At 53.9% G+C, this 57,826-nt stretch overlaps 2 protein-coding genes across 3 annotated transcripts; one reads left to right on the top strand and one right to left on the bottom strand.

Annotated features, from left to right (window-relative positions):
• Window positions 1–8,301: 8,301 nt before the first annotated feature.
• On the bottom strand, window positions 8,302–44,900 carry GRIK5 (glutamate ionotropic receptor kainate type subunit 5). 2 transcript variants are annotated; one of them, XM_038767060.1, is made up of 20 exons: window positions 44,715–44,900; window positions 39,743–39,873; window positions 37,338–37,502; window positions 34,006–34,103; window positions 33,698–33,863; window positions 32,680–32,858; window positions 29,572–29,625; window positions 28,006–28,167; window positions 27,618–27,770; window positions 27,080–27,184; window positions 26,677–26,784; window positions 22,457–22,660; window positions 19,837–19,950; window positions 19,595–19,704; window positions 18,552–18,725; window positions 12,226–12,391; window positions 10,082–10,307; window positions 9,401–9,529; window positions 8,840–8,961; window positions 8,302–8,721 (listed from the first exon to the last, which is right to left on the bottom strand). In XM_038767060.1, the coding sequence occupies exons 2-20, from the start codon at window positions 39,819–39,821 to the stop codon at window positions 8,302–8,304; spliced, it is 2,934 nt and encodes a 977-aa protein (XP_038622988.1). In that variant the 5' UTR covers window positions 39,822–39,873; window positions 44,715–44,900. The 2 variants fall into 2 exon arrangements, with proteins under 2 accessions (XP_038622988.1, XP_038622989.1); XM_038767061.1 differs by lacking the exon at window positions 44,715–44,900 and adding an exon at window positions 40,219–40,268.
• A 5,746-nt stretch (window positions 44,901–50,646) lies between these two features.
• Window positions 50,647–56,441, top strand: ZNF574 (zinc finger protein 574). Its single transcript, XM_038767062.1, is given in 3 exon segments — window positions 50,647–50,719; window positions 53,470–54,744; window positions 54,746–56,441. Coding segments are annotated over 2 exon segments (2,769 nt in total). The 5' UTR covers window positions 50,647–50,719; window positions 53,470–53,481; the 3' UTR covers window positions 56,252–56,441.
• The last annotated feature ends 1,385 nt before the right edge of the window (window positions 56,442–57,826 follow it).

Genomic DNA, 57,826 nt, shown 5'->3' with positions numbered 1-57,826 from the left:
CCCCCGTCACTCCCACCCCCACAGCGCTTGTGTACATATCCTGGCTCCGTCACACGTCTGCGGTGTGACCTTAGGCAAGTCACTTCCCTTCCCTGGGCCTTAGTTACCTCATCTGTAAAATGGCGATTGAGACTGTGAGCCCCTCATGGGACAGGGACTGTGTTCAACCTGATGTAGCCAGAGATGGTGGGTTCAAATCCCGGCCCTGCCGCTTGTCAGCTGTGTGACTTTGGGCAAGTCACTTCACTTCTCTGGGCCTCAGTGACCTCATCTGGAAAATGGGGATGAAGACAGTGAGCCCCACGTGGGACAACCTGATCACCTTGTATCCTCCCCAGCGCTTAGAACAGTGCTTGGCACATAGTAAGCGCTTAACAAATGCCATTATTATTATTATGTGCTTGTATCCATCCCAGCGCTTAGAACAATGCTTGGTACCCAGTAAGTGCTTAACAAATACCATTATTACTTTCTGTAATTTATTAATTTATATCAATGTCTGTCTCCACCTCTAGACTCTAAGCTCACTGTGGACAGGGAATGTATCTGCTTATTGTTATAATGTACTCTCCCAAGTGTTTAGTACAGTGCTCTGCACACAGCAAGCGCTCAAGAAATACGACTGAATGAATAAATGAACAAGGAATGCACCAGCGCACTCCGGGCCTCAATTTCTCCATCTACAAAATGGGGATTCAATACCGTTTTGCTCTTCCTTTTAGACCGTGACAGGGACAGGGACTCTGTCTGACCTGATTGTCTTGTACATACCCGGTGTCTACAGCATAGCAAGTGTCATTATTATCATTACTATTAAACAGCGCTGAGTGGAAATACATCTGAGGAGTGGAGAGGTGGAACTCCTGGATCTCTTTAGGGGATAAGACATCTTAACTAGAAGAGATGTAGAAAAGTCTTCTCATCCATCCCCCAGTCTCTGTATAGGAATGATCCCCTAACCCAGACCTGTCAGGTGAAACTTGTGAGTTTACAAATCGCTTAGGGAAGGAGACCCTACAGCTTATTATTATTATTATTATTATTATTATTATTATTATTATTATCTCTTGCAACTCCATCTCCCAATACCCTCCTCTGTTTATGTCCCTCTTTGCCTTCTAGTCTCTCTTTTCCACGCTGGACACCTTCATGCCTTGGGGGCTTGGCCTAGAAGCATCATGGCCTAGTGGCTAGAGCACGGGCCTGGCAGTCAGAAGGTCCTGGGTTCTAATCCTGGCTCGGGAGTAGATTCAAGCTAATCAGGTTGGGCACAGTCCATGTCCCACATAGGGCTCACAGTCTTATTCTCCATTTTACAGACGAGGCCAAGAGAAGTGAAATAACTTGCCCAAGGTCACACAACAGACAAATGGCGGAGCTGGGATTAGAACCCAGGTCCTCTGATTCCCAGACCTGTGCTCTATCCACTAGGCCATGCTGCTTCTCTCTCTCTCTATCTCTCTCTCTCTCTCAGTCATTCAATCGTATTTATTGAGCGCTTACTGTGTGCAGAGCACTGTACTAAGCGCTTGGGAAGTACAAGTTGGCAACATATAGAGACGGTCCCTACCCAAAAAAACATATTAACAAAATAAAATAAATAGAATAAATATGTACAAGTAAAATACACACACACACACACACACACACTCATAGACTATGAGCCCCTTGTGAGACAGGGACTATGTTCAGCCTGATGATCTTGTATCTATCCCAGTGCTTAAAACAGTGCTGAAGAAATACCGCAATCATCATTATCAACCTCTGTCTCCCTCTCTCTCTCTCTCTCCCTCGGTCTCTCTCTACTCCTGCCTGGGGTTCTTTGAGCCATGATACTCCCCCCCCTGGCCATTTCTATTCCCTCTCCACGTCTAGGGAGGAAAATGCTGGAGAGGAAGGAGAGAAGGGAGGGGAATTCAGGACCAAGAGGAGAGAACAACAAGGAAGAGGATGTGGGTTGTCACCTGAGAGTACAAAGTGCTTCTGAGGCACTCTCTCCAATCAAGGAGGGGAAGATTGGTTTTTGGTATGGGGGTGGGAGGGGGTTGAGGGCAATTAGAGGTGGGAACACCGAGGGACTGATCCCTCTTCATCCCAGGCTTTCTTCCCTTCCGCCCACCCCTGCCTCTCCAGCTTCTTTTATTCACCCCGGCTCCCCAAGGTAGGCTCTGTGTCTCCGTCTCTGTCCCTGTCTCTGTTTAATGTCTCTGCCGCTAGCCTTGAGTTTCAGTGTCTCTCGGTTTCTTTTGGTGTCTCCGTGAGGGTAGGGAGAGATCGGGAGAGATGGTTGGCATGGAGACGAGGAAATCGGCTTTATTCTGGGGGCCGCACTCGGAAGGCTGGCACAGGGGCAGGGCCACACTGCATGGAGGCTTAGTGTCCCCGATTCCGCCTCCTGTTCCCCCGGACCTTCCAGCCCCTCCTGCCCCCCGCCCTTCATTCCCCCCCACTTCAAGTCCTATTCATTTCCACTCAAACATCTAGTACACTACACCCCAAGTGGGTGCTAAGTAAATAGCTACTAATAATACTATTACAGCGTGGCCTAGTGGCAAGAGCATGGACCTGAGAGAAAGAGGATCTGGGTTCTAATCCCGGCTCTGCCACTTGCCTGCTGTGTGACTTTGGGCAAGTCACTTCGCTTCTCTGGGCCTCAGTTTTTTCATCTGTAAAATGGGGATTAAATCCTACTCCCTCCTGTCCTGTGGGAGAGGAACTTCATTCGTTCATTCAATCCTATTTACTGAGCACTTACTGTGTGCAGAGCACTGTACTAAGCGAACAAAACAAAACATATTAACAAAATAAAATAAATAGAATAAATATGTACAAATAAAATAGAGTAATAAATACGTACATATATACAGGTGCTACCTACCCCAGTGCTTAGAACAGTGCTTGGCACATAGTAAGCCCTTAAAAACTACCATATTTATTTATTTACTACTACTAATGGCATGTGTTAAATGCTTACTATGTGCCAAGCACTGTACTAAGCACTGGGGTAGATACAAGACAATCAGGTCCCACATGGGGCTCACAGTCTAAGTAGGAGGGAGAACAGGTATTGGATCCCCATTTTGCATAGGAGGGAATTAGGGCAGAGAGAAGTTAAGTGATTGTCTCAAGGTCACACAGCAGATAAGTGGCAGAGTTGGAATTAGAACCCCGGTCCTCTGACTCCCAAGCCCGTGCTCTATCCATTAGGCCACACTACTTCTCTACTGTCCCACGCTCTCCTCCCTGGACCCAAATGCCTGGTCTCTCAGCCCCACACTCTCTCTTCTCTCCCTCCTGCGTCAGTTTCCCCGTCACGGGAGGGGTCCCTCATCAGTTGTCTGGGGGCCTGGGGTGGGGGAGATGGGTAGCCGAGGGGCCAGTTGGAATATGAGCCATGAGCCCTCTGGGGCTGGGATAACTGTCACATATTTCTGGTTCCGCTTCCCACCCAAGCCCCTGGCTCTTCTCATCATCATCAATCGTATTTATTGAGCGCTTACTGTGTGCAGAGCCCTGTACTAAGCGCTTGGGAAGTACAAGTTGGCAACATATAGAGACAGTCCCTACCCAACAGTGGGCTCACAGTCTAAAAATAATAATGATGGCATTTGTTAAGGGCTTACTATGTGCAAAGCACTGTTCTAAGCACTGGGGGGGATACAATGTGATCAAGTTGTCCCAGGTGGGGCTCACAGTCTTAATCCCCATTTTTACAGATGAGGTAACTGAGGCTCAGAGAAGTTAAGTGACTTGCCCAAGGTCACACGGCAGACTTGTGGTGGAGCAGGGATTCGAACCCCTGACCTCTGACTCCAAAGCCCGGGCTCTTTCCACTGAGCCACGCTTCTTCTCCTGGCTCTCTCCCTGGACCTCAAGGTCCCCAAGTCTGTTCGTCCTCTAGATTGGAAGCTCCTTGAGGGCAGGGAACATGTCTACCAGCTCTGTTGTATTGGACTCTCCCAAGCGCTTAGTACAGTGCTCTGCATACAGTAGGCTCTCAGTAAATACAACTGATGGATGCATCGGCTGTTTGATGAATTGAATAGATTGCTTCTGAGCTCATTGTGGGCAGGGAACATGTTTACAGGTGAAAACATGTGGAAAAGCAGTGTGGCCTAGTGGAATGGAATGCCCTCCCTCCTCATATCCGCCAAACTAGCACATTTCCCCCCTTCAAAGCCCTACTGAAAGCTCGCCTCTTCCAGGAGGCCTTCCCAGACTGAGCCCCCCTTTCCTCTGCTCCTCCTCCCCTCCACACCTCCCTGACTCCCTCCCTCTCCTCTACCCCCTCCCTACCCCACAGTACTTGCGTATATATGTACATATTTATTATTCTATTTATTTTATTAATGATGTGCATATATCTGTAATTCTATTTATTTATATTGACGCTATTGATGCCTGTCTACTTGTTTTGTTTTGTTGTCTGTCTTCCCCCTTCTAGACTGTAAGCCCGTTGTTGGGTAGGGATTGTCTCTATTGCCAAATTGTATTTCCCAAGAGCTTAGTACAGTGCTCTGCACACAGTAAGTGCTCAATAAAGACGATTGAATGAACGAGTGAATGAAACAGCACTGGCCTGGGAGTCCGATTTTAATCCCAGTTCTGCCGATTAATAATAATAATGGCATTTATTAAGCACTTACTATGTGCAAAGTACTGTTCTAAGCGCTGGGGAGGTTACAAGGTGGTCAGGTTGTCCCACGGGGGGCTCACAGCCTTCATCCCCATTTTACAGATGAGGTCACGGAGGCACAGAGAAGTTAAGTGACATGCCCAAAGTCACACAGCTGAGCCCGCTGTTGGGTAGGGACCGTCTCTGTATGTTGCCAACTTGTACTTCCCAAGCGCTTAGTACAGTGCTCTGCACACAGTAAGCGCTCAATAAATACGATTGAATGAATGAATGAATGAATTGGCAGAGCCGGGATTTGAACCCACGACCTCTGACTCTAAAACCCGTGCTCTTTCCACTGGGCCGCGCTGCTTCTCTCGATTGCTTGCTGTGCGACCTTGGGCAAGTGGCTTCATTTCTCTGTACCTCAGTTCCCTCGACGGTAAAATGGGGATTAAATACCTTCCTCCCTCCTACTTAGACTTCGATCCCCATGTGGTACTGATTAACTAGCCCCTTCCCTGGCGTTTAGAAAGCGTTTGACGCATAACTGAGGGGGCAGACTGAGCCCTCTCCTTCCTCTCCCCCTCCTCCCCCTCTCCATCCCCCCCGCCTTACCTCCTTCCCTTCTCCACAGCACCTGTATATACGTATATATGTTCGTACGGATTTATTACTCTATTTATTTATTTATTTATTTTTCTTGTACAGATTTATTCTATTTATTTTATTCTGTTAATATGTTTTGTTTTGTTCTCTGTCTCCCCCTTCTAGACTGTGAGCCGACTGTTGGGTAGGGACCGTCTCTATATGTTGCCAGCTTGTACTTCCCAAGCTCTTAGTCCAGTGCTCTGCACACAGTAAGCACTCAATAAATACGATTGATTGAATGAATGAATGAATGAACCAGTTCTTAACACAGTGCTTGGCACATAGTAAGCGCTTAACAAGTACCGTTACAAAAAAGACCCACAGCTAGTACCATTAAAAGACTCTGTGGTATGGTCCTCTCCCAAGCGCTTAGTCCAGTGTTCTGCACAGTAAGCGCTTAATAAAGGCCATCATTATTGTTACACGGTAAGCGCTCAACCAATAGGACAGGTGGATTGTGGGGGTAGGGACTGTCTCTATGTGTTGCCAACTTGTACTTCCCAAGCGCTTAGGACAGTGCTCTGCACACAGTAAGTGCTCAATAAATATGATTGAATGAATGAATGAACAAGTTCTTAACACAGTGCTTGGCACATAGTAAGCGCTTAACAAGTACCGTTACAAAAAAAGACCCACAACTAGTACCATTAAAAGACTCTGTGTTATGGTCCTCTCCCAAGCTCTTAGTCCAGTGTTCTGCACAGTAAGCGCTTAATAAATGCCATCATTATTATTACATGGTAAGCGCTCAACCAATAGGACAGGTGGATTGTGGGGGTAGGGACTGTCTCTATGTGTTGCCAACTTGTACTTCCCAAGCGCTTAGGACAGTGCTCTGCACACAGTAAGCGCTCAATAAATACGATTGATTGATTGATTGATTGATTGATTGATTCCCAGAGTTTCCCGCGTTTGTAGGAGCCCCAAGTGGGAGAACTGGTCGCCTGATCCTGGCTCCCTACCGCCCTCTGCTGGATCCTCACCTCGCTCGCGTCTCATGCCACCCCCAGTCTCAAAGAGAAAACCTCGGTCTCATAATAATAATAATAGTAATAATCATAATAATAGCATTTGTTAAGCGCTTACTATATGCCAAGCACTGTTCTAAGCGCTGGGAAAGGATACAAGGTGATCACGATGCCCCATGTGGGGCTCACAGTCTTAACCTCCTCAGCGCTTAGAACTGTGCTTGGCACATAGTAAGTGCTTAATAAATTCCATTATTATTATTATTAATCCCGTGTAACCCCAGTCTCAAGGAGAAAACCTCCATCTCATAATAATAGTAATAATAATAATAATAATAGCATTTGTTAAGCGCTTACTGTGTGCCAAGCACTGTTCTAAGCGTTGGAAAAGGATACTAGGTGATCACGTTACCCCATGTGCGGCTCACCGTCTTAACCTCCTTAGCGCTTAGAACCGTGCTTGGCACATAGTAAGTGCTTAATTAATGCCATTATTATTATTATTATTATTATTAATCCCGTGTCACCCCAGTCTCGAAGAGAAAACCTCCCAGCTCCCGGGTATCTCCATCTCCCCATCCCCTCCTGGAGTACCGCTCCCACTTCCTTTTGATGATGATTATGGCATTTGTTAAGTGCCTATTAGGCGCCAAGCACTGTTTTAAGTACTGAGTACAAGGTAATCCAATTTGTACTTCCCAAGCGCTTAGTACAGTGCTCTGCACACAGTAAGCGCTCAATAAATACGATTGAATGAATGAATGAATGATCAGGTTGTCCCACGTGGGGCTCAGTCTTCATCCCCATTTTACAGATGAGGCAACTGAGGCCCAGAGAAGTGAAGTGGCTTGCCCAAGGTCACACAGCAGACAAGTGGCGGAGCCAGGATTAGAACCCATGTCCTCTGACTCCCAAGCCCGGGCTCTTTCCACGGAGCCACTCTGCTTCTCTACCCGGACCTCTAAGGTCCCGGCCCTTATGTTCCCCCAGCCCCGGGACCCAACCATCCTATCCCGCCTAAAATTCAAGGGGCCCTGCCCTTCAGCTCTTCCCGCTCCCCATTTTTTAAAAAATGCTATTTATTAAGCGCTGACTGCTTCCAGGCCCCGTGCTAAGCACTGGGGTAGTTACGAGCTAATCAGGTTGTACACGGTCCCTGCCCCAAACGGGGCTCACAGTTTTAATCCCTGTTTCACAGTTGAGGGAACTGAGGCCCAGAGAAGTGAAGTGACTCGCTCAGGGTCACACAGCAGACAAGATTAGAACCCAGGTCCTTCCGACTCCCAGGCTCGGGCTCTATCCATGAGGCCAAACTGCTTCTCCCCCTCCTACACTTCACCTTCTGTTTCGCTACCCACCAGTGGGGAGATTGGGGTAGAAGTGGGGGGCCTGGAATGACCTTTCACCCTCCACACCCTGGATGGCTCTCTCTCTCTCCAGGAAACGAGACCCAAACTCCCAAGGCATTAGGTTTTGTTTGTTTGTTTGTTTGTTTTTTATTCCAAAGGGGCTTGGGGAGTGGGTTGGGAGGAGGGGGTTGGGGGACCGTCCCCCCCCGCCCCCTCCGGGGGGGGTGTCATATAAATCTGGGGTTTTGTCCCCCAAAAATAGAGAAAGAGAGAGGTGGGGGCGGAGGGGAGAGCCTGGCCGCCCCCCACCCTGGGGGCTGAAGTCCGGAGGGTTTGGGGGTGGTCCCTTCAGCTGGGCCCCAGCCCCCCGAGTTTCCACGGTCCCGGCCCCCGCCACCCCCCGCCCCAGCACCAGGTTCGCCGCTTGGTCCCTAAGTCCCCCGTCCTGGCCGCCGTCGGCCCGGCGACACTCACAAGGAGTCGAGGTTTGGTCCGGGCCTAGGCCGGAGACGGGTCCCGGGGGGGATCCCGGGTTGGGGGGTGGTCCCGCTTTGTCTCCCCGGGCCTGTCCCGTCAGGGCCCCCCCTCTTGCCCGGTGGAGGGCATCCAAACACCTTGGTCCTCTGGCCCGACCCGGGCCTCCTCTCTCCAGGGCCGCCCGGGTCCCTGGCCCCCACTGCTGCTCGTCTCCCGGCGGGAGGGGGGTGGTCGGGGCGGGTCAGTCCTGGTCCGGCAGGTCCCGGGGGGGCGGGGGAGCGGGCGGGCGCGGGCGCGGGGGGCTGGTGGCGTCGGGCGGGACCGGGGGCGGTAGGCCCCGGGTGCCCCCGCCGGGCCCGCGCAGAGTCTGGATGCGCCGGCACTCCTGGCAGATACGGATGTGCGTGCAGCCGCTAGGCCGCGGGGCCGCCGGGGGACCTGGGTCGTCAAGCAGGCGCTGGGGCCCGGACCCTCCGGGGTCCCCGCAGGTGGCAGCCGAGTAGAGCTTGCCGTTGCTAAGCCGCAGCTCTCGGACAGCCCGGAGGGTGAGGCCGGAGTGGCGGACAGGGCCCCCAGGCCGGCGGCGGCGGCGGGACCGTGACATCTTCCTGCAGGACACGGCCTGGCGCAGCTCCTGCAGCATCTCCTGGCACACGGACACCTGGGACCCCCCGGGCCGGGGCCCTTCAGTGGGCGCCCCCGCCACGGGACTCACATCGCCCCCTCCCCACCGCCCCCCGAACCCCAAGCTTTGACATCCGTCCCCCAGCCCTTCTCACCTCCTCCGACTCCGCCGACCGCCGCGTGGACCACACGAACTCCATGACGGCCACGAAGACGGCGATGATGAGGCCGCAGATGAGAACCACGAAAATGCCCCCAATGTTCTCCATGCCTAGCCCTGATCGGGGAAGGGGGAGAGGGCACGTGACAGGCTGAGGGTACCCTGGGGGCATGCGGAGGGGGTGGCGGGAGCCGGGCTGGGTGGAGTGTCACTGGGGAGAAGTTATCGGCCCGGGCTGAGGATCACTGGGGGAAGGTAGCCAGGCTGGTGTGAGGGTCACTGGGGGGGGGGGGGGCAGGTAGCCAGCCTGGACTCAGGTTCACTGGGGGGAGGTAGCCAGCTTGGGCTGAGGGTCACTGGGGGAGGTAGCCAGCTTGGCCTGAGGGTCAGTGGGAGGAGGAGGGCCTAGTATGAGGGTCACTGGGGCAGAGCGCAGCAAGGGCCGGCGGTTCTTGAGGAGAGGAACAAGGCACATTAGAGTGAGCGTGGGAGGGGCTGGGTGCTTGGAGCGGTGAGGTCAGGGCCACGGCCGGGGCCTCCTCTCTCGGCTGCTCACCTTTGGCCCGATGGTCCTCTTCCTTGGGGCACCGCCCCCCCTCCCACCATTTGCGTTTCAGGATCTCCAGGCGGTTATTCTCCTGCAGTTGCAGAATGGCCAGTGTGATCTCGTCCCGGAACGGGGAGCCTGACGGTGGCGGGTGGGAAGCGGAAAGGGTGAGCAGGAGCCGGCTCCGACGGCCACTTCTCCATTCCCCCTTGACTCCCTGGCCACTTCTTCCTCCTCTCTCTCATCTCCATCCTTCCTCTACCGCTCCTCTCCCTTTACTTCCTTCTCCTCTTCCTGTTCCTCTTTCCATCCCCCTTTCCCTCAATCCCCCTCTCTTTCCTCCAGTACCCCCTTCTGCCCTGACACTTCCCCCTTGTCCTCCCTAGTTCTTAACAAATACCATTACTATGGCCATCATCATTATCATCAGTTCGTGGCTCTCCATTCCTTTCCTGACCTCGTTTCATCTCCCTTCACCCACCCCACAAGCTGCCTCCCTCTTTGCCCAGATCCTAAGGCCATAATCGACGTCACTGCTGTGCCTTCCACAGGGTCAGCAGAGGATGCTGGGAGAAAGAGAGAGATGGTTGTCTTCCTGGGGATCATCTTTGTCACTCGCATGGTCCCCAGCTTTCCTTCCTGATTCTAGGCCCTCGGGTTGCCCTCCCCAGCCCCCCGCCCCTGCCGTACCCAGGGGCATGCCAATGCCGTAGCCCTTTGTGTCCAGCAGGCCCCCGATCTGGGTGAGGTTACAGTTGAGGCGCCGGTGGTACTCGTTCATGGTGGATTCGAGGAGGAAGGCATAGCGGGAGTTGAGGACCCGGGCGATGCCCTCCTCTGTGCTCTTCACAAACACGCTCGGCTGCTTCGACTGCATGTAGTTCCACATGCGCTGGTACGTCTGGTACCGTGAGTTCTGGGGACCACAGGGAGGGTAGACTGGCAGCCACCGCCTGGGGCTAGGTGGTGGAGACTGCCACCTGGGATGGGGGGTGGTGGCGAAGATGGGCAGGGTCCTCAGGTGGGGAGCCCGCCTGGGCCTGAGGGTCTGGGCCTGAGTCAGCTGAGTTTGGGGGTCTGGCCCTGAAGGGTTGGGCCTCTGGGGGGCTTGGGTGGTGGCCTGGACAAGGGACTGGCAGGCACAGTGGCTTCTTCAGACCCCCCAGGAGGGACACCTGAGGTTCGAACTACAACTGTCAGCACTGCTGGCCCATTGGGCCTCCTCCTGAACATGCACAGAGGCTGGCCAGCAGGGCACGAGCAAGAGGAGGCTCCGTGTGGGCCGTGCCTCTGCCCAGAAGGCGGGCACTACCTCCTGCCCTGGGTCAAGCCCTGAGAATACCAAGGGTACGGGCTACCCTCCTTCAAAGCCATCTCCTTCCAGAAGCCTTCCCTAACTAAGCCCTCCTTTGATAATAATAATAATAGTGATATTTGTTAAGTGCTTACTATGTGCCACGTGGTGTACTAAGTGCTGGGGTGGATACAAGCAAATCGGGTTGGACAACACAGTCCCTGTTCCACCTGGGGCTCACAGTCTCAATCACCATTTTACAGATGAGGTAACTGAGGCACAGAGAAGTAAAGTAAGTGACATGCCCAAGATCACCCAGCAGACAAGCGATGGAACCGGGATTAGAAACCATGACCTTCCTACTCCCAAGTCGGTGCTCTCTCCATTACGCCTTGCCTCATTTTCTCTCCTCTCACGCCCTTCTGCGTCATCCTGACTTGCTCCCTTTATTCATCCCCCCTCCCAGCCCCACAGCACTTATGTCCATCTCTGTCATTTATTGATTTCTATTAATAGCTGTCTCCCCCTCTAGATGGTGAGCTCATTGTGGGCAGGGAATGTATCTGGTAGATTGTTACACTGTATTCTCCCAAGTGCTTAGTACAACGTTCTGCACATGGTAAGCAGTGTGGAGAAGCAACCTGGCTTTAGTGGATCGAGCCCAGGACTGGGAGTCAGAAGGATGCGGGATCTAATCCCGGCTCCACCACATGTCTGCCGTGTGACCTCGGGCAAGTCCCTTCACTTCCCTGGGCCTCAGTTCCCTCATCCGTAAAATGGGGATTAAGGCTGTGAGCCCCGTGTGGGACAGGGACTGTGTCAAACCTGATTACCTTGTATCTACCCCAGTGCTTAGAAGAGGGCTTGGCACGTAACAAGTGCTTAACGGGTAGCCTAATTAAGGTCTTGGGATTGGCATTCGGTTGGTTTCTGGTGTGGGGTGGGGAAATGTGGAAACAGGGATTGACCCTAGTACGGGGGTGGGGGCTGAAAAGCTGGTAGTGAAGGATCAGATTGGTGTGGGGTGTTCAGGGTAGTCACTTATTTGTCTTCATTCATCTTGTCCCTTGTTCTGTGGATTTGGTGGTCCTAAGCACCAACCAGGCGGGGTGATCGGGGTGGTCACTGGTTTGTTTTCATTCATCTTGTCCCTTGTTCTGTGGATTTGGTGGTCCTAAGCACCCACCAGGCTCGGGGGTCTGATCCGATAGATGGATGGGGATTGGGAAAGGTTGCTAAGGAGTTGTGTCTAATGGGGGTCAATACAGACATTCATCTCCCCTTCCCAGCCCCACAGCACTTAACGTACGTATCTGTAATTGATTTAATACTAATTAGTCTCCCCCTCTCCACTAAGCTCGATGTGGCAGGGATTTAGTCTGTTGTTATACTGTACTCTCCCAAGCGCTTAATACAGTGCTCTGCACGCAGTAAATGCCCAATAAATGCGGTTGGATGAATGAACGAATGACCATTATAGTAAGCGCTCAGTAAATACAAATGAACGAGTGACTGAGGTGAGGTAGGGAGAGGGCCGTACCTGGAAGAAGGTCATGGTGGAGCCGGCGTGGATGGTCCCGTACTCTATGTTGGTCTGGTCAGCCAGGTCGTCGGCCGACTCTACGGGCACCTCCATGCGCTGCACCGTCAAGAAGGCGGCCAGGTTGGCCGTGTACGAGGAGATGATGATTAGGGTGAAGGCCCACCTTGGGAGGGGGGGCGGGGAGGGGGCGGGTATTACAGCACAGACAGGAGGCGGCTCCCTCTCCCCGACCCCCGTTCTTCCCCAGGACCAAACCCACTCTGCCCAGATCTCCAGCCCCCTCCCCCTGCAGGAATCCCGAACGCTTCCCTCCAGCTCCGGAAATCCGGCCCGGAAAGAGAGGGTCGGGGGCGAGGGTGGTATCAGGTGGCTTTAGAGCCCAGGGACCCAGGAGCCCTGGCGGGGATGCGAAGGTGAGGCTGTCGGACTGTCGGCCCGCGTCCTTTGGGTCTCGGGCGTGTGCGTCTCCCACAGGGACCAGATGACCGAGGGCCCTGTCTGGTCAGGGCAAATGGAAAGGCCCTAAGCCCTGCCTAGATTCCATGTGAAGCAGCGTGGCTCAGTGGAAAGAGCCCGGGCTTGGGAGTCAGAGGTCATGGGTTCTAATTCCGGCTCCGCCAATTGTCAGCTGTGTGACCTTGGACAAGTCACTTAACTTCTCTGTGCCTCAGTTACCTCATCTGTAAATTGGGGATAAAGACTGGGAGCCCCATGTGGTACAACCTGATTACCTTGTAACTCCCCCAGCGCTTAGAACAGTGCTTGGCACATAGAAAGCGCTTAACAAATACCAAAATTATTATTATTATTATTATGTGGCTTCTCCTGGGGCTAACTGCTGTCTCTTTCCCTGTCCAGGTCAGGGGAGCCAGATGCAAGAACTCGGCCCACGTGTCACCCGGACATGTTAGGGTAGAGCGCTCTCTTAGCCTGTGAGAGGTAGCGGGATCGATGCCCGCATGCTACACTTTGGAGAGACAGCGTGGCATAGAGCACGGGCCTGGAGTCAGAAGGTCATGGGCTCTAATCCTGGTTCCAACACTTGGGCAAGTCACTTAACTTCTCTGTGCCTCAGTTGCCTCATCTGTAAAACGGGGATTGAGATCGTGAGCCCCACGTGGGCCAGGGGACTGTGTCCAACCCGATTTGCTTGTACCCATCCCAGCGCTTAGTACAGTGCTCGGCACATAGTAAGCGCTTAACAAATACCGTTATTATTATTATTATTATTATTATTATTACTGTGTAGGCAAAGTGCGTGGCTCAGTGGAAAGAGCCCGGGCTTTGGAGTCAGAGGTCATGGGTTCAAATCCCGGCTCCGCCACTTGTCAGCTGGGTGACTTTGGGCAAGTCACTTCACTTCTCTGGGCCTCAGTTCCCTCATCTGTAAAATGGGGATTAAGACTGTGAACCCCCCGTGGGACAACCTGATCACCTTATAACCTCCCCAGTGCTTAGAACAGTGCTTTGCACATAGTAAGTGCTTAATAAATGCCATCGTTATTATTATTATTATTCCATGTGGGCCTCCTGATTGGCCCAGAAGTCTGCCTGACGGTTAACAGCTCTGGGCCCCGCCCAGCCTTCCTCTGGCCAGCTGGCCTGCCTCCTGGGGACTGGCATGAAGCCCTCTGTGGTTGAAGGATGGGAAGGGGGTGGGAAGGGGTGAAGGGATATTCCTTCTGTGGGCCTGCAGCTGTGGGGGGACCAGGGGAGCAGGGGAAGCAGCATGATGTAGTGGACAGACCGTGGGCCTGAGAGTCAGAAGGTCACGGATTCTAATCTTGGCTCTGCCACTTTTCTGCTGTGTGACCTTGCCTAGCTCTCTTCCTCCCTTCAAAGCCCTACTGAGAGCTCACCTCCTCCAGAAGGCCTTCCCAGACTGAGCCCCCGTTTTCCTCTTCTCCTCCCCATCCCCCTGTCCTACCCTCTTCCCCTCCCCACAGCACTTGTCTATATTTGTACAGACTTATTACTCTATTTATTTTACTTGTATATATTTACTATTCTATTTATTTTGTTAATGGTGTGCTATTACTCTATTTTACTTGTACATATTTACTATTCTATTTATTTTGTTAATGATGTGCATATAGCATTAATTCTACTTGTTCTGACGATTTTGACACCTGTCTACATGTTTTGTTTTGTTGTCTGCCTCCCCCTTCTAGACTGTGAGCCCATTGTTGGGTAGGGAGCGTCTCTATTTGTTGCCGACTTTACTTCCCAAGCGCTTAGTCCAGTGCTCTGCACACAATAAGCGCTCAATAAATACGATTGATTGATTGCTCTGCACACAGTAAGCGCTCAATAAATACGATTGAATGAGTGAATGAAGTCACTTCATTTCTCTGGGCCTCAGTTATCTCATCTGTAAAATGGGGATTGAGACTGGAGCCCCGTATGGGACAGGGACTGGATCTAGTCCAATTTTTGTGTCTCCACCCCAGTGCTTAGTACGGTGCCTGACACACGGTAAGAACTTAACAGATCCCATTACTATTATTAGGGTGCTCATGGTAGTGACTCCAAGAGCACTGGTTTTGGTGCTTGGAGTTCTCCTTCCTCTTAGGTTAAGTGCTGGGAAGATTTGCAGAAGATTAGGAGAAGCAGCGTGGCTCAGTGGAAAGAGCCCGGGCTTTGGAGTCAGAGGTCATGGGTTCAAATCCCAGCTCCGCCAATTGTCAGCTGTGTGACTTTGGGCAAGTCACTTCACTTCTCTGGGCCTCAGTTCCCTCATCTGTAAAATGGGAATTAAGACTGTGAGCCCCACCGTGGGACAACCTGATCACCTTGTAACCTCCCCAGTGCTTAGAACAGTGCTTTGCACATAGTAAGCGCTTAATAAATGCCATCATGATTATTATTATTATTTGGGTCCAAAATACAGCCCGGGCCTGGGAGTCACAAGGATCTGGGTTCTAATCCTGACTCTTCCACTTGTGTGCTATGAGACCTTGGGCACCTCACTTGGCTTCTCTGGGCCTATGATCCCTTATCTGTAAAATGGGGATTGAGACTGTGAGCCCGCTTTGGGACAGGGACTGTGTCCAGTCTGATTTGCTTGTTTCCACCCCAGCGCTTAGTACAGTGCCTGGCAGGTAGTAAGCGCTTAACAAATACCACAATTACTATTATTTCTGCAAGAAAAATTACACCTGCCCCTCGAAATGCTGGCCTGTGAAGAGAGTGAGAGAGCATGTGTCCCCCGTGGGACAATCTGATCACCTCGTAACCTCCCCAGTGCTTAGAACAGTGCTTTGCACATAGTAAGCGCTTAATCAATGCCATTATTATTATATTTTACATAGCAAGTGCTTATCAAATGCCATAAAAAAGAGGGCTCTGGAGAAACTGGAGTTAACAGGCCCTGTGGGCATAGTCCTGGAGGCTCCATCAGCCACTGTAGAAATGTCCCTTGAAATGCTGGCCTGTGAAGAGAGTGAGAGAGCATGTGTGCCTGTGTGTGTGTGTCTGTGTGTGTGCATCTGGGGGGAATGTGTGTGTCTGGGGGGAATAATAATAATAATAATTGTGGTATTTGTTAAGCGCTTACTATGTGCCAAGCACTGTTCTAAGCACTAGGGTAGATACAAAGTAATCAGGTTGTCCCACATGGGGCTCACAGTCTTAATCTCCATTTTACAGATGAGGGAACTGAGGCACAGAGAAGTTAAGTGACTTGCCCAAGGTCACACAGCAGACAAGTGGCGGAGCCGGGGTTTGAACCCATGACCTCTGACTCCAGAGCCTGTGCTCTTTCCACTGAGCCACGCTGCTTCTCTAAAGGCAGGAGGGTGTCAGGGGTAGGGCCATGTTCCAATCACATGCACCTGAACCCTAGTCCCCAGGTGAGGACCCCCCCCAGACTGTGAAGCCCCCCGAGCCCCACCCCCACCACCCAGCCTGAAGGCTGCAGAACCTATATGTTTGTACATATTTGTTACTCTATTTATTTATTTATTTATTTTACTTGTACATATCTATTCTATTTATTTTATTTTGTTAGTATGTTTGGTTTTGTTCTCTGTCTCCCCCTTTTAGACTGTGAGCCCACTGTTGGGTAGGGACTTCTCTATATGTTGCCAACTTGTACTTCCCAAGCGCTTAGTACAGTGCTCTGCACACAGCAAGCGCTCAATAAATACGATTGATGATGATGATGATGATCCCTTCTCCGGGACCCCCAACTCGATGGATCGAGTCGGTCTACCCTGATTTATCAGTTGCGGGGATTTGACACTGCCAATATCTGTCCCTATTGATCGGGGAACGTTGGGCTGAGATTCTGCAGACAGACTTTTCTCTTGCATCAGAGACTGAGCCGACCATCCCGGCCCTGCTCAGCGGGGGTAGCGTGGCCTAGTGGATAGCGCACGGGCTTGGGAGTCAGAAGGACCTAATCCCAGCTCCTCCACTTCTCTGCTGCGTGAACCTGGGCAAGCCACTTGACTTCTCTGGGCCTCGGTTACCTCATCTGGAAAACGGGGACTGAGACCGTGAGCCCCATGTGGGACAGAAGTCGTGTCTGACCTGATTAGCTTGTATTTACCCCAGCTTTTAGTACAGTCCCTGGCTAGAGAAGCAGCGTGGCTCAGTGGAAAGGGCACGGACTTTGGAGTCAGAGGTCATGGGTTCAAATCCCAGCTCCGCCAATTGTCAGCTGTGTGACTTTGGGCAAGTCACTTAACTTCTCTGGGCCTCAGTTCCCTCATCTGTAAAATGGGGATTAAGACTGTGAGCCCCCGTGGGACAACCTGATCACCTTGTTACCTCCCCAGTGCTTAGAACAGTGCTTTGCACATAGTAAGTGCTTTAGTAAATGCCATTATTGTTATTATTATTATTCTCTGGGCCTCAGTTCCCTCATCTGTAAAATGGGGATTAAGACTGTGAGCCTCCCATGGGACAACCTGATCACCTTGTTACCTTTCCAGTGCTTAGAACAGTGCTTTGCACATTGTAAGCGCTTAGTAAATGCCATTATTATTATATTATTATTACATAGTAAGCGCTTATCAAATGCCATAAAAAAGAGGGCTCTGGAGAAACTGGAGTTAACAGCCCCTGTGGGCATAGTCCTGGAGGCTCCATCAGCCACTGTAGAACATACAGACTTTCCTTCTAGACTGTGAGCCCACTGTTGGGTAGGGACTGTCTCTATATGTTGCCAACTTGTACTTCCCAAGCGCTTAGTCCAGTGCCCTGCACACAGTAAGCGCTCAATAAATATGACTGATTGATTGATTGATTGATTGATTGGAAACAGCTGGACTCCCCCTCCAGCCTCTGTAGGTATCTCTGCAGTTTCTCCCATGGGCCCTCTAGAGACAGTCTTCCCAGAATCCCTAATGCCCCCAGAGACAGGCTCAGGCCATCCTCATCGAATCCCAGCTGTCCCATCCAGACCCCTACAGCCACCTCGATAAACACCCTCCCTCCCTCAGTCAATCCCAGGAAGATCTATTTCAGACTCCCACGGACGTCTGAAAAGCAGCAACACGGTGTAGTGCGTACGGCACGGGTCTCGGAGTCAAAAGGTCATGGGTTCTAATCCCGCGTGTCTGCTGTGTGACTTGGGGCGAGTCAATTCACTTCTCTGTGCCTCGTGTAGAATGGGGGTCAAGAATGCGAGCCCCACAAGGGACAGGGACTGTGCCCAACCCGATTTGCTTGTGTCTACTCCAGCACTTAGTACAGTGCCTCGCACACAGTAAGTGCTTAATACCACAGTTATTATTGTTATGCCCCCCCAGCCCTTCTGCGCCTCTAGTTAATAATAATGATGGCATTTATTAAGCGCTTACTATGTGCAGAGCACTCTCCCCCTCGTCCCCCTCTCCATCCCCCCAGTCTTACCTCCTTCCCTTCCCCACAGCACCTGTATATGTGCATATATGTTTGTACATATTTATTACTCTATTTATTTATTTATTTTACTCGTACCTATCTATTCTATTTATTTTATTTTGTTATATGTTTGGTTTTGTTCTCTGTCTCCCCCTTCTAGACTGTGAGCCCACTGTTGGGTAGGGACTGTCTCTATAGGTTGCCAACTTGGACTTCCCAAGCGCTTAGTACAGTGCTCTGCACACAGAAAGCGCTCAATAAATACGATTGATTGATTGATTGAGCACTGTTCTAAGCGCTGAAGGTTCTGTGCATGGATCTGGGGTGTGCGCGTCGGCATGACGAGCATTTGCTGGTTGCCTTTACGGCTCTGGCCACGCTTCCACCACTACCCTGCCCTCCTCCTCCTCCCCTCCTGGGACCAACATGCCCGGCCTTCACCCTGCCCCTCCGCGGGCCGGCTCCCTGCTCACCAGACCCCGCTGACGCAGCGTGTGGACAAGGCCCGCGGCATGATCTCGGAGCCCTGCTGCATGAAGCCGCCCACGGGGAACCACAGGCTGTTGCCCAGGGTGTACTGGTTCTCCAGCACGTGCGGCCGAGCTCGCAGGCAGGGGTGGGGGTTGTACCACTCGTAGGGGCTCAGCCTGGCCGGGGGGAGAGAGAGACAAGAGAGGGAGAGAGAGATGCAGAGGGAAGACGGACGGAGGCGGGAGATGCGGACACAGTAGTGTGGCCTAGTGGAAAAAGCCCAGCCTGGGGGTCAGAAGACCCAGGCTCTAATCCCAGCTCTGCCGATTGCTTCATTCATTCAATCGGATTTATTGAGCGCTTACTATGGGCACAGTACTTAGCGCTTGGGAATTGCTTGCTGAGGGACGCTGGGCGAGTCGCTTCACCCCTCTATGCCTCAGTTCCCCTGTTCTACTTAGACTATGAGACCCACGTGGGACAGGGACTTTGTCCAACATAATTGATTTGAGTCTACTCCAGTGCTCGGAAAACTGTTTGACGCATATTAAGCGCTTAACAAATACCTTAAGAAACAAACAAAGCAAACATGGAGAGATGGAGGCAGAGAGGGGTGGGGCTCCTGGGAGGCAGTGTGGCTCAGTGGAAAGAACACGGGCTTTGGAGTCAGAGGTCATGGGTTCAAATTCCGAATCCGCCACTTGTCAGCTGAGTGACTCTGGGCAAATCACTTAACCTCCCTGTGCCTCAGTTACATCATCTGTAAAATGGGGACTGTGAGCCCCCCCGTGGGACAACCTGATCACCTTGTAACTTCTCCAGTGCTTAGAACAGTGCTTTGCACATAGTAAACGCTTAATAAATGGCATTATTATTATTATTATTATACCCGCATCTCTGCCCTCTCCAGCCAGTGCCCACCTTTCCTTGGCTCCACTGCCCTGGGGACCAGCATCCGGCCCCATCTGCCACCTGGCGTCCCTCCTCATCCCTCTCCCTCCCAGTGTCGGCCAAGGGGGAGAGTAAGGGGGAGGCGGTGCCTCACCTGGCAGCGAGGAAAAGGACGCAGCTGACGGCCAGGTAAGCGAGGAGCATGAAGAGCCAGACCGCAGGGGAGAAGGGGTCCAGGAAAGAGAAATACCCCGGCTTCCGGCCCTGGTGAGGAGAGCGAGAGGAGATCCAGGTGTCCGGCCATCCCCAGCGTGGCCTGCCCGGCTCCGGCTCCCACTCCCCTCCGTCCCCGCCCCCATGGCCTCCCTGTCCACCCCCCATGACGGCCGCGCGTACTATGTGCACCCGATAGAGAATGCTGATCCCGAGGGTCATGAAGGGCTTGGAGAAATCGATGACCTTCTCCCGCTCGGCTGTGATGGTGAACGCTGCCACGGCCAGGTCTGCCTTCTGCTCCGGAGGGAGAGAGACAGCGACACACAGACACGGACAGACACACGCACGCAAGCACACACACATGGGCACATTCACACACACACACACACACACACACACACACACACACACACACACACACACACACGGAGGGGCAGAGAGACCCATAAAGAGACAGAGGCCCAGACAGAGAGAGACAGACAGGGACACCCTCCCCACACACAGGCAGAGACACAAAGATGGAGACACGGATATACGTGAAAACGCAAAGAAAGGGAGCCCCGGTGTCAGTGTGGAGAAGGCTCAAGGGTGAGACCGGGGGGCGTGGGAGAGTCCCTCACCCCACCCGGTTGGCCGTCTGATGGCTGCCCTGGGCCGTCGGAGGAGGCAGCGGGCGTTTCAGGGATGGGGGAAAGGGACTCTTGGATTATCCGCATAAACCAAGAGTGACTTGGAAGTTTCCTCCCGCCCCCTTCTATCCCTAGAGGCTGCTCCCTGTGGGGGCTAGACTGTGAGCCCGTTGTTGGGTAGGGACCATCTCTATATGTTGCCGACTTGGACTTCCTAAGCGCGTAGTACAGTGCTCTGCACGCAGTAAGCACTCAATAAATAGAGAAGCAGCTTGGTTATAGAGAGGCAGCGTGGCTATAGAGAAGCAGCGTGGCTCAGTGGACATAGCCCGGGCTTTGGAGTCAGAGGTCATGGGTTCAAATCCCGGCTCCGCCACTTATCATCTGTGTGACCTTGGGCAAGTCACTTAACTTCTCTGTGCCTCAGTTCCCTCATCTGGAAAATGGGGATTAAGACTGTGAGCCCCATGTGGGACAACTTGATTACCTTGTATCTTCCCCAGCGCTTAGAACAGTGCTTGGCACATAGTAAGCGCTTAACAAATACCCAAATAAATAAATAAATACGATTGAATGAATGTAGCCGGGCCCCAGCCTGGCTTTAGGCGGGGCTCGGGCTGAGGAGGCCCAGGTCCCCTGGGGTGGGGTTGCCTCCTCGGGGCTCTGGCTACCGCCTCGTGGGCACCACTAGATGCCAGCCCGCACATTGGCCAACCAGATGGGTGCTGCCATGGGTGGGCCCGGAAAGGAGCCAGGAGTCCTGGCACAAGGGAGATCCCCACCCTGGCTGCCTCTCCCGGCCGGGTCAGTCCCCAGGTGGTGCCGGCCAAAATGGAAAATAGGACGCAGGCCGGACCCTGTAGGAACCTGCGGGGTCCCACCTCATCGGGCTCCAGGATTTCAGCCCGGGCTGGTCACTATGTGGAGAGGGAGAGGAAGGAGCTGACCGGGGCGGGGGTGGGGGCGGTTTGCTTTCCCACCCCTCCCACTTCCAGATGGAATCCCAAACCAGCCGGGAAATGAGAAGCAGCGTGGCCTAGGGGATAGAGCTCAGGACTGGAAGTCAGAAGGACCTGGGTTCTAATCCTGGCTCCTCCACCTGTCTGCTGCGTGACCGTGGGCAAGTCACTTGGCTTCTCAGGGCCTCAGTTACCTCATCTACAAAACGGGGATTAAGACTGTGAGCCCCACGTGGAACAGGGACTTGTGTCCTTCCTGATTGCTTGTATCTACCCCGGCACTTAAAACAGTGCCTGGCACATAGTAGCGCTTAACAAATACCATAAAAAAAGAAAATGACCCAGGAGGAAGCAAAGGAGAACAGAAGGAAGGAGAGGACATCTTTATGGGAGCCAGTAAATGCTAATACAGTCGCCATGGCTGTGGTTGTAAGACCAAAATGGGCTGGGATCTTAGGGGCTTTGGGGCCAACCACGGAGCCTGGAAGGAGCAGGGAGTGAGAAGAAAGCCCCAAAGTTCTCCTGCGGTAAAGGCACCGGGCAAGCGGTGGGGGAGAGGAGGGGTTGAAGGGACACAGCTTGCTCCTTGAGGTTGAGGGGATGACACTGGAGAGAGGGAAAAGAGGTGGAAGGAGGTGAGAGTGGGAAAAAAAGGAAGAAGAATTAGTAGGATGGAGAAGTGAGGAGGAGAAGAAAGCAGGAATAGGTGGCCGTTGCAGTGAGGATGAGGGAGGGGAATTGGAGAAGAGGAAGACTGGAGGTCTGTAGAAGAGAAGGGTGGGGGGAGATGCTGGGAAGGAGAGAAGGGTGTGCCCCCTCAGCCTGCTGGGACTTGGGACTGCCCCCTGGAGTTCCTGGAGTACTGTCCCATACTCTTCTCCGTGTCCTGGGATTGTGCTCCCGGAAATACAAGAACAGTGCCATTGTCGGGATTGTGCCAACCATCCCTGATCATCACCGCAACTTTCTCGCGAGGCTAATCCCTGGCCCCCGAGGGAAAGAAGAGATACACCTTCGCTCGCTAACAGGTTGGTGACTTCCTCACCACAGGGCATGCCGGGAACATCCCCTTGTCCTGCCCTCCTGCTCATCCCTCACTTGCCACGCCAGGTCCACTCTCATCCCTCCTCGGTCCTTAGCCCCGATCTTCTCCTCTCTCCTCCGGTCCCCGCTCCCCCCGGCCGAGGCGGGGCCCGTCCCTTTCCCCCATACCCGATTGATGAGCTCGCCGACCATGCCGGTCCAGGAGCCATTGGGTTCGGGAGCCCCGTAGAGCCCGTCCTCCACCAGCCGCAGCCGGAAGCGGAAGCGCAGCAGCTCGGCCAGCTCCCGCAGCATGTCCACGCAGAAGCCCTCGAACCGCTCGTTGCCCGACAGTGCCTGGAAGTTGGGCCGCCGCATGACGTATGGGTTCTCCTGGGGAGGGGGGTGGACGGCGGGGGCCACAGACCACAGAGTCATTCGTTCAATCTTACTTATTGAGTGCTTACTGTGTGCACAGCACTGTACTAAGCGCTTGGGAGAGGACGAGAGAACAATAAACCGACACATTCCTGGCCCTCGGAGTCAGCCACGGTGCAGAGCTGAGCCTGGAGATCGAGAGGCGGAGAGGGCACGGAGAAGCAGTGTGGTCTAGTAGATAGAGCATGGGCCTGGGAATCAGAAAATCACAGTTTCTAATCCCAGCTCCACCACTTCTGCATTTGGCTGCTGGGAGTGAGGAGCAGGCCTGGCACCCACGTGAGGCTTGGCGCTCAGCTCTTTGGGGCCTGGTGTGCCCTCCTGCCCCTCCAGTGCCCCCCATCTCCTCCACCTGGCTCTTTCTACCACCTCCGGGACAGGGTTGGACTACCGCAAGGGCACGTGGACATTGGCCTTGTGACTGAAATGAGGTGGCGTGGTGGATAACCACAGGCCTGAGAGCCCAAAGGTCATGGGTTCTAATCTCAGCTTCACCAAGTGTCTGCTGTGTGACCTTGGGCAAGTCACTTTACTTCTCTGTGCCTCAGTTCCCTCCTCTGTAAAATGGGGATGGAGACTGTGAGTCCTATGTGAGACAGGGACTGTGTCCAACCTGATTTGCTTGTATCCACCTCAGCTCTTAGTATGATGCTTGGCACATAGTAAGCGCTTAACAAACACCACAATTGCTATTATTATTATTAATAATAATTTTGACTCTGCCACCTGTCTGCAGGGTGACCTTGGGCAAATCACTTCACTTTTCTGGGCCTAAATTCCCTTAGCTGTAAAATGGGGATTAAAAGTGGAAGCCCTATGTGGGACAGAGAAAATGTCCAACCTGACTATCTCTTATCGGGATAGTCAAGCAGCGTGGCTCAGTGGAAAGAGCACGGGTTTCGGAGTCAGAGGTCAATAAATACGATTGAATGAATGAATAGTAATAATAATAATAATGATGATGGCGTTTACTAAGTGCTTACTATGTGAAAAGCACTGTTCTAAGCACTGGGGAAGTTACAAGGTGATCAGGTTGCCCCACGGGGGGCTCACAGTCTTCATCCCCATTTTACAGATGAGGTAACTGAGGCCCAGAGAAGTTAAGTGACTTGCCCAAAGTCACACAGCTGACAACTGGCGGAGCCAGGATTTGAGCCCATGACCACGACCTCTGACTCCAAAGCTCGTGCTCTTTCCACTTAGCCACGCAGCGCCGACTGTGTGCAGAGTACTGTACTAAGCGCTGAAGTGAATATGACGGAAGAAAATACGATCCCTGCCATCAAGGAGCTACAGTCTAGTAGGGGAGACAGACGTAAAATAGTTTACAAAGAGAAGGGATGAACACCCAATTTTGCAGCTCAGCTTCAGCCCCAAAAATCAATCAATCGATCGGTCATATTTATTGAGCCCTTACTGTGTGCGGATCACTGTACTAAGAACATGGGGGAGTACAGTGTAATAAAGCTGGTAGACACGTTCCCTTTCCGGTGCTCTGTACACAGGAAGCACTTAATAAATCCGATTGATTGAAGGAGCTGACGGCCTAGAGGATTCTGATCTGTGTGTGGGGGGTGAGTCAGATCTGTGTCCTTGTGTGAGTGTGCGCTGATATGAGTGTGAGAGATTCCGTTCTGTGTCCACGTGCGTGGCAAATTCAGTCAGTCAACTCTGACGCCTCCCAACCACTTTGTTGTCTTAGCCATATCTAGTGACCCCAACCCACTGGTTCTCCAGAATCAAAGTCATTTTCAATTCCTCCCCCCTTCTCCTTTTCCTTCTACTCTGTCACTGCCTCCTGCCTCTTGGTTCTTTGAGGCACCAAGAAGCGCCGGTGGTTGCCCATCCACCTCCGCATCAAACAGAAACTCCTTCCCATCGGCTTTAAAGCACTCAATCCCCTTGCCCCCCTCCTACCTCACCTGGATGCTCTCCCATTACAACCCAGCCCGCACACTTCACTCCTCTAATGCCAAACTCACCGTACCTCGATCTCCTCTATGTCGGCCCCAACCTCTCGCCCACGTCCTGCCTCTGGCCTGGAACGCTTCCCTCTTCATATCTGACAGATAATTACTCTCCCCACCCTTAAAGTCTTATTGCATCTCCTCCAAGAATACTTTCCTGACTAAACCCTCATTTCCTTTTCTTCCACGCCCTTCTGCATCACCCTGACTTGCTCCCTTTATTCATCCCCCCTCAGCCCCACAGCACTTATGTCCAGATCCGTCATTTATTTATTTAATAATAATAATGATGGCATTTATTAAGCACTTACTATGTGCAAAGCACTGTTCTAAGCGCTGTGGAGGTTACAAGGTGATCAGGTTGTCCCACGGGGGGCTCACGGTCTTCATCCCCATTTTACAGATGAGGGAACTGAGGCCCAGAGAAGTGAAGTGACTTGCCCGAAGTCACATAGCTGACAATTAGCAGAGCCGGGATTTGAACCCATGACCTCTGACTCTGAAGCCCGTGCTCTTTCCACTGAGCCACGCTGCTTCTCTATTTCTATTAATGTCTCTTCCTTTAGAATGTAAACTCTTTGTGGGCAGGAATGTGTCTGTTATATAGGTATATGGTACTCTCCCAAGCGCTTAGTCCAGTCCTCTGCACACAGTAAGCACTCCATAAATAAGATTGATTGACCAGTTGATTGATCGGTGACTTTCTCTGAGGCTCTCTCATTTCCTCCTGAGCCCCCCTCACCTGGATCAATAGAACCTCTGTCCCTCTCTGGGCTGACAATACTACTAATAATGATAATAATGATGGTATTTGTTAAGCATTCACTACATGTCAAACATTGTCCTAAGCGCTAGGGTAGGTATAAACTAATCCAGTCAGACACAGTCCATGTCCCACCGGGGGCACATAGTCTCAATCCCCATTTTACAGATCAGGTAACTGAGGTACAGAGAAGTGAAGTGACTTGCCCAAGATCACACAGCAGACAGGTGGTGGAGCTGGGATTAGAACCCAGGTCCTTCTGACTCCCGAGCCCGGGCTCAATCCACTTCACCATATTAGTGTCTCAGGGCCGCCTGGATCAGTTTCCTCCAGTGGCCTACTGATCAATCACTCGTCAATCAATTTATCGAGGTCTACGACGTAGACTGCCAGCACCGCTCCCTGCTTCTGAGACGAACTCCCCTCTGGATCAGTCAATCAGCAGTATTTATTGAGCGCTTACTATGTGCAGAGCACCGTACTAAGCACTAGGAATACTACGATACAACAAAGGTAGGTAGACGCGATCCCTGCCCGCAAACAGCAGCGGGGCCTAGTGGAAAGAGCACGGGCCTGGGACTCGGAGGACTTGGGTTCTAATCCCAGCTGCTGCGTGGCCCTGGGCAAGTCACTAAACATCTCTGGGCCTCGGTTTCCTCAACTGTAAAATGGGGATTCAATACCCGCCCTCCCTCCTGCTTAGCTTGTGACCCCTTGTGGGACAAGGACTGTGCCCAGTCTGATCAACTTGTATCTACCCAAGTGCTTAAAACAGTGCTTGACAGAAAGTACAAGCTTATCAGCAGAGAAACAGCGTGGCCTAGAGGGTAGAGTAAGGGCCCTGGAGTCAGAAGGACCTGGGTTCTAATCCCAGCACCGTCACTTCTCTGCTGAGTGATCTTGGGCAAATCACTTCACGTCTCTGTTCCTCAGTTACCTCATCTGTAAAATGGGGATTAAGACTGTGAGCCCCATGTGGGACAGGGACGATATCCAACCCGATTAGCTTGTTTCAACCTCAGTGCTTAGTACAGTGCCTGGCGCATAGTAAGCGCTTAGCAAATGTCATAAAAAATAAGAACAACAATCGCAACAATCTACAGTCTGGAGGCATCAAAGTCCCCGTGCTGCACGCCTTCCCCTCTCATCTCTGCTCCTCTCTTCAGCCCCCGCTGAGATCTCCTGGCCCGGCCACCAGCCGGTCTCCTCCCCTCCACAGCCCCCATCGCCCAGCTCCTCACCAGGATGGTGGTGACCACCAGGGTCTTGTTGGCCAGAGTCTGTGACAGGTTGATGTCCAGCGTGGTAGCGTTCATGGCCAGAGTTCGGTTCGAGTACCACACCCCGATCTGAGAACAGAAACGGGGGCAAACCCAGGCCTCGACCAACCGATCGTATTTACTGAGCTCTTACTGCACGCAGAGAATCTCACTAAGCGCTTGGGAGAGTACAACAGAACAGACACATTCCCCGCCCACACCGAACTTCCAGTCTAGAGGGGAACTTGATCTCTGTCCCGGATCTGATTTTTGTTCTCGCCTCCCACACCGGCCCCCACTCCCTCCGAGACTCAGGCGTCCCGTCTCACGGCCCCTGGATGTGGGCACCCAGGCTCACCCCTCCCCTCCCTGGACGGGGCCTCACCTCTCGGTGCCCCTCCCGACACTTCTCCAAGATCCTTAACGTGTAGTTTGTCCTCTGGCCTTTGCTGTTGAACTCCACTCTCCCCGTCAGCCCATCGTACTCTACCTAGCCGGGGAGGGGAGGGAGGAGAGGGTACGGAGAGGAGACGGACAGGGGACCGCAGAGAGGCAGAGACACACAGGCAGAGAGACAGGGAGACACATGCACCCGCAGAGAACAGACAGAGAAGCAGAGGGGATGGCGGGAAACAGGGGTCCGGAGAAGTGGAAGGCCCAGGGCCCAGAGAGATGCAAGAAGGATGGACAGAGTAAGTCTCCCCACCACCACCGCCACCCATTCATTAAATCGTATTTACTGAGCGCTTACCGTGCAGAGCACTTTACTAAGCGCTTGGGACAGACACGGTCCCTGCCCACAACGAGCTCCACCATCCCCATTGGCTCACCCGTTTCTGGCTGCGGACCCCCACCCTGGTTCCGGCCCCTGTCCTCACCCCCGGGCACCCCGTCCCCCTGTCCCCAGGCGGCCCCTGGCTCACCATGCGCAGGTAGTTCATGAGGCTCGTGCCGTGCTGCCAGATGTTGGAGGAAGTGCAGGCCAGGGGCTTGACGCCGATCTCCTGGCTGCGGTTTAGCTCCCTCACGGCACTCACCACCACATGGACGGCGTCGAACATGAGGGCCGCTGACAGCTGGAGGGAGGGAGGGGAGTAGGTGGTCTGGGCTCGGCCGCCAGCCGGGCCTGGCCCCGTTCGTTCCCCACCCCCGATCCTCTGGCTCTCTCTTTCTCTCTCTCTCCCCTCAGCGTTTCCATCTGGGCCCTTGGCAATCGGCCCCCTTCACCCTCCCCACCCCAGGAGGGTTGCCACTCTTCCTCCCGTGCCCTACCCTCCGTCCCTCTCCCCTCGGCCCTGCTCCGCTTCTCACCGCTGGGCCCGGGTAGGAGCTGGCCTCGCAGTTCTCCCGCCAGGACATGTTGAGGCTGCGGACGAACTCCAGATAGAAGGGGTGAGATGTGTTGAACATGGAGAATCCCAGGATGTTGGATGAGTCCTCCACGATGCCCTCCAAGTGCAGAATGGGGAAGTCCTGGAGGAGGAAGAAGGGTGGGAGAAAGATGGCGGGGTGGGGTGGGAGAGCCGGAAGCGTCGGGAGGAAGAGTTTGGGCGAACTTGGAGCGGGGGGTGGCGATTGAGCTGTAATGGGAGGGGAGGGAATCTAGCCTGAGGGGATTGGATCTAGCCACTCTAATACACTGTCCTCTCACCAGTGCTTAGTTCAGTGCTCTGCACATAGTAAGTGCTCAGTAAATACAACTGATGGATTTAGGGGGCAGAACCATTGTGGGATGTGGGGTGGGGAGGGACAGAGCTATGGGGAAGATGGGGACTAAACCATTGGGGGATGTGGGGTAGGGAGGAATGGAGCTGAGGGCACCTATACATATATAAAATAATAATAATAATAACTGTATTTATTAACCACTTACTATGTGCAAAGCGCTGTTCTAAGTGCTGGGGAGGTTACAAGTTGATCAGGTTGTCCCACGGGGGGCTCACAGTCTCAATCCCCATTTTACATGTTACATATGTTACATTTTACTTATATGTTTGTACAGATTTATTACTGTATTTATTTTACTTGTACATACTTGCTATTCTATTTATTTTGTTAATGATGCACATTCAGCTTTAATTCTATTTGTTCTGATGACTTGACACCTGTCCACATGTTTTGTTTTGTTGTCTGTCTCCCCCTTCTAGACCGTGAGCCCACTGCTGGGTAGGGACCAGCTCTATATGTTGCCAACTTGTACTTCCCAAGCGCTTAGTACAGTGCTCTACACACAGTAAGCGCTCAATAAATATGACTGAATGAGTGAATGAATGAGGGGAAGGTGGGAATTAAACCACTGGGGGACCCAGCACAGGGAGGGACAGAGCTGGGGGGACAATGGGGACTAAACCACTGGGAGACACACAATGGGGAGGGACAGAGGTGTGGGGAAGATGGGACCGGACCATTGCGGGATGCAAGGAGGGGAGGAACACAGCTGTGATGGGAACCGCAAAGGAGTGAGCAGAATGGAGAGTGAAACTGAGAAGCAGCGTGACTTGGTGGATAAGGGAGCCAGAGGACCTTGGTTCTGACCCCAGCCTGCTGTGTGACTTTAGACAAGTCGCTTCACTTCTCTGTGCCTCAGTTTCCTCACAAGCAAAAGGAGGATTCAATACCTGTTTTCCCCTCAGCTTAGATTGTGAGCCCCATATCGGCCTGACGAATTTGTATCTACCCCAGCGCTTAGAACAGTGCTTGACACACGGTAAGCGCTTAACAGATACCACAAAAAAAAAGAGGCGGATTAGGGGAGGTGGGAAGCAAGAGGGAATAAGAGAAACAGAGAAGAAAAAGATGGAAGAGGGAGCAGATGGAGAAAGAAAGCCAGGACTAGATCTGAGGCAATGAAGTTGGAGGAACCAAAGAGGGACTTACCATGGTGGTGAGGATGTATTTATAAAACGCCGAAGTCATCCCCAGTTCTGAAGCCTGAATGTGAGAAGGGACACGGGAGAGACGCACACCAAGACGGAGAGTCACCCACGGCCATCCGCAGATACAATCCGAGAGACACGCAGCCAGAGAGACATGACGCCCCTCACAACAGACACATCCAGAGGCATTCAAGAGGGGAAACTGGGGCACACCGGACAAGTGTCCCCCTGTCTCTCTTTGGCCTCCATTTGCCGTTCTTTCACAGGAGGGGTGGCTTGAGTTGAGGGGGCCACCCTTTCCCTAGGAGGTAAGTGTCTCCTGGCCTGGAGGAACCCAGGATGAGGAGGGACCTGGGAGAGTGATCAGAATTTTTAGTCCAAACCGGGACCGTCACTGCCGGGGGAGTGGGATCGCCCTGAGGATTCTCTGTCCTGTGGCAACCCCGGCCTCAACCCCGGCCCCCTCAGCAGGAAAGGGTTTGTCATTCCTGGGGTTCCCATCACCTCCTCTGGGACGGGTGGAGACTGGAGGGTACCTGAAGATTTTCGGGCTCTGGGTTGCCTCTTGGTGGTCCTGACCCCAATTCCCTTGACAACTGTTTGTTTGATAGTACTTGTTAATTGCTTACTGTGTGTCATATGATGTTCTAAGCAATGGGGAATGTACAAGTCTTCCCAGACTGAGCCCCCTTTTTCCTCTCCTCCTCCCCACCTCCCCCGGCCCTACCTCCTTCCCCTCCCCACAGAACCTGTATATATGCTTGTACAGATTTATTTTACTTGTACATATTTACTATTCTATTTCTTTTGTTAATGATGTGCATTTAACTTTAATTCTATTTATTCTGATGACTTGATACCTGTCCACGTGCTTTGTTTTGTTGTCTGTCTCCCCCTTCTAGACTGTGAGCCCCTTGTTGGGTAGGGACCGTCTCTATATGTCGCCAACTTGTACTTCCCAAGTGCTTAGTACAGTGTTCTGCACACAGTAAGCGCTCAATAAATACATTGAATGAATGAATGAATGAAAGTCAGTTAGGTTGGACACAGTCTCTGTCCCGCATGGGGCTCACAGCAGCGTGGCTCAGTGGAAAGAGCATGGGCTTTGGAGTCAGAGGTCATGGGTTCAAACCCCGACTCCGCCAATTGTCAGCTGTGTGACTTTAACTTAACTTCTCTGGGCCTCAGTTACCTCATCTGGAAAATGGGGATTAAAACTGTGAGCCCCCCGTGGGACAACCTGATCACCTTGTAACCTCCCCAGTGCTTAGAACAGTGCTTTGCACATAGTAAGCGCTTAATAAATGCCATCATTATTATTATCATTATTAAGTGGGAAGTAGAACAGGTGCTTGTTACATACTTTATACACTCTATCTCTCCCCCATCTGTAAATTATTTTAAAGTCTCTCTCTTCAGGCCAGATTAGAGGCTCCTTGAGGGCAGGGGTGGCGTCTACTAAACTCTACTGTACTCTCCCAACGGCTTCCTACAGGACAGGGAAGAAGCAGTGTGGCCTTGTGGAAAAAGCCTGGGACTCAGAGGACCTGGGTTCTAAACTCAGCCCTGCCAGTCGCCTGCCTCCGGAAAGTCACTTCTCTTCTCTGGGGTTCAGTTTCCTCATCTGTAAAATGGGGATCCAGTGAATGTTCTCTCTCCTGTTTAGACTGTGAGCTCCATGTGGGACAGGGACTGTGTCTGATCTGATTAATTTGTATCTACTCCAGCGCTTGGAATGGTGCTTGACAAGGAGTAAGTGCGTAACAAATGTAACAATAATAATAATAATGATAATCTATGTAGTGAGCATTCAATAAATAATATCGAAAAAGGAAAACAGAGGAAAAAACTCTCCCTGAAGCACAAATGAGTGTTTCTGGTGCTTCAACTCCCAGAACCAATTTTCTCTGGACTTGGAACAGGTGGACAGCTTCCAAACTTGGGGATCTTCCAGACACTCGGGGACTTCTGGTTCTTGTGGCAGGGAACATAGCTACCAACTCTGTTGTACTGTACTCTTCCAAGGGTGGAGTACAATGCTCTGTTCACAGTAAGCACTCAATAAGTGTTCAAGAAACAGCATGGCCTAAGTGGAAGGAGCGTGGGCTTGGGAGTCAGAGGACCTGGGTTCTAATCCCAGCTTTGCCACTTGTCTGCTGTGTGACCTTGGGCAAGTCACTTCACTTCTCAGGGCCTCAGTTACCTCACCTGTAAAACGGGGATTAAGTCCTCCTCCCTCCGATTTAGACTGTGAGTCATATCTGGGAACCAATCAATTGATGGTATTTATTGAGTGCTTACTGTGTGCCAAGCACCGTACTAAGAGCTTGACAGCGTACACTAAAACAGAGTCAGTAGATACGGTCTAGAGTGGGAGATGGATATTAATATAAATAAATAAATGAAGGATAGGGACATAGTGCTCTGGGGCTGAGAGAGGGGTGTGGAAAGGGTAAAAATCCAAGTGCAAGGGTGATGCAGAAGGGAGTGGGAGAAGGGGAAATGAGGGCCTAGTCAGGGAAGGCCTCTTGGTGGAGATTGCCTGGATAGAACATGGACTTGGGAGTCAGAAGGACCTAGGTTCTAATCCTGGCTTCACCACTTGCCCGATGTGTGACCTTGAGCAAGTCATTTCACTTCTCTGTGCCTCATCTGTAAAATGGGGATTAAGACTGTGAGCTCTACGTGGGACAGGGACTCTATCCAACCCTATTATCTTGTATCTACCCCAGTGCTTAGTACAGTACCTGGCACATAGTAAGCGCTTAACAAATACCACAACCATCATTGCTATTATTATTATTAGATGTGCCTCGGACTTGTCCAACCTTGTATCTACCTCGGTATCTACAGCAGTGCTTGACCCATTGAAAGCACTTAACAAATGCTATTTTCTTCAAAAGAATCCATTGATTGATTGATGGATTCCAGAGACGTTTCTGGGATCCGGAGACAAATAGCAAATGAGGACTGCTCTGGTGAAAGCAGAATAGAGAGTCGCTGTAGTCACAGGCCACGTTGGCCGGGCCGCGGGGCCGAGAGGGAGGGAGGCCGGGCCGGGCCAGGGGAGGGTGTCGGAGGGTGGGGGTCAGAGGTCGAGGCGGGGTACCTTGCGGAGGATGAGGTGAGAGATGGAGGCGTTGGCGTCAATGATGATAGTGGACACTTTGTCGTCGCGGATCTCCTTCAGCAGCGGCGTTGGGTCCCGGCTCTCGTCCAACATCCGCACGGAAAGCGTCTCCTTGGAGATGAGGAAGCCACGCACCAGCTCCTCCAATCTCAGCAGGCCTGGGGGGGCAGGGGGTGGGGGTCCAGAGTCACCGTCCTGCAAGAGGCAGGCACAGGGGGTGGGGAGCGGTGGGAGGGAAAACACCGAGAGGATGGGGGAGGGAGGCAGGAAACCTGGGCCTCGGAAAAGGTGCCAGGGATTGGAAGGGAGAGCCGGCTGGGTTCCCGGAAGACTGGATAATAATGATAATAAGAACGGTATTTTTTAAGTGCTTACTATGTGCCAGGCACTGTTCTAAGCGCTGGATAGATACAGGCAAATCGGGGTGGATGTGGTCCCTGTCCCACGTGGGGCTCACGGTCTCAAGCCCCATTTTACAGATGAGGGAACAGAAGCCCAGGGAAGTGAAATGACTTGCCCAAGGTCACACAGAAGACAAGTGGCGAAGCCGGGATTAGAACCCATGACATTCTGACTCCCTGGCCCGGGCTTTGGAGTCAGAGGTCATGGGTTCAAATCTCTACTCCGCCAACTGTCAGCAGTGTGACTTTGGGCCAGTCACTTAACTGCTCTGTGCCTCAGTTACCTCATCTGTCAAATGGGGATTAAAACTGGGAGCCCCCCGTGGGACAACCTGATCACCCTGTAACCTCCCCAGCGCTTAGAACAGTGCTTTGCACATAGTAAGTGCTTAACAAATACCATCATTATTATTATTATTACCTGGGAGGCAGGTCCAGTGGGGGACGCCCCACAAGAGGAACGGGGAGCCCAGGGTGCGGGGGAAGTCGGGGGGTGTGGGACAGGCCGTGCAAAAGCCGAGAGAGGAGCGGCAGGGGATGGGGGGTGAGGAGGGGATCCGGACCACCCCTCCACCAGCCCAAACTTCCATGCTTACACTCAGCTTTGGCACAGATGAGGCTGGCCGAGGGGTAGTTGAAGGATTTGAGGATGCGGGAAACAGCCAGGCTGACGTCTTCGTTGCTGGGGTACAAGCTGACCGACGCAAAGCGGAGGTACTGCAGCTTGGGGGTCTCCTCGGGGCCCACCTTCACGTGGGGAATCTGCGAAGGGGCCAAAGACACCTCGGAGACCCCAGCCAGCCTCGCTCGCGAAGACCCCTTCCCCCCCGGGGTCCACCCTCAGCCTTTCGGCCCCTTCCTCTCCCCTGCCCCGGGGGTTCTGGCGGCCCCGGGGCCCCGTTACCTCCTTCTCCCCACAGATGTGGCTGACAGTGGAGGCCGACGCTGGGCTGGACGAGGGGCCGAGGACGGACACGGCTCCCTTGGGCAGAATCTGGCACACTGCCACGGGGAGGGGGAGGAGGAGGAGGAAGAGGAGGTGGCGGAGGAGGGAGAACAGACCAGAAGGTTAGAAAGGGCCATAATAATCATAATCGTGGTATTTTTTTAAGCACTTACTATGTGCCAGAAACTGCACTAACCGCTGGAGTGGTCACAAGCAAATCAAGTTGGACACAATCCCTGTCCCCCATAGGGCTCCCACTCTTAATCCTCATGGAGTCAGAGGTCATGGGTTCAAACCCCGGCTCCGCCAATTGTCAGCTGCGTGACTTTGGGCGAGTCACTTCACTTCTCTGTGCCTCAGTTACTTCATCTGTAAACTGGGGATTAAGACTGTGAGCCCCCCAAAAGGGACGACCTGATCACCTTGTAACCTCCCCAGGGCTTAGAACAGTGCTTTGCACACAGTAAGCGCTTCATAAATGCCATCATTATTATTATGATTATTATTACCGTGCTGCTTCCCGATACACACAGTAATAATAATGATAATTATGGTACTTATTAAGTGCTTATTATGTGCCAAGCACTGTTCTAAGAGCAGGGGTAGATACAAGTTCATCTGGTTGGACACAGTCCCTGCTCCCCAAGGGGCGTCCACTCTTAATCCCCATTTTACGGATGAGGAAACTGAGACCCAGAGAAGTGAAGGGACTCGCCCAAAGTCACACAGAAGATGAGTGGCGGAGGTGGGATTAGAACCCTGGTCCTTCTGATTCCCAGGCCCGGACTCTATCCACTAACCCATGCTGCTTCGCCAGGACGGTGTCTGTTAGTTGTTATTCTGTACTCTTCCGAGACCTTAGTACAGTGCTCTGAACACAGTAAGCACTCAATAGATCCGACTGACTATAATAATAATGGCATTTGTTAAGCGCTGGGGGCGGGGGATACAAGGTGATCAGGTTGTCCCACGTGGGGCTCCCAGTCTTAATCCCCATTTTACAGATGAGGGAACTGAGGCACAGAGAAGTTAAGTGACTCGCCCAGGGTCACACAGCTGACAAGTGCCAACTGAACTCCTCTCTGGGACGAGGGCCTGCCATGTGGGGAGTACGCATGTTGTGGGCAGGGAATGTGTCTATTATATTGTTGTGTTGTCCTCTCTCAAGCGCTTAGTACAGTGCCCTGCACACATTAAGCGCTCAATAAGTACCATCGATTGATCGATTGATTGAGGGAGGCAGTATGTCCTCTAGACTGTAAGCTCCTCATGACCCAGGTACGTGGCTATCCACTCTGATCTAGTTTACTCTCCCAAGAGCTTAGCCCAGGGCTCTACACGCAGTAAGCGCTCAGTAAATACCACTGATTGAGGGAGAAGAAACTGAACCTCAGACAACCAGTGGCATGTTCTGTCATGCCCACCCTCCCTGTCCGCTAACCCTGGTCCTTTTACCCCTCAGGGGACATGGAGGGGGTGAACCAGAGAGGCCAAGAGTGACAGAGTTGGACACCAGCTCAAGAGAGGGGAAAAGAGACCCTCTGCGGAGGAAGAGAGGGAGGGAGGGGGTAAGCTCGTTGCGGGCAGTGTCTGTTGACTGTTATACTGTACTCTCCTGAACGCTCAGCACAGTGCTTTGCACTTGGTAAGTGCTCAATAAATATGACTTTAGACTGTGAGCCCACTCTTGGGTAGGGACTGTCTCTATATGTTGCCAATTTGTACTTCCCAAGCACTTAGTACAGTGCTGTGCACACAGTAAGCGCTCAATAAATACGATTGATGATGATGATGATGACTGAATTAAATTGAATTTAGAGAGAAAGAGAGAGTGAGAGAGGAATAAAGAGAAATTGAGGTCAGTGGAGGGAAGGGGAGAGAGAAAGAGAGAGAAAAATAGAGAAAGAGAAAGAGGGAAGCAGCATGGACTAGTGGAGAGAGCATGGGACCAGGAATCAGGAGACCTGGGTTCTAATCCTGGCCTCACCTCTTGCCTGCTGGGTGACCTTGGGTAAGTTACTTTGCTGTTCCTCAGTTTCCTCATGTGTAAAACGGGGCTTCAATATCTATTCTCCCTTCCCTTCTAGACTGTAAGCTCTTTGTGGGTAGGCATCTTGTCTACTGACTCTTCTGGGTTATACTCTCCCAAGCGCTTAGTACAGTGCTCTGCACCCGGTAAACGCTCAATAAATATCACTGATAGGACCGGGAGCCCCATTTGGGACTGCATCCGGCCAGATTACCTTATAATAAAAATAATTATGGTATTTGTTAAGCGCTAACTATGTGCCAAGCACTGTTTTAAGCACTGGGATAGATACAAGGTCATCAGGTTGTCCCACATGGGGCTCACAGTGTTAATCCCCATTTTACAGATGAGATAACTGAGGCCCAGAGAATAATAATTTTAATAAATTTGGTATTTGTTAAGCACCTACAATGTGCCGAGCACTGTTCTAAGCGCTGGGGGAAATACAAGGTAATCAGGTTGTCCCACATGGGGCTCACCATCTTAATCCCCATTTTCCAGATGACGTAACTGAGGCCCAGAGAAGTTTGGCAGAGTAGGGATTAGAACCCACATCCTGTGACTCCCAAGCCCACTGCTGTTTCCACTAAGCCACACTGTTTCTTGTATCTACCCCAGTGCTTAGTACAGTACTTGGCCCATAGTCAGCCCTTAACAAATCATCCTAATCATCCAATCATCCATAATCATCCTCAAGTGAGGATGGGAAACTGAGGCAGAGATGGGTGGGAGGGAAAGGGGGTACTGAGGGAATCAGGATCCTTGGGTTTGCTCAGTGCTACTTCCCAGTACTAGACTTCTCCATCTCATGTCATCAAATTTATTTATTTATTTATTTTGCTTGTACATATCTATTCTATTTATTTTATTTTGTTAGTATGTTTGGTTTTGTTCTCTGTCTCCTCCTTGTAAGACTGTGAGCCCACTGTTGGGTAGGGACCGTCTCTAGATGTTGCCAACTTGGACTTCCCAAGCGCTTAGTCCAGTGCTCTGCACACAGTAAGCGCTCAATAAATACGACTGATTGATTGATTGATCAATCCCTCAATCGATGGTATTTATTGAACGCTTACCGTGTGCAGAGCACTGTATTAAGCGCTTGGGAGAGGACAATACAACAATAAACCAACGGATGCATTCCCTGCCCACCAGGAGCTGACAGTCTAGACAGTCTAGTCTAGAGGGGACCACCACTTCCCCTGTCTCTTCCCCCCCCCGTGCCCAGACCCCCGGAGCCTCCCGTCTTCCCGATCCCACTCACTGGTGTCTGTGGTCTCGTACTGGCTGTCCCGCTGCAGCTCAAATATGTCCACCTCCACCCGGGCCTTGGCCGGCACCTCGATGATCCCGTTGATCTGCTCTCGGGCCAGGGCCAGGGCCAGCCGTTCCCCACGGCCGCACACCGTCTGATCGTCCAGGATCGCAGCTGGGAGATCGGAAGCGGGAAAATCAGGACACCTCGTCGTCGGAGGGGAGAGAGCCGGTCCCCCGGGGGGCCGGGGGGCGGGCCGGAGGGGACACAGAAGCGGCGTGGCCTAGTAGGAAACATCTTGGCCTAGCGGATAGAGCCCAGGCCTGGGAGTCAGAAGGACCTGAGTTCAAATCCCAGCTCTGCCACTTGTCTGCCGTGTGACCCTGAGCAAGTCATTTCGCTTCTCCGGGCCCCGGTTTCCTCATCTGTAAAATGGGGATTAAGACCGTGAGCCCCATGTGGGACAGGGGCTGTGCCCAACCTGATTAGCTTGTATCTTCCCCCAGTGCTTAGAACAGTGCTTGGCACATAGTATGCGCTTAACAAATGCCATCATTACTAGTGTTATATTGGTATTTGTTAAGCACTTACAAATCAATCAATCAATCAATCGTATTTATTGAGCGCTTACTGCGTGCAGAGCACTGTACTAAGTGCTTGGGGAGTACAAGCTGGCAACATATAGAGACAGTCCCTACCCAACAGTGGGCTCACAGTCTAGAAGGGGGAGACAGAGAACCAAACCAAACATACTAACAAAATAAAATAAATAGAATAGATAGGTACAAGTAAAATAAATAAATAAATAGGGTAATAAATATGTACAAACAATAATAATAATGACTAGACTGTGGGCTCTAGACTGTGAGCCCACTGTTGGGTAGGGACCGTCTCTATATGTTGCCAACTTGTATTTCCCAAGTGCTTAGTACAGTGCTCTGCACACAGTAAGCGCTCAATAAATGCGATTGATTGATTGATTGACTGATGGCATTTGTTAAGTGCTTACTATGTGCCACGCACTGTTCTAAGCACTGGGGTAGATACAAAGTAATCAGGTTGTCCCAAGGGGGCTCAGTCTTCATCCCCATTTGACAGATGAGGCAACTGAGGCCCAGAGAAGTGAAGTGACTTGCCCAAAGTCACACAGCTGACAAGTGGCGGAGCTGGGATTAGAACCCATGACTTCTGACTCCCAAACCCGGGCGCTTTCCACTGAGCCACGCTGCTTCTATTATCCCAGAAGGGGGACTGGGGGACTATTGAGAAGCAGTGTGGCCTAGAGGAAAGAGCTTGGGCCTGGGAATCGGGAAACCTGGGTTCGGATCCCAGCTCCGCCACTCTCCTGCTGTGTGACCTTGGGTGAGTCATTTCACTTCTCTGGGCCTCAGTTTCCTCAACTGTGAAATGGGGATTTGTCATCTGTTCTCCCTCCTACTTAGTCTGTGAACCCCATGTGGGACAGGGACTGGGGACAACCCGATTAACGTGCATCCTCTCTAGATGTCCCATAACAAGTCTTTAAGAAATACCATTAACAAAATAAAAATATCTGTTCTCTCTCCCCCTCTAGACTGTGAGCTTCCTGTGGGACAGGGATTACTACCCATCTGTATCCAGTGCATCTACCCCCGAGCTTAGTACAGTGCTTGATACATAATAAGTGCTTAATTTATTATGTCAGAAGGAACTGGGTTCTAATCCCGCCTCCACGACTAGACTGCTGTGTGCATTTCTGTATATATCTGTAATTTTATTTATTTGTATTGATGTCTGTCTCCCCCTACCCCAGATTGTGAGCCCGTAGGGGGCGGGGAATGTCACTGTTTATTGTTGTATTGTACTTTTCCAAGCACTCAGTAAAGTGCTCTGCACACAATAAGCACATAATAAATATGATTGAATGAATGAATGAATGAATGATCTTGGGCAAGTCACTTAACTTCTCTGGGCCTCAGTTACCTCATCTGTAAAATGAGGATTAAGACTGTCACCCCCATATGGGACAGGGACTGTGCCCAACCCAATCACCTTGTATCTACCTCAGCACTCAGTACAGTGCCTGGAATTTAGTAAGCATTTAACAAGTACCACAGTTATTATTAAATACCATTAAAAAAAAAACTAAAATAAAAATACCTATTCTCTCTCCCCCTCTAGATTGTGAGTTCTCTATGGGACAGGGACTGTGTCCCATCTGTTTCCGGTGTCTCTACCCCAGAGCTTAGCATAGTGCTCGGCACAAAGTAACGTTTAGCCGGTCCCACGGTTCTTATTCAACACCAGGGTTCTGGGAAGGGCGAGAAAACCAAAGGTAATGGAAGAGAGGCTTGAAGTGGGGCCGGGGATCATAGGAGGCCTGTGTACTCGGAGAGTAAGGAAAACTCGGGGGGCGGAGAGGCCGGGGGACTCACCCATGCGCAGGGAGGAGAGCACAGGGCGGCCTGGGCGGGCAAAAGCAACAATCAGCAGCAGCAGCAGCTCAGCTGGCATCTTCCTCCCCTCCTCATGGAGATGCTGCTGCCCGCGGCCCCCCACACGCCACCTGCAAGGAGAACCCCAAATTCCTCGCACTGGGCCCGAGGATACCAGGGGGTGGAGGGGAATCCGGTCTGGGGGATGATCGGAGGCTAGAGGGGGGACTGCAGACCTGGGTGCCGGGGCCTAAGGGAAAGATCGGTGTTGGTCAGGGGAGAGTTGGAGCCAGAGCGAAAGGGGAAGTGGAGGAAAACTGGGGGGCTGGTGGAAGAGTTGGGGACTGGAAGATAGGTGGGAGAAGAATGTGGGGCAGAGGGGCAAAGTAAAGGTGGCATGGGGAAGGTGGGGACACTTGCGGGGGGGGGGGGCGGATGGCCGGCCTCAGGGATACTCCTCGGAGGAGATCCCACACCTGAAGACCCTGCTACAGTCGGGGGGCACGGAGGGACGCTCCAGCCCCCGGGACATCGTCGGAGGAACCCGGGGGCCGGAGGGGGGACAGGTCCCAGGCCTACTGAGATACGACCAACAACACTGCAGCCAGGACCCGCCCCTGTCTCTGGGCAGGCAGCAGTTGCTAAGTAACGTGGAAACGGCTGGAGAGGATGCGAGTGTTGCTAGGCAACCCCATGCCGGCCCTCACCACCCTTCTCCCAGTCCTAGACGTCCCATCTTTCTCCCACAATCCCATCAGCCTGGGGGATAGGATGAGTGGATTTGGGGGACTGGGCGAGGGGCTTTGCAAGGGGAGAGAGAGTGCGGAATGGGAGATGGTGAGATGGAGAGGGGCGGAAGAAGGATGGAATGAAAGGCAGGAGAATGGAGAGAGGGATGGAGAAAGGCAGAAAACCCCGGCGAGAGATGGAGAGAAAAGACAGGAAGATCCAGAGGAAAGGCCACAAGGAAAAGACTGAGCGAGAAAACAAAAGTCTAAGAGGAGGGTGGCATGTGGGGGAGAGAGGAAAATGGAGATAAGGGGAGAGGGATTCAGAGAGGGGAGAAGGTGGGAGAAGAGGGGGAAGGAGTCGGACGGACATGGGACTGAGAAACCTCCCGGGAGTTGGGTACGGAGTGGGGACTTAAGAACTCAGTCACTGCTCCCCGATATAAGGACTGAGGTGCCCCTGGGAGAAGAAGGCTAAGGGTAAGCTCCCTGTGGGCAGGGGATGTGTCTGTTCATTGTTGTATTGTTCTCTCCCAAGTGCTTAGTACAGTGCTCTGCACACAATAAGCGCTCAATAAATACGATTGAATGAATAAATACAATTGAATCAATGAATGTGAGGGAAAACACACACACTTACACACACACATAGGGGAGGCAGTGTAGTCTAGTAGAAAGAGCACAGAACCGCGAGTCAGAGACCCGGATTCTAGTTCCAGCTCTGCCGCATGCCAGGTGCGAGACCTCGGGCCAGTCATTTAACTTCTCTGGGACTCAATTTCCTCATCTGTACAATGGAGATAAAATATGAGTCTCTCCCCCTTAGGCTACGAGCCCTGCTTGGGACAGATTCTGTGTCGGGTAAGATGATCTAGTATCTTCCCCCAGCATCGAACACAGTGCTTGGCGCATGGTAAACACTTAATAAATACCATTTTTTTTGTATTAGTATAAGAACTCTTGGGGAGACGGCAGTGAAACAAATACAAAAAAAAGCAGAGAGAGGTAACAGCCTCTCTCCTACATACACACAGACAAATACCGGGAGAGCGAGGCAGCGATGCGGAGATGCAGAGAAAGATGGAAAGAGATAGATGAGAGACATGGAGAGACACCCGGAGAGGTAGCTATGCACAGAAATATGGAAAGGTAGAGATGCGTAAGGAGTCAGGGTTACAGAGAGGAGCAGAGAGCTCCAAAGACATAGTAAGGAACACCGCTGCCATGAATCTTTTGTGTGACCTTGGGTGAGTCAATTAATCTCCCTATGTCTTGTTTTCTTCATCTGTTAAGTGGGGATAATAACTACTTCCCCTCTCTCTAACTCATGGGGGTGTTGTGAGGACAAAGAGAGGTAATTGACGTAAGCGCAACTTGGAAAAAAAGGCATCATTATTGCTATTAGTGTTATTACCGCCGTTCCTATGATTATTATTTTTATTAGAGATCGTAAGTCCCTTGAGGGCAGGGACCTTGTCTTTGTCCTTCTTCTGAAAATTTTTCCAGGGTCTGGAGAAGTGGACCCTCAGTAAATAATGTCGCTGAACCTCACCGTTGGCACCATGTTGTGGAAGAAAGACACAACACCCACTTTAGACCCAGACGCACAAATTCACAGACGCACAGGCACGCGCATCCTTAGACTGCGAGCCCCACGTATAACAGGGATTGTGCCTATCCCAGCACTTAGCACAGTGCTTGGAACAGAGTAAGTGCTTAACAAAAATCATTATTATTGCTATTATTTTTATTATCGTTACACGGAATGTAAAATCTGGAAGCCAATTGAGAGACATTGAGGGAGACAGTCTCAGAGAGCCACTCGAAGAGACACACAGAGAGCTTCACAAAGAGACAATGACACCGAAAAGCGGAGATACATACAGCTAAACACGTCTGCCCGCATGCACAGAGAAAAAGAGGTGTAGAAAGAGGTAGAGAGAGACAGACACGGACAGACAGAGTCAGTGGGGGAGAGAGAGTCACAGGAGAAGTCCTACAGTCTCAGAGTGTGTACAGGATACTGAGAGACAGAGAGAGATGAAAGAGACAGAGAGAGAGGAGAGAGAGAGAGGAAGCAGTGGGGCTTAGTGGACAGAACACGGGCCTGGGAAGTGGAAGAACCTGGGTTCTAATCCCTGCTCTGCCACTTGTCTGCTGTGTGTCCTTGGGTAAGTCCCTTCATTTCTCTGTGCCTCAGTTACCTCATCTGTAAAATGGGGACCGTGAGCCCCCTGTGGGTCAGGGACTGTGTCCAACCCGATTTGCTTGTAGCCACTCCATTGCTTAGTACAGTGCCTGGCACCTGCTAAGCGCTTAATATACCATAATGATCGTTATTATTCGGAAAGGGAGGAAAGACGGGGCCAAAGAATTTCAGCACGCAGGAGAGACTGACATCAAAAGGAATGGGAAGGAAGAGAAATAGCGATGCAGAGGGAGAATGTGAAAAAGAGATGGAGAGAAGTGAGAGACAGGAAGTGAGACAAGTGAGATGCTGAGGTAGGGGGAAAGATGGGAAGGTGATAGAGAAAAGAATGAGTCAGAGACAGAGGCCAAGGGAAGGGAGACAGAAAGAGCCAGGGAGGGAGGGAGACCGAAAGAGATACAAGGAGTCCAAAGAGGGAGAAAATAGGGAGAGAAATTCAGCGAGATATGGGCAGGGAGACACACGGGCACCCAGAGACAGAGAGGCAGACCAGAGACACTGAGGGTCAGATTCCCTAAAGAGAGATAGAGACAGAGAAAAGACTGGAACCCAAAGAAAGCGAGAGAGAAGCATAGAACTGTACACTTTGACACAAGCACCTGTGAAGCCACGGACACCTGGAGACACACACCTGCTGCAATGGATACACATGCACACACAACACACCACGTTCACCCAGAGATACACATGAGATACACGTACAACATTCACCCAGAGATACAACCTGCAGCATGAGATGCACACACACACACAACACACCACGTTCACCTAGAGATACACACTTGCAGCATGAGATACACATACAACATTCACCTGGAGATACAACCTGCAGCATGAGATACACACACACACACACACACACACACACACACACAACATTCCCCTGGAGATACACACTTGCAGCATGATGTATACACACACACACTCAAAACATTCTCCTGGAGATATACACCTGCAGCATGAGATACACACACACACGCACAAAACATTCACCCAGAAATACACACCTGCAGCATGAGATACACACATACACACAACATTTATCCAGAGATACACACCTGTAGCATGAGATACAAAACACATGTCAAAACAGTCACCAGGATATACATGCCTTGAAGCATGCTACACACACGCAGGCGTATGCGCACGCGCATACACAATCACACACACACACACAGAGGACACAAGGAAAGAAGAAGAGGGAGAAAATTCATCTGAAATTGAAAGAGACACTGGGTAACCCGAAGACCCCTGAGTCACAATGGTCAGAGACACTGAAACACTGAGACACCAAGAAACACAGAGAGAGACGATGAAGCTCAGAGAGGAAACCAGTCACCCAGAGAAACACAATATAAAGAGACCATGCAAGGCAGAGATTCAGAGATCCAGAGACACATGGAAACACAAAGAGCCAGGGACTCTTGGAGAGATAAGGGGAAGAAGGTGAGAGTTGGGGTGATGGGTAGAGGCAGAACCAGAGAAGCGAACCGGGAAAACAGTATCAAGAGAGGCAGAGGAGTCGAGAGAGACAGAGAGGGCCGCCGAGGAGGTGCCAACTAAGAAACAGATAAGGTGGGAAATGAGAAAGCCCTTTGGAAAGAGCGAAAACAAGTTGGGAAAGGTCGGAGGGGTCGGGTGGGTGGGGGACAGAAAGACGGAAGGAAAGATGAGGAGACGGAGGAGCAGGCTGTCGGGAAAGAGGCGAGAAGGGGGTGATGGGGTTGGGGGAAGGGAAGGGATGTGGGAGAGGGCGGAAAGGTGGAAAGACAGTGGGCCTCGGCCAGACTGGACTGTTGGTCAGGCTTGGGGTGAGGGGAGAAGCAGGAAGAGCCAGGGAGCCGGGGCCACCCGAAGGGGGCCCGAGCCTGTCTCCTCCACCTGCCCATCCAGCCTCCTCTGCCCAGGTTGGCCTTGGGGGTGGGAGACCCTGGAGGGCCCAGTCCCCGCCCTCCCCCTTGCTGCCCCCAATTGGAAATCCTCCCAACCTCCACCAACTTCAACCCCCCACCCTTCGAGGCGCAGAGGGACTCACGGATCCAAGTGGGACTGATGGCCGAGGCTCCTGGGTCCCTTGCAGGCCGGTGGGGTGGCTGGGGGTGCCAGGGGATGGGGGAGCTCCCCCTAATCCACTGGGGGCTCCTCTTTGCTGCCCCAGAGAAGTAGGGTGGAGGGAGGGGGCAGGACCAGGTGGAAGAGGGGCAGTGGGGGAGGGGGGAGAGGGAAGAGGAAGGGAGGGAGGAAGGAAGGAAAGGGGAGAAGAAAAGGGGAAGGAGAAAATGGAGGAGAAAAGCCAAAAGAGGAGGGGGGAAAGGAGAAAGCGGGGGCAAGGAAGGAAGCCGGGGGTGGGGGGGTGGGGGAGAGGAAAGGGGGATGGAGAAAATGGAGGGGAAGGAGGAGGGAGAGGAGAGGGGGAAGGAGAAAATGGAGGGGAAGGAGGGAGAGGGGGAAGGAGTCGTCGGAGGAGAGGAGGGAGAGGAAGGTGAAAATGGAGGGGATGGCTGAAGGCAGAGCCGGGGGAGGGGGAAGCTGGGGCCCCTGGGGGCCCCCCCACCCCCTCCCCTCAGCCGGGCCGGCCTGGGGGGGCCGCGGGGGGGGAGAACTGGCTGTAGAAAAGGAACCTGGCCATGGAGTGACGGGGGTGGGGGGGCCGGCTGGGGGAGGGGGGCTTCCCCCCTCCCCCCTCCCCCCTGGGGCCTTGCCCCCCCCTTCCTGGTTGGGGGGGGAGGCGGGGGCTCAGGCCTTCAGCCCCCCACAGGGAGCATTGGGCCTGCAAGTCCTGGGGGTGGGGGGGAGCAAAGGGAGGGAGACAGGGGTAGGGGAAGCTGGGAGGGTGGAGGCAGGTTGGAGGGAATGGAAGAGAGCGGTGGGAGGAAGGATGGGGGGGTTACAGAGGAAAAGCGGCGGGGGAGGAGGAAGGAAAACCAGAGGGAGAGAGAAGGACTAACATAGAGGAGAGGCAGAAGGGGCAAAAAAAAAGACAGGGCAGAGGAATGCCCAGAAGGGGGAAAGAAGGGAAGCAGGAAGAAAACCAGGGGAGAGGAGGGAGAGCAGCGGAGGAGATAAACCAGGGGAGCAGAGCAGAGCAGAGCAGCAATCCCAGCACAGAGAAGAAATATCCAGGGACCAGCAGGCGAACAGCAGGCCGTTCCTTGCCCAGCTCGGACGCCGGGGTTCTTTATCCAGCCCTCCGGGGCAAGGGGCTCAGGCGAGCCAGGGCCTCAGAGGCTGTGGGGTCTGATCCCCGGTCATCCCCACCCCACAGCCAGCTTCAGCACCACCCCCAAGGAGGTAGACGACGCTCCCCCAAATTGGGGGGTTCGGGGTGCCCAAAACCGGGGCTGCAAAAGCCTCCCTCCCGCCCCCACTCTCTCCCTTTGCTCTCTTCAGCCGCTGCTGTTTTCCTCCCTCGCTCGCTTGTTCTCCACTGGAGAGAGGAAGGGAGGGAGAAGAGAGTTGGGGGGGGGTGGGAGGGGAGAGGAGGGAAGGGGGGAAGGGGGAGCTGGTATTGGTCGGGGCCAGGGCGGGGAGGTGGGGGGACCGCGAGGAGAATGCTGATGAGGAGAAGGAGCTGCAATGGGCTGTGAGACCCCCCCGCCATCAATGGGAGAGACAGAGTCACAGACACAGAGAGACGTACATTGAGACGGCCACACCGGACCCTGTGGGGTTGGGCCCAGGAGGATGACAGACCGAGACGCAAGGGCCGAGACTGACACACCTACGGGGACATTCTCCGAGATGGAGACCCAGAAACCACAAGGGCGAAAAGAGACAAAGGGAGCTAAAGGGGAAGAGGTGAAGAGCGAGGCAAAGAGAGGAAAAGGAAGGCCGGGACTTGGGTGACGGCTCAAGGGATGGAAAGAGAGAGAAGAGAGAGATGGGGGGGTTGAGGATGAGGAATGGTACAACGGGGAGGAGAGATGGACAAAGGGACAAACCCAAAGGAGGGAGGATGGCGAGAAAGAGGGGGAAATACTAGGCCTCGGGCCTGCGGGGTTGGGGGAAAAGGGGTCCATCTCCCACGGGGGTCGGAGGGCAGGAGGGAGGGTGAGAGGGAGGGGGCGGAACACAGGAGCTTGAGGCTGAGGCTGTGAGTCACCACCGCCCACGTCGGCTCGTGATAGGAAGGAGACATGCACGCTCTCGGGTACTGGCCCGGTACATGTGACCTCATGCCTGCCACATGGCACTTCATGTCTTGCTCCACAGAGAGCCTGCCTTAATTAGCGGGGAACAGACTTCGGGCTCCACCCCCAGGCCTCGAGCTCATCCAGGCGAGGGGACGCACATCTCACGGACCCCAGACCGGGCGTTTGAAGGAAACAGTTCATTCTCTCCCTGAATCTTCCTCATTGGGTGGTCAGGTTCCTCCCCACATCGCTCTCTGACCCTGTTTATCCCTCTCTCGGTTTCCCTCCTTCCCTCTTCCACCTTTCAGGGCCTCCATTCTTCTCCCTATTTTCCCACTTCTTTTCATGAATCAATCAATCGTATTTATTGAGCGCTTACTGTGTGCAGAGCACTGGACTAAGCACTTGGGAAGTACAAGTTGGCAACATATAGAGACGGTCCCTACCCAACAGTCGGTTCACAGTCTAGAAGGGGAAGACAGAGAACAAAACATACTAACAAAATAAAATAAATAGAATAAATAGGTACAAATAAAATAAATAAATAGAGTAATAAATACGTACAAACATGTATACATATATACAGGTGCTGCGGGGAGGGGAAGGAGGTAAGGCGGAGGGATGAGGAGGGGTAGGAGGGGGAAAGGAAGGAGGGGGATCAGTCTGGGAATCAATCAATCAATCAATCGTATTTATTGAGTGCTTACTGTGTGCAGAGCACTGTACTAAGCACTTGGGAAGTACAAGTTGGCAACATATAGAGACGGTCCCTACCCAACAGTGGGCTCACAGTCTAGAAGGGGGAGACAGAGAACAAAACCAAACATATTAACAAAATAAAATAAATAGAATAGATATGTACAAGTAAAATAAATAAATAAATACAGTAAGAAATATGTACAAACATATATACATATATGCAGGTGCCGTGGGGAAGGGAAGGAGGTAAGGCAGGGGGGATGGAGGGGGGAGGAGGGGGAGAGGAAGGAGGGGGCTCAGTCTGGGAAGGCCTCCTGGAGGAGGTGAGCTCTCAGTAGGGCCTTGAAGGGAGGAAGAGAGCTAGCTTGGCGGATGGGCAGAGGGAGGGCATTCCAGGCCAGGGGGAGGACGTGGGCCAGGGGTCGACGACGGGACAGGCGAGAACGAGGCCTAATGGTGAGGAGATTAGCGGCAGAGGAGCGGAGGGTGCGGGCTGGGCTGGAGAAGGAGTGAAGGGAGGTGAGGTAGGAGGGGGCGAGGTGATGGACAGCCTTGAAGCCGAGGGTGAGGAGTTTTTGCCTGACATCACTCTCCACATTGCTCCCTGACCCTGTTTATCCCTCTCTCGGTTTCCCTCCTTCCCTCTTCCACCTTTCAGGGCCTCCATTCTTCTCCCCATTTTCCCACTTCTTTTCATTACCACCCCCTCCTTTTGTCTGGACCTGCTTTCTGCTTTCTCCCCTGTTTGTCTTGTTCGTTTTCAGATCGTTATATTCCCTCACCTTCATCCAAAGCTCAGTTCCACGCCTCCTTTCTAGTGGGAAGAGCTCGGGTCAGCGGACCTGGGTTCTGATTCCAGCTCCGCCCTTTAGCTGCTTGTGTGACCTTGAGCGGGTCACTACTCTGTGCCTCAGTTCCCTCATCTGTAAAATAGGGATTCAATGCCCGTTCTCCCTCCCCCTAAGACTGTGGGCTCCAAGTAGGTCCAGTACTGTGTCTGAACTGATTATCTTGTGTCAATCGATCAAATTTATTGAGCGCTTATCGTGTGCAGAGCATTATATAAAGTGCTTGGGGCACTGCGATATAACAGAGTAGGGAGACATCCCCTGCCCACATTGAGCTTACAGTCCTAGAGGGGGAGACGGACTGATTTTTGTATGTCTAACCACACTCTTTCTCGCTATTATTATCAGATTATCAGATCAGAAGAGGCTCTGATTTCATCGCCTCATCCTTAAATGACCATCACGAGTGACCGCTTGGCGAGAATTGGGTACCCGTTATTTTGGATTGATTCTTCCGATTTTACAAATTTTCTCAACACGATTGTAAATCACCTAATCATCAGATTTTGGTGTCACAGCAGGTGAGCCCCCACAATCTCAAAACTATCTGGCTCCTGAACAAGATAACCGTAATAATAACAACAATGATAACGATAGTATTGTTGATTATTAAGTGCTTACTCTACGCCTAAACACTGTACTACACGATGATCAGATCAGATTTCCCCTTGCCCCAGAAAACTGGTTAGCACCTACTTATCAAAATCCTTTACAGAACTTTGTCAATTTATTTCCCTCTGGGGCGTGAGGTAAGGATGAGATCCCCAATGTGTAAAGGCTTTAGCGAAACCAAAGTGCTCTACCGTTACTATTATTCGTTGATTCAATTCATTCATTCAATCGTATTTATTGAGCGCTGTGCCGAACACTGTACTAACCACTTGGAAAGTACAATGAGAAGCAGTGTGGCTTAGTGGATAGGGCACGGGCTTGGGAGTCAGAGGTCATGGGTTCTAATGCTGGCACTTGTCTGCTGTATGATTCTGGGCAAGTCACTTAACTTCTCTGTGCCTCAGTTCCCTCATCTGTAAAGTGGGGATTAAGACTGTGAGCCCCACGGGGGGCAACCTGATTACCTTGTATCTTCCCCAGTGCTTAGAACAGTGTTGGCATATAGTAAGTGCTTAACAAATTTCATCTTTATTATTATTATTACAATTCAGCAACAGATAGAAACCATCCCTTCCCAACGACAGGCTCACAGTCTAGAAGGGGGGAGACAGTCGTTCAGTTCAATCGCGAGCGCTTACTGTGTGCAGGGCATTCAATCGTATTTATTAAGCGCTTACTGTGTGCTGAGCACTGCGCTTGAGAAGCACAAATGTATATATGTTTGTACATATTTATTACTCTATTTATTTTATTTGTACATATTTATTCTATTTATTTTATTTTGTTAATATGTTTTGTTTTGTTGTCTGTCTCCCCCTTCTAGACTGTGAGCCCACTGTTGGGTAGGGACCGTCTCTATATGTTGCCAACTTGCCCTTCCCAAGCGCTTCAGTGCTCTGCACACAGTAAGCGCTCAATACGATTGAATGAATGAATGAACAAAAAGGCAACATATAGAGACGGTTCCTACCCAACAATTCATTCAATCGTATTTATTGAGCGCTTACTGTGTGCACAGCACTGTACTAAGCGCTTGGGAAGTACAAGTTGGCAACATATAGAGATGGTCCCTACCCAACAATCAATCACTCGTATTTACTGAGCACTTACTGTGTGCAGAGCACTGTACTAAGCGCTTGGGAAGTACAAGTTGGCAACATATAGAGACGGTCCCTACCCAACAATCAATCACTCGTATTTACTGAGCGCTTACTGTGTGCAGAGCACTGTACTAAGCGCTTGGGAAGTACAAGTTGGCAACATATGGAGACAGTCCCTACCCAACAGTGGGCTCACAGACTAGAAGGTAGAAGACAGACAACGAAACGAGTAGCCAGGCGTCAGTACCATTAAAATGGATTTATAGAATATTATTATTTTCCTCAAAAGCCCCATGATAGTTGGCCTCCCCCATTCCCCTCTCCCCTCCAGGCCCTCAAGATGGCGCCGGGCTGGGCTGACGTCACTCCGAGCCCGTTCTGGGGGCGGGCCAGAGGGAGGGCGGAAAGCCGCGCGGCGATTGGCCGAGAGCGCGGCGGGCGTCGCGTCCATTGGCTGCCGCCCGGCCCCCTCGGGCCGCGATTGGCCAGCTCAGGGGCGGCCCCGCCGGTGATTGGCCCTCCCAAGGGGCGCCCGAAGGAGGGGGGCGGAGGGAGAGGCGTTGCCGAGGGCGACTGAGTGCGAGGACGAGGAGGGAGCGGGCGAGCGCCCGGAGTCGAAGAGGAAGGCCCGCCGTCAGCCGCGTGCAGGTGAGGGCGGTTAGGCCTCCGACAAGGGCGGGACGCTGCGCCGGCTTCTCGTGCGTCCGCCTCCCGCCTCGCGCCACGGCGCCTGCGCAGACGGGGGCGCGCGAGGCCACCAACCGCCCCCCACAGCCCAGGGCGGTGGGCGCGAGCCGGGCCGAGGCACCGCCGCCCCGCTCCGTCCGCGCGAAATAGGGCGGGGAGCGGCCGGTCGCCCCCAACGGTCGCTGCCATTTCCCTCCGCGCGCGCCCGCAGTTGTGCGCGTGCGCGGCCGCCAGGTAATCATAATGACGGGATTTGTTGAGCGCTTACTATGTGCTAAGCGCTGGGGAGGCGACAAGGTGATCAGGTTGTCCCACGGGGGGCTCACCGGCTTCATCCCCATTTTACAGATGAGGGAACTGAGGCGCCAGCGCTGAGGAGGTGACAGGGTGATCAGGTTGGCCCACGGTCTTAGTCCCTGTTTTATAGATGAGGTAACTGAGGCGCAGAGGAGTTAATAATGGCATTTATTAAGCGCTTACTATGTGCAAAGCACTGTTCTAAGCGCTGGGGAGGTGACAGGGTGATCAGGTTGGCCCACGGGGGGCTCACAGTCTTAGTCCCCATTTTATAGATGAGGGAACTGAGGCGCAGAGGAGTGAATAATGGCATTTATTAAGCGCTTACTATGTGCAAAGCACTGTTCTAAGCGCTGGGGAGGTGACAGGGTGATCAGGTTGGCCCACGGGGGGCTCACAGTCTTAGTCCCCATTTTATAGATGAGGGAACTGAGGCGCAGAGGAGTGAATAATGGCATTTATTAAGCGCTTACTATGTGCAAAGCACTGTTCTAAGCGCTGGGGAGGTGACAGGGTGATCAGGTTGTCCCACAGGGGGCACACCGTCTTCATCCCCATTTTATAGATGAGGGAACTGAGGCGCAGAGGAGTTAATAATGGCATTTATTAAGCGCTTACTATGTGCAAAGCGCTGCTCTAAGCGCTGGGGAGGTGACAGGGTGATCAGGTTGTCCCACAGGGGGCTCACCGGCTTCATCCCCATTTTACAGATGAGGGAACTGAGGCGCCAGCGCTGAGGAGGTGACAAGGTGATCAGGTTGGCCCACGGGGGGCTCACGGTCTTAGGCCCCGTTTTATAGATGAGGTAACTGAGGCGCAGAGAAGTTAATAATGGCATTTAGTAAGCGCTTACTATGTGCCAAGCACTGTTCTAAGCGCTGGGGAGGTGACAGGGTGATCAGGTTGTCCCACAGGGGGCTCACCGTCTTCACCCCCATTTTACAGATGAGGGAACTGAGGCGCCAGCGCTGAGGAGGTGACAGGGTGATCAGGTTGTTCCACGGGGGGCTCACGGTCTTAGGCGCCGTTTTATAGATGAGGTAACTGAGGCGCAGAGGAGTTAATAATGGTATTTATTAAGCGCTTATTATGTGCCAAGCACTGTTCTAAGCGCTGGGGAGGTGACAGGGTGATCAGGTTGTCCCACAGGGGGCTCACCGTCTTCACCCTCATTTTACAGATGAGGGAACTGAGGCGCCAGCGCTGAGGAGGTGACAGGGTGATCAGGTTGGCCCACGAGGGGCTCACGGTCTTAGTCCCCGTTTTATAGATGAGGTAACTGAAGCGCAGAGGAGTTAGTAATGACATTTATTTAGCGCTTACTGTGCAAAGCACTGCTCTAAGCACTGGGGAGGTGACAGGGTGATCAGGTTGGCCCACGGGGGGCTCACAGTCGTAGTCCCCATTTTATAGATGAGGTAACTGAGGCGCAGAGGAGTTAATAATGGTATTTATTAAGCGCTTACTATGTGCAAAGCACTGCTCTAAGCGCTTGGGAGGTGACAGGGTGATCAGGTTAGCCCACAGGGGGCTCACCGTCTTCACCCCCATTTTACAGATGAGGGAACTGAGGCGCCAGCGCTGAGGTGACAGGGTGATCAGGTTGTCCCACGAGGGGCTCACGGTCTTAGTCCCCATTTTATAGATGAGGTAACTGAGGCGCAGAGGAGTTAATAATGGCATTTATTAAGTGCTTACTATGTGCAAAGCACTGTTTTAAGCGCTGGGGAGGAGACAGGGCGATCAGGTTGGCCCACGGGGAGCTCACAGTCTTAGTCCCCATTTTATAGATGAGGTAACTGAGATGCAGAGAAGTTAATAATAATAATGGCATTTATTGAGCGCTTACTATGTTCAAAGCACTGTTCTCAGCTCTGGGGAGGTTACAAAGTGATCAGGTTGTCCCACGGGGGGCTCACAGTCTTAGTCCCCCATTTTACAGATGAGGTAACTGAGGCGCAGAGAAGTTATAGTGGCATTTATTAAGCGCTTACAATGTGCAAAGCACTGTTCTAAGCGCTGTGGAGGTTACAAGGTGATAAGGTTGTCCCGAGGTCATACAGCGGATAAGTTTTGGAGCCAGGATTAGAACCCAGGTCCTCTGGCTCCCAGGCCCCGGGCTCTTATCCACCAGGGCCACGCGTGTGGGGAGTTCTTGGGTGGTGGGGAGAGCAGAGGCGGACTCAAGTGTCCGGGACCGGAATGAGAGGGCAGGGGATGGGGAGGGGGGTCCAGGACAGGGGCGCCGTAGGCCTGGAATGAGATTCTTCAAAGAGGGGAAGCGTGAGAAGCTTGCAACTTCCCCCCTAGGCCTTCAGGGCCTTCTCTCCTTGCCACGAAGTGGGACCTGATCCCCTCCCCCCGCCCCCCACGAGGGAGGGGGGTCTTCTTCTCTTCTTCCCCACCCCGGCCAGAGCCCCGCCGCCATGACGGAAGAGTCGGAGGAGACGGTCCTGTACATCGAACACCGCTACGTCTGCTCGGAGTGCAACCAGCTCTATGGCTCCCTGGAGGAGGTGCTGCTGCACCAGGACTCCCACCTGCCCCAGCAGCACTTCGAGGTGGTGGGCGTGGCGGACCCCGGGGTGGCCGTGGCGGCCGAGGCCCCTGGGGCCGGCCTCTACCAGGCCCTGACGGTGCAGGAGAGCAGCCAGTACCAGTGCCTGGAGTGCGGCCAGCTCCTGCTGTCCCCCGGCCAGCTGCTGGAGCACCAGGAGATGCACCTCAAACTCCTCAGCGGCCAGGAGGTCCCCGAGCCCCCCGTGGCGGTGGCCCCCCAGAAGCTGCCGGCCCTGAGCTCCGGCGGCATCCACTACGAGTGCGTGGACTGCAAGGCGCTGTTCGCCAGTCAGGACCTGTGGCTGAGCCACCGCCAGGTCCACCTCCGCGGCCCCAAGGCCCCGGCCCCCGCGGTCGTCGTCGCCGCCGCCGCCCCGCCGGCCCCCGTCCAGACCCGGGTGGCCCTGGAACACTCCTACCGCAAGGCCGAGGGCGTCGAGGGGGCCGAGGGGGCCGGGGCGGCCGAGGCGGTGGCCGAAGTGGAGCTGCTCCTCTACAAGTGCTCGGAGTGCTCCCAGCTCTTCCAGCTGCCGGCCGACTTCCTGGAGCACCAGGCCACCCACTTCGCGGCCCCGCCGGCCGAGGCCGCACCCCCGCCGCCGCCGGCCGCCGAGGCGCCCTTGGCCGTCCCGGCCCCGTCTCCGCCCCCGCCCGCCGAGGCCCCTCCGGGCCCGGCCCAGGTCCCCGACCACAGCTACGAGCTGCGCAACGGGGAGGGGGCCGGGCGGGAGGCGCGGGGCCGGCGGGGCAGGCGCGGGGCAGGGGAGGCGGGGGGCCGGGGCGGGCCCCCCGCGGACCTGCTGTGCTCGGCCTGCGACCAGCTGTTCCTGTCGCCGCGCCAGCTGCAGCAGCACCTGCGCTGCCACCGCGAGGGCGTCTTCAAGTGCCCGCTGTGCAGCCGGGTCTTCCCGACGCCGGCCGCCCTGGACCAGCACCTGGGCGAGCACAGCGGCGAGTCGCACTTCCTGTGCGTGGACTGCGGGCTGGCCTTCGGCACCGAGGCCCTGCTGCTGGCCCACCGGCGGGCCCACACGCCCAACCCGCTCCACGCCTGCCCCTGCGGCAAGACCTTCGTCAACCTCACCAAGTTCCTGTACCACCGGCGCACCCACGGGGCCGGGGGGGGCCGCCCTGCCGGCCCCGTCCCCCGCGGCCCCGCCGGCCCCGGAGCCCGCCCCGGGGGGCCAGGAGGCGGCCGTGCCCCTGGCCATCATCATCTCGGCGGAGCCGGCCCCGGCCGAGGCCCCCGCGGGGCCGGAGGGGGCCGGGGCGGCGGCGGCGGCGCCGGAGGAGGAAGAGCCGGGGGCTCCGGCGGGGGGCCACCGCTGCCTGCTGTGCAGCCGCGAGTTCGGCAAGGCCCCGCAGCTGGCCCGCCACCACCGCTTCGTCCACCGGCTGGAGCGGCGCCACAAGTGCGGCGTCTGCGGCAAGATGTTCAAGAAGAAGTCGCACGTGCGCAACCACCTGCGGACCCACACCGGCGAGCGGCCCTTCCCCTGCCCGGACTGCGCCAAGCCCTTCAACTCGCCGGCCAACCTGGCCCGCCACCGGCTGACCCACACGGGCGAGCGGCCCTACCGCTGCGGCGACTGCGGCAAGGCCTTCACCCAGAGCTCTACCCTGCGGCAGCACCGCCTGGTCCACGCCCAGCACTTCCCCTACCGCTGCCAGGAGTGCGGCCTGCGCTTCCACCGGCCCTACCGCCTGCTGATGCACCGCTACCACCACACGGGCGAGTACCCCTACAAGTGCCGCGACTGCCCGCGCTCCTTCCTGCTGCGCCGCTTGCTGGAGGTGCACCAGCTGGTGGCCCACGCCGGCCGCCAGCCCCACCGCTGCCCAGCCTGCGGGGCCGCCTTCCCTTCGCCGCTGCGGCTCCGCGAGCACCGCTGCGCCGCCGCCCAGGGCCCCCGGCGCTTCGAGTGCGCCACGTGCGGCAAGAAGGTGGGCTCCGCCGCCCGCCTGCAGGCCCACGAGGCCGCCCACGCCGCCGCCGGCCCCGGCGAGGTGCTGGCCCCGGAGGCCCCAGTGCCCCGCCCGCCCCGCCCACCCCGGCCCCCGGCCCCGCCAGCCCCCCGGGCCCCCGCCGCCCCCCGGGTCCCGCCCGCCGGCCCCCGGCGCCGCGGCCTGGAGTGCCCCGACTGCAAGAAGCTGTTCAGCACGGAGACGTCGCTGCAGGTGCACCGTCGCATCCACACGGGCGAGCGGCCCTACCCGTGCCCGGACTGCGGCAAGGCCTTCCGCCAGAGCACCCACCTCAAGGACCACCGACGGCTGCACACGGGCGAGCGCCCCTTCGCCTGCGAGGTCTGCGGCAAGGCCTTCGCCATCGCCATGCGGCTGGCCGAGCACCGGCGCATCCACACGGGCGAGCGGCCCTACGGCTGCCCCGACTGCGGCAAGAGCTACCGCTCCTTCTCCAACCTGTGGAAGCACCGCAAGACGCATCAGCAGCAGCACCAGGCGGCCGTGCGCCAGCAGCTGGCCGAGGCCGCGGCCGAAGCCGAGGCCGCCGCGGCGGGGGCCCCCACCGCCGTCACCCTGGTGGAGACGGTGGAGGCCCTGCCCCTGGTCGAGGCCATCGAGATCTACCCGCTGGAGGCAGCCGCGGAGGCGGTGGTCCTCGGCACCGGCTGACGGGGCGGGGGCCCGCCGGACTCCTGCCTCCCCGTGCTGTACATAGACAACCCTCGGCGCTTCCCGGCGCGCCCCTTCGGCTCCGTCACCGCCCCCGGGAGGGAGTGCCAGAAGCCGTCCCTTCCGCTCCCGCCGTATGTCGGGAGGGCCGGGGCCCGGGGAGGCGGCCGCCAATAAAGATGGGAGTTGGACCCCGGTTGGCGTCTGCTCTGTTTGAGGTGGGGGGTGGGGAGGGCGGGACGTCTCCGGCCCGCCCCCGGCTCCCAGGGCCGACCCCGGGGTGAGAGCGGCGGGGACGGGACTCCCCCCCCCCCAGCGGGGGGCAAGGGGGCAAAGGTCGCCAGCCCCCCGGGCAGCGGGCAAGGGGGCAACGGTGGTCGCCAGCCCCCCGGCCCCTGCTGCCCATCTGTGGTGCCGTTCGGCTCCTTGTCCACAAGAGGGCCCCGCAGCCCCGGCCACCGTCCGCTGACCACCTCCGGACTCTTCCCTCGCTCCCTCCCACTGTCGTGCAGGGCCGGGTTGGGGGGACAGATGGATGGACACCCACCCACCCCGCCGGGGAAGCCTCCGAGTCTCCTCAGCCATGCCCAGAGAAGAAGAAAAATAACCGTTGTGTTTATTGAGCGCCGACTACGTACCAGGCACTGTACTAAGCGCTGGGCTGCGTACAGGCATATCAGGTCGGACGCGGTCCCTGCCCCATGTGGGGCTCACGGTCTTGATTCCCCATTTTACAGATGAGGGAACTGAGGTACAGAGAAGTCACTTGACGAGGTCACGCAACAGACAAGTGATGGGGCGGAACTGAGGCACAGAGAAGTCACTTGACAAGGTCACACAACATACAAGTGGCGGGGCCGGGATTAGAATCCATGATCTTCTGGGTAGAGTAGAATTTAGTAATAATAATGGCATTTATTAAGCGTTTACTATGTGCAAAGCACTGTTGTAAGCGCTGGGGAGGTTACAAGGTCATCAGGTTGTCCCACAGGGGGCTCACAGTCTTAATCTCCATTTTACAGTTGAGGTAACAGGCCCAGAGAAGTGAAGTGACTTGCCCAAAGTCACCCAGCTGACAATTGGCGGAGTTGGGATTTAAACCCATGACCTCTGACTCCAAAGCCCGTGCTCTTTCCACTGAGCCACGCTGCTTCTCCGGCTCCTGTCTCTGGCCGCCCCGGACCCACGCCTGGGAGAGGGGGCAGGCAGGCAGGGAGAGATCCCAAACTCAACCCTCATCCCCAAAACTGACCGGGAGGGGTGGGGGTCCGGCCTGGCCCGTGGGACAGGCTGCGGATAATTAAGAGCCAGAGGCGTCTTCAAGTCGCAAGGGCCCTGAGCATGGAATATAGGAGGCCACCCTGAGTCCCTGGCTTCCCTCTCACCTGCACTCCCTTCCCCGGGTGTGTTCCAGGCGAGTCCATCTGGTCCCGTGACTGCCAGGTGAGGAAGGCTGGCTTGCCTGGGACACGAGATAGGCGATAAATAAGTGCAGATGGCTAGGAGTGGGTTCGAACTCTTCTGTGTTGGAGCCAGCCTTCGTATAAACACACCCACCTTCCCAGCAGTCCAGCA

Source organism: Tachyglossus aculeatus, chromosome 26, assembly GCF_015852505.1.
Source record: "Tachyglossus aculeatus isolate mTacAcu1 chromosome 26, mTacAcu1.pri, whole genome shotgun sequence".
Lineage (NCBI taxonomy): Eukaryota > Metazoa > Chordata > Mammalia > Monotremata > Tachyglossidae > Tachyglossus > Tachyglossus aculeatus.
The sequence above is the reverse complement of the archived record's forward strand: the minus strand, read 5'-3'. Positions and strand labels throughout refer to the sequence as shown.

Excerpts from the sequence above, each read along its gene's own strand:
- GRIK5 (XM_038767060.1), bottom strand. The coding sequence starts at position 39,821 with ATGCCAGCTGAGCTGCTGCTGCTGCTGATTGTTGCTTTTGCCCGCCCA. Across the intron at positions 28,168-29,571 it reads AATACATCCTCACCACCATG|GACTTCCCCATTCTGCACTT; the intron begins GTAAGTCCCTCT and ends TTCCTCCTCCAG. Across the intron at positions 26,785-27,079 it reads GTCGGGAGGGGCACCGAGAG|ATCGGGGTGTGGTACTCGAA; the intron begins GTGAGGCCCCGT and ends TTCTGTTCTCAG.